Here is a 71,161-nt window from a genome sequence, read left to right as displayed (position 1 = left end):
CATTAGCAAGAACGATGAATCAGCGTACAGAGGAAGAGCAGAGGCTAACGGACTGGTGTAAATACAACAACCTGTCTCTGAATGTTGACAAGACAAAGGGAATGGTTGTGGACTTTAGGAGGACACGAGGTGACCATTCTCCGCTGTGGATCAACGGCTCCTCTGTGGAGATCGTCGAAAGCACCAAATTCCTGGGTGTCCACCTGGAGAAGGACCTTAACTGGTCCCTCAACACCAGCTCTCTACACAAGAAAGCCCAACAGCGTCTCTTCTTTCTAAAAAGACTGAGGAAGGCCCAGCTTCCACCACCGAGCCTGACCACCTTTTATAGAGGGACTATCGAGAGCATCCTGAGCGGCTGCATCACTGTCTGGTTTGGGAATTGTGCCATCTCGGACCGCAAAACCCTACAGCGGATAGTGAGGACAACGGAGAAGCTCATCTGGGTTTCTCTCCCCTTTATTGAAGACATCTACACCACATGCTGCAGCCGCAAAGCCACCAGCATTGTGACTGATCAGACACACCCCTCTTACACACACTTCACACTCCTGCCATCTGGAAAAAGGTGCCGAAGCATTCGGGCACACACATCCAGACTGTGCAACAGGTTTTTCCACAAGCCATCCATCTTCTCAACAAAAAGGGACTGGACTGATAAACACACACAGACACACACGCACACACACACACACACACACACACACACACAACATTATCACTCAGCTTAACTCAACTACCTCAAAACAGACTGGACTGACTTCAAGACAAGAGCAAACACACTGAGCTACACTACCAAACTACTGTATTTACACACCAACCTGTAAATGCTCTTTTTTGCACAATATTCATTACTGGATTACTTTTGGCACTAACTTCCTAATTCTTGCTGCTACTTTAAGGAACGTTTACTGGTTCTGCACTACCTCAGCTCATCAACCTGGACACCACAGAGTATTATGTTATGATGTGTTTGTCACACCGTTACTTTTCTGCTCTTGTTTGCACATTTGCACGTGCACTTTATGTTGTCTGTTGTCAGTAAAAAAAAAAAAAAAAGGATAGTCTTCCTCTCTGGGTTAGCTAGTTAGTCTTTGTTAATTTATGTTGATAAAAAAAAAAAAAAAAAATGTATGTTGTCCGGTCAATCTGTCCTGTCTCTGCTAGCCAGCTAACTAGGTCTCTTAGTTACCTAGTTTTAGCTCTTCTGTTAAATTATGTTGTAAATTTATGTTGAACGTAGTACCTTGGTCCTGGAGGAACGTTGTTTCGTTTCACTATGTACTAACTGTATACAGTATGGTTGAAGTGACAATAAAGCCTACTTCAACTTAAACTTGAACTTCCATATAATCTTGCTTTTCAATGCACCTTTTCCATCTGTTAACATTTCTGTCAGTATTTTGTATTTAGTCTTTACAAAAAATGTTTTAAAAGGTGAAAGGTATTTTAAAAAATGTATTACTAACAACATGAGTGAAAAGTCGAATGGTATTTACAGTATACTGTATAAACGTATTAATTTGCATTAATAACAGAGTCAACCTATTTTTCTGTTTGTATTGAATTCACGCAGCAGAATAAACTGCCTTTTACATTTGCCATGAGTTTGTGTAGTGTTATACTCTTTTTGAGAAGAGATAATGAATTTAACATGGTATTTTGCTTTGGGGAAATTTGACACTGTTATACTTGGGTTAGGCACTGTGGGGACGAGGGTTCGATTCCCACCTCAGATCTGAATACACACTGTCTGCATGTTCTTCCTATGCTTAGTTACTTTCCTCCAGGTACTTCACAGGCGGTGGAGTGAGTGAGTATAGAAGATGAATAAAGTGAATAAAGTAGGGCACCATCCTGATTATTAAATGTCATATAGAATGTTTGATTGCTTAATATTTTTCAAAATTTGAAAACTAGTTAAACTTAAAATAATAATAATAATAATTCAATCTTTAACCACATTGCATAGAATACCATTTTAGTGTTTTTATCTTCACATCATACATTTCATGGGAATGACCAACTGTGTGTAATTTTTCTGGCTAACACTATTCATAATTCACCCTCAACAGGTTGTTCCAATGAAACAGTTGTGATTAGACATTAAAAAATATATTTCAATATTCATTTTGGTAACTAATCAAAATCAAAATCGTGGCTTAGCGGTTAGCGTTTTATTCTTGCACTTACAGGGTCTAACAAATAAACACACACACACACTCTGGCTCTCTCAACCTCTGTGTCCCTAAGCTGTGCTTTACACAGGCCAAAACAAGCTCTGTTTCATATCCTACACACAGCGCTCGGCCAGTGCTCACACATCGAGCTCACTGACAGGACTCGCCTTCAGTTCGGACCAGAGTTCTTACAGCGGTGCAACCTGTTTTTGTCCGGTTTTTACACACGACACGCACGAAATGCGCAGTCCGCCGGCTCGAGCTGCAGGCGCGCGGCGCACGTTTATGGCTACTGCGCGAGAGTGCGGCTGTCTAACCGACCGTGTTGGGCCTCGAAAGAAAAAGGAAAGGCCTTTCTCACTAAACGTGTGCTTGAACGGTTGAGATCTGCAGTCAGGACTCGGATATTCGCAGAGAAATGTCCGGAGAAAACACACTCGCTATCGTGTGACGGAAGCGCAGTCATTCAGCGGCTGCCTGGTTGAGTCTACACCGCTCTCATGTGTGCTTTAAGATCAGAGGGGAGGGAGGTTCCAGTGTTTTACTGCGCGCTGAGCGTTACACTCGTTTATTCTACTTAGATCCCTAAAAGAGAAAGAGATGGCAGAAGTGGCTCCCGCGCCCGCCGCCGCGCCGGCCAAAGCGCCCAAGAAGAAAGCAGCTTCGCGGCCAAAGAAAGCCGGGCCTAGCGTCGGCGAGCTGATCGTCAAAGCGGTTTCCGCATCCAAGGAGAGGAATGGCGTGTCTCTCGCTGCCCTAAAGAAAGCTCTGGCTGCCGGTGGATACGATGTGGAGAAGAACAAGTCCCGCGTCAAGCTCGCCGTCAACAATCTGGTGAAAAAAGCGGTCTTGGTTCAGACCAAAGGCACCGGCGCGTCTGGCTCTTTCAAGCTGAACAAGAAGCAGACCGAAGCCAAGAAAACCGCACCCAAAGCGAAGAAGCCGGCCGCCAAAAAGCCCGCGGCGGCGAAGAAGCCCAAGAAGGTAGCGGCCAAGAAACCCGCCGCCTCCAAGAAGTCTCCTAAGAAGGCAAAGAAACCTGCCGTTGCCGCCAAGAAAGTCACCAAGAGCCCCAAGAAGGCGAAAAAGCCGGCGACCCCTAAAAAGGCAGCGAAGAGCCCCAAGAAGGCGAAGGCAGTCAAGCCCAAGACTGCCAAGCCTAAAGCATCCAAGGCTGCCAAGCCTAAAGCGCCCAAGGCGAAAAAGGCAGCTCCTAAAAAGAAGTAAACATGTTAAATTTATTTCTTTCATATTTCCCCCTAAACGGCTCTTTTAAGAGCCACCCACGTTGTCGTTTAATGAGCAGTAATCCACTTTTTTGTCGAACTACATGAATAGAATAACCATGTTGTTTAATATTATAAGATTCTATGGAGTCTTATGATTTCGAGTATTTGTTAAAGTTTACACTTCAATCTAGTCATGTAAGAGTATGTTGAAATGCATGTTAGCGGGAAGTATACGAGGTTTTTAATTAAATTCTATTTCAATTCAATTTTATTTGTATAGCGCTTTTAACAATTGGCATTGTCCCAAAGCAGCTTTACACAATCAAAATAATTATTAAAGTTTGTACGGAATTTAAATGTGTATGAATCAAAATTGTCAGATAGTCCCGGATCAAACTGTTATGTAGACATGTTATGCAACATGTTGCAATTACATGATATGAGTGTTAATAATGCGTGTAAAATGAAAACATCAAAACTCTATTTCTGTTATCTTTTGATGAGACAGGGGCAGGGTTGGAGAGAAGTCGGAATTCAATGGCGTGTTAGTGATTGGTTGGTTTGTCACAACAATTGCAGCCAATGAGGATGCAGCAGTTTAGGCTATATTAGAGAGCGCTAGAGAGTGATTGCTTACGTTTTCTGTTCTAGCACGCTAACGTAGTGAATCATGTCTGGAAGAGGCAAAACCGGTGGAAAGGCTCGTGCCAAAGCCAAGACTCGCTCATCCAGAGCCGGACTGCAGTTCCCCGTGGGCCGAGTCCACAGGCTTCTCCGTAAAGGGAACTATGCTGAGCGCGTTGGTGCCGGCGCTCCGGTCTACTTGGCCGCTGTGCTGGAGTATCTAACTGCTGAGATTCTGGAGTTGGCTGGTAACGCCGCCCGCGACAACAAGAAGACCCGTATCATCCCCCGGCACCTGCAGCTCGCCGTGCGTAACGATGAGGAGCTGAACAAACTGCTCGGCGGAGTGACCATCGCTCAGGGTGGTGTGCTGCCCAACATCCAGGCTGTGCTTCTGCCTAAGAAGACCGAGAAGCCGGCCAAGACCAAGTAATTTCATCCACTGCTGCGTTTCAGTATCCAAAGGCTCTTTTAAGAGCCACCCATTTTTTCCTTTAAAAGTGCTTTTTCCTGATCAGTTCAGAAACACTGTTGTAATACGTGAATGAATAGGAAATATAGATATTTTGTAATAAAATTCCCTGAAAAAAGGTGTTCGTTTTTCGAGATTTTTTCTATATAATGTGTAGCTACTAGCATCAGTAATTCTACAGTGTCAAGTTGTCAATTAAATTGTTTGTTAAATATGTCTTATCTTCAAGTCTATTTTAGTTGAGCAAGAATATGAGATCGGAATAGTATTTTCAGAGTGGAACCAATGTTCTCCAGGCAGGGTTTAATTGTGTGCGACACTATATACTGGCCATGGGAGAGTTGTGGGCAGACAGTAATATTTTGAGTTACAGTGTTGCAGAAATGTTTTGCTGGAGACTTTTTTTTGGAATGAATACATGTAAAGATTCAGTTCTTTATCTCCTTTCGAGTTCTTCCGACCAATGAGGTATGTGATGTTTTACTTTATGTTTAAAGTTACCGAATTCTAGCGGACCTTACACAAGAGGAATGTGATGGTCAGGAACGACAAAAAGCCTCATGTGGCTTTTAGAATGAGAATAAAATGTGTATGAAATTTGCTGCCATGTTTTAACGTTGCACTATAAATGTGATTATTTTGAGATGTAAATGTACAAAACAAGTATTAACTTGTAAATAACTTAGGGTTAGGGTACATTTTGTTTTAAAACGCAAGCAGCGCGCTCGGTTTTGCATAAAGAAAATCAGGGCGTTTCAAACTGAGTCGGTGGGAGAAGAGCAGCCAATTAAAGGGTTAGGTGAAACCTCCGTGACGTAAGACGTTGGAACCAATGACAGGCGGCGCTTTCAAGCCGCCCAATCAGCGCAGCCGAGCGTTAGGCCGTAAATAGGCCGCGCTCTCTCGTGTCACTCATTCTGTTTTCTCTCTTAAGAAGGACAAGCAGCTCGTAAGTGATGGCAAGAACCAAGCAGACCGCGCGTAAATCCACCGGCGGTAAGGCGCCTAGGAAGCAGCTCGCCACTAAAGCTGCCCGTAAGAGCGCGCCGGCTACCGGCGGCGTGAAGAAGCCTCACCGTTACCGGCCCGGCACTGTGGCTCTGAGGGAGATTCGCCGTTATCAGAAGTCTACCGAGCTGCTTATCCGTAAGCTGCCGTTCCAGCGTCTGGTGAGAGAAATCGCTCAGGACTTTAAGACCGACCTGCGTTTTCAGAGCTCGGCTGTCATGGCCCTGCAGGAGGCGAGCGAGGCCTATCTGGTCGGTCTGTTTGAAGACACCAACCTGTGTGCTATTCACGCCAAGAGAGTGACCATCATGCCCAAGGACATTCAGCTGGCCCGCCGTATTCGCGGAGAGCGCGCTTAAACATTATACTCCGTCTAATCTACACAAAGGCTCTTTTAAGAGCCACTTCATTGTTTCAGAAAAGTCGGCAAGTTTCCATATTTTTAATAGGGTTGAGTTGTTGCACATTTTTGTACACAAACTGACTGCAGTGAAAAGCTTTCACAATACATTATGTACCCATGACATTTGACATTTTAAAAGTTGTATAAAATAAGTTCTGGAAGTCAAGTTTATAATAAGCGATTAGTCACTTAATGCTTGTGTAAAGATTCATTGGTGGTCTGGTATTATACAATTGAAATAAAGTATGTTTTCTTAAAAATATAACATAAAAGCAAATATGCATTTCATATCACGACTTGTGTTGATATAAACCTTTTCAGTGAAATATAAAAGTATAGCATTACATTACTAAGTGATTTTGACACTGACTTGGGCTGATATTTTAGTTTCCAAATGCAGTAGATAAGGCTTGAGATTATTTTAAGAAAGTAATAGTAATGAAGTATGCTTAATTAATAGAGAATATTTAAAACTCGTTTTCCTACTTCAAAACTTGCATGATAGTTATGTTTCTCTGTACATGATAAATATTTTAATGGTACTATTGTTATAGCATATATAATGAGACTCCCCCCCCCATCACCAAACAGAATGGCCATACTTCAATTAAATCATTTCAATAATACATTTTATGGCATTTAGTGCTGTTGTGTGTTATTATTGAGACACTCTGCTGGTATCTGCATTTGAATGTTAAAGCTATTTCAGCAGAATGGCTCAATTTGTCCATGTTTACATCGTGCATAACGTCGTAGGTGTGTGTGTGTCTCTCTATCACACACACACAGTTCATGTATGCAAATGATTCCTCATACTCCCAGAATCTTTATAGGTTATATACGTATATTCTACTGTTATTCACACTGTGTAATTTAAGTTAATCTAAAGTAATTATCGATTTTACCGATTAGTTGTTGCAGCCCTAGATGATTTCTTACTGCCTGGGAGGAAACGTGTTCCAGAGTGATTTATTTAACACTTCACCCACTGAAATGGTGCATTTTAGAAAAGGAGTGAAAGAATCAGGGGACACTGAAGGACCGGAGACGGATTTCTTTTTTAACACATTTATGAGACATAAAACAATGATATGTCTTTTATATAAAATTGTGAGCTTTAAATCTAACCTCTTTTAAATGTATTAAATATTAATACTGACATATTTTTGCCCCCGTCACAGGAAAGTGATGACAGCAATAATATTCAGAGTTTAAAGGAGTGTTTAAATCAGATCTGATCATAAACAGGGACCTGCACGCGAGTGTCTTCACTAAAGGACACAGAAGACTGAGTGAAGGTTTACACACTGAACATCCTGTGAGGAATAAATCACACCTCTTTCAAACACCGCCCTCAGCAGCACCGCTTTGGGTTTGCGTGTGTGTGTGTGTGTGTGTGTGTCGTGTGCGCTGACTGTCTGCTGTCCGCTCTGTCCTTCATCAGCCTGTTTCTCATCTGCTCGATCGGCGTCTCGTCTGTGATAATGGACACCAGCTGGAGGACACACAGGACACACGGCAAAACCTTACACAATATTCTGTGTGTGTATGTGTGTGTGTGTGTGTGTCATAATGAAATACTGAAGTAAGGTACAGACCTGATCATAAAATATCACCAGGACAAAAACACCAAACAGGACGGATTCCACTAACAAGATGATGTAATGCGCCCTGTCACAGTTTATTAAAAAAAAACAAGAAGAATAAACAGAATAATAAATACATTTATAGGTTAACATGTGTGATTATTAAAAATGATAAATTTCTCTTCTGTTTTAACAAATTTTTTTTTTTTTACTTTATCATCACGTTATAAATAGACTCTTTGTAATAGATTTATTTTTCCTACACTATTAGATGTTTGCTGGGAACGTCGTCTCCTTCTTTCTCTCCGTCTCCGTCTCTTTCACTGCGTATCCGCCACACCCATGCAGACACCACCAGGGCCATGGAGTACAGACTGGCCACGCCTTAGGAGACGGGAAGGAGAAAGAAACCTGTTTAATCCTGAACCGGTTTCACACGCACACACACACACACACACACACACTAATCTTCATAATGAACACATGACCTTCAACAGAAACCCAGATTTCATTTACAATTTATTCTAAGGTCATGTTTAACTGAACTTATCTCATGGTAACAGTTTCCTACATTACCCACAATGCCGTGCTCATAGAGATGTAAACCCCGCCCAAACACATCCGTCAACACTGGACTAAACACTTCACACACAATTATATACAGACAACAGACAAACTGAAGGTGTTTCAGGGTCAATTGTAAAATTCCTCACTCTCTCTCTCTCACACACACACACACACACACACACACCAGCACGTCTTCAATGTACGCCAGGACGATGCTGAACATTTCCTGTATGCGTCCAGCTGCACTCGCTACATGAGACAGGTCAGAGGTCAGGCGTTGGTGCGACTAGGAGACGCACGAGACCTCTGCAGGAGATCAACTGCAAAGAGACACACACACACACACACATACACTTCTAATTAGCCAGGGGTAGCTCAGTGGTTAAGGCATTGGACTACGGTTCGGAAAATCCCAGGTTCAAACCCCACAACCACCAAGTTGCCACTGTTGGGCCCTTGGGCAAGGCCCTTAACCCTCAACTGCTCAGATGTGTAATGAGATAAAAATGTAAGTCGATCTGGATAAGAGCGTCTGCCAAATGCCTAAATGTAAATGTAATTAAAGAGATGGAAGGGGGGGAAATACCAAGGAATAAGAAACGTGTGTGTGTGCCCCACCTTGTGCACTAAGTTTTCTGGTTTCAGGCCCCTGGCACTGAATATTAAATATAATATTGTAGCGCTTTTATCGCCGGAAAGAATACTGGAGAGACGAGTGAGCTTATTTGCTGCCCAATGCAACGGCTGGGAGTATTTTATTAGGCACACAGCAGGTATGGCATGAGCAGCACCTTCACTCAGGAGCCTACATCCAATTCAGCGTCAGCCCGAACTGAAGCACATTTCACACGTCACACCCCCACACACACAAACAGGGCCAAAGCCACTGACCAAAACACCTTTCCCCATCATGGTGAACTCACCGACATCCCCGCAAGGCATGCTGGTCGCCAGCCGCCGCCCCGCCCACGCCACAATATATAATGTTTTCTTTGTTCAATATTTTTTCTAAATGTATCAACTAATTTATTTTAAGTTTAAAAAAAAACAACAATCTTTAACCACACAGCAGACAATATTATTTCAGTGTTTTTATCTTGTGTCTGTGTTAATGTATGTTCTCCCCGTGTTTAGTACTCCCTGAGATGGTAATAGGAAGAAACCTTGAGGGGAACCAGACTCAACAGGGAACCCATCCTCATCTGGGTGAAACAGAAAGCAGTAGATGATCTGCATTTATTCAATTCAATTCAATTCAATTTAATTCAATTTTATTTGTATAGCGCTTTTAACAATTTACATCATCACAAAGCAGCTTTTACACAATTAAAAGAATTAAGTTTGTATGAAATGTGAATGTGTATGAATCAAAATTATACACTCTAAAAAACGCTGGGTTGTTTTTTCTACCCAAACGCTGGGTTGCCTCTGTTGGGTCATTTTTTTGGGTTATTTACAGAGAGTTGGGTAGTTTTTGTGTAACCCAGCTGCTGGGTTGAAGTTTGATTGGCTCCTCCCCCAAAGTTCACCGGTGGATTCAGCGGCTGTCAGTCAGAGCTTCGTGTCTCTCTTGAGCTCCCACACCGCTGATGACGGTTCATTTAAGGGAAAATGACGTTAAATACAAGGTCTGTATACACATGTTCACTCACCTAAGTCACATATGACTGAAAATTATTACTATATGTGAGATTTATTACTGTTACCGTGTTAAGGTTACACTTAAACTTTCAGGCTGGTCTGAGGTAAGATAATTTAGCTGACAATAGCTGCTATAGTTAGCCACAGAATCCCACCTGTGTGTGAAAGAAACGGATAATAACGGATTATTATTATAACGGATGTCTGAGCTTTTTATCTTTCTCTGTAGAATGTTTGCAGGGTGACGAAACTGTAACTGTAGTATTAGCATGACGCTAGCATTTAGTTAACATTAGAATTTTATTAATCTCACTGTTTGAGATAATAAAATGCTGGGGTGTTACAAAACACTGACCCTCTCACAAATATACACACCTGCTAACCTCACGTTTTTCACCAGCTAGTAATTAACTTCGCCGTCAAAAGTCGCCCGCGTTTCTTCCGAGTTATAACAATATTTTACACCTTTACCCCTTTGGCAAGTAGTATGCAAATATAACTGCTGCATGTAAGCTAACCAGGTAGCCCTCTTTAACCAAAGTTGCTTGTGACTCAGACTAAATTAACTATCAGTCAGCTGTACAGATAACTACTAGATGGAAGTATTAATATTTGGGTGATTGTAATGTGCCAGTATGACCCCAGCTAGGACAATGCATCTCCTCGGTAATTAGCTTACAATCAACACAGACCACAAGATCAACTAGTCTGACAAAAAAATAATAATAATAATAATAATAAAAAAAAATATATATATATATATATATATATATATTATATATATGAGCTTTATCCCAAAAGCCATGCTTATTTTGCATATTTTATTTTTGGTAGTAGCTGTCTCCATGTTTTTGTTTCATGTTACCTATACCCTAGCTTTGTCATTTTTTTATTTAGTATAAATCCTATTACACATTAAATTGATAGTCTTATTCAGTTTAATCTTTGTTATTCAACCAATTTTTAACTCTTTTTCATTTCTTTCTAAGGTTGGCACCAACATGGTGGAATACCTCCAGCAGGCTGAAGGGTCAAGGCCGTACCCCTACTGTACATCCTGAGAAGATCACCAGCGCTGCTCTCAGGCATTCGTCATTCTGGTGGGACAGGCTCTGGAGCAATGCACACTACTTGGGGTGGTTGATTTGTGCTTCAAGGCATTTTATATTATAAGTATTTTATATATTATATATTATTTATATTATAAGCAGTGTGCTCCTGTATAGGACGTTTTGTAATGTTGCTATAAAATAGCAAGGCCTACTTAAAAAGTCATAGACAGTGTTTGTATGTTAAAAACGGAACCAGGGCTGGATAGTTTTGTTCTGCAGAAAAGATATCTAATGTCACAGAGAGATCCTGCTCTGTAGAAGCTGCCTCAGCCTATTTGTGTTATTACTCCATTCTGCCCTTATGAGTAATAGTATAGTAATGATGTCGCTGTTGATTATCTGTTCTTGTGCTTTTGAAAAATAAACGTTTTTTCTATGAACATTTAATAGGATGTTGTTTATTGCATATATGTATGGTTTGCAAAACTTTTAAGTTTTTTTTTTGTTGTAATAAACCAGTATATCAAAGTAATTTAACTGTTTAATAGACGTGGGTAGTTTTTTTTTTTTTTTTTACTGATTCACTGTAAAACATGAAAATAATAATAACCTATTTGTGAGGTAGAATTAACTCAACATTCCAGTTAAAATGAACCAACATCTGGGTAGAACATTTAACCAATTTATGTGGTAGAATTAACCCAGCATTATAGTTAAATTTAACCCAGCATTTAGTTAGTCCAAAAGTTACCCAGCAGCTGGGTTAAAAACAACCCAGATTGGGTTGTTTTTAACCCAGCATTTTTTAGGGTGTATGATTGTCCCTGATGAGCAAGCCTAGGACGAGGGCGACAGTGGCAAGGGAAAACTCCCTGAGATGGTAATAGGGAGAAACCTTGAGAGGAACCAGACTCAACAGGGAACCCATCCTCATCTGGGTGAAAACAGATAGCAGGGATTGATGTTCATAATAATATGCGAGACTGGAAGTTCAGTATAAGAGCAGATGTGTAAGATTAAAGTCCAGTTTGTTCCTGGAGGCTCAGGAAGCCTGTGAGAAATTCCAGTCCTGAACTATTGAGCAACTGAAGTCACAGGTCCTCAGAGAACAGCTGTCTGCATCAGTCAAGGACAGGACCACCTTAATGGGAAAGTGGAACCAACCCCAGTCACCACACACATTCCAGGCAGACCACACGGGGGCATCCATGTGATGAGATCTCCAACCAGAAGCAGGACTCCAGGATGAGTTAGAGAGGTCCAGCGGGCAGAGGGGGTCTGGATCACTGGCAGCTCAGGAGCGACATGTATAGCTCGACAGAGAGATAGGTAGAGAAAAAAGGAGAGACAGAGAGAGAGAGAGGATAGAGCAGAAAAGGAGAGAGCAAAAGAGATGGAGAAATAACAGTTAGGTATGGTCACGGTCGAACAATGTATAAGGTGAATGTATATTTAGTGCAGAGTGCAAGCAGAGACTCCGGCAGGACTAACTATGACATCATAACTAAAAGGGAGGAGCCAGAAGGAAACACAGACATGAGGGGGAACTGAGATGTAAAGCAAACAATCACCTCACCGTCAGCAAACCTGAGTGATCAATGAGAGTGGGGAAGACAGCATCCAAACATACCAGTTCACCATAATACTCTACGTCCATGAGTCCCCCAGATCTGCTCCTTTACCTAAGGCTAATCTATTTATAAAAATGCTTGATTAAAAAAATAGGTTTTAAGCCTGGACTTAAACACTGAGACTGTGTCTGAGTCCCGAACACTATTTGGAAGACTATTCCATAATTTTGGGGCTTTGTAAGAAAAAGCTCCGCCCCCAGCTGTATTTTTCATAATACGCGGTACTGACAAGCAGCCTGCATCCTTTGATCGAAGTAGGCGTGGCGGATCGTAAGACACTAGCAGTTCGCTCAGGTACTGCGGCGCGAGACCATTTAATGCTTTATATGTCAAGAGTAGTATTTTAAAATCGATGTGAAATTTCACAGGGAGCCAATGCAGTGAAGATAAGATAGGGGTGATGTGCTCGTATCTTCTGGTTCTGGTGAGGACTCTCGCTGCTGCATTCTGGACTAGCTGAAGCTTATTTATGCATCTAGCTGAACAACCAGACAGTAAGGCATTACAATAGTCCAACCTAGAGGTGATAAAAGCATGAACTAGTTTTTCTGCATCGCTTAGTGACTATATATTTCTTATCTTGGCAATATTTCTGAGGTGAAAGAATGCTATCTTATCCTAAAATCAGTGCTGCTGATCGCCTTGTGTATCATGTGTGTAAACTGTTTTTGTAGATTCCATGTTCTTATAGGCTTAATTGATTAATGCAATGCTTTTTTCTCTTGTTTCTTTATAGTCTTGTAACAGCATTGATGAACATGTTCAGCAAAGAGAAGGACGGCAGCCATACCTCCTTGCTGTAGGAAGAAGCCAAGACCAGATTGACAACTTTCACAGTAAGTGGACAACCAGAATGCTCATTACCGTCGCGCTCACCCATGTGAATTGGATGGAGGTTCCCGTGTGAATGTGCTGTTCATGCTGTTTGTTAGACTGCGTGAGTGAAATAAAGTACTCCCAGCCATTGCATTAAGCTCACTCGTCTCTCCAACATTCTTTCCGGCGGAAAAACGCTACAATATTTTTCATGTGCCTGGCACATATTGGTATGAGTCTCCATCATCAGAAGCCTGACAACAATAAATAGATAAAAATAAATCTTGGCAGTGTACAGTTTTTTTTTTAACTATATATAAATTTTATTGATTTTTTTTTGTTGTTGTTGTAAGCAAGCATAATTTTTTTGCAAATTGTATACCCAAATATATGCAGGATTTAATAATATATATATTTTATAAAAATACTACAAAACATTAAATTAAATTCGTTTTTGTATACAAGTCATTGCATATGGTATGACCTGCTGTTTAAATGTAAAAAAATCTAAAGATTTGATATTATTCTAGATAGCATTTTAGAGTTTCAAATGTGTCATAACATGAATTCAAATTTCTCCTTTCCATTCCATTTATCATTTAACTACAATGTGACATTGTTTGGGTGATTTATTTATTGTTATTGCTAACATAAATGCACATTAAGAAACATAATAGAATAAAACTATTGCAGTAAAAATGTATTAATACTTACAAAACATGCATTAAAGAACTCGGTTGGGTCATCACTAAGAAGTACTGGAAGTCAATTTATGTCAATGGCATGTATAAACAATGGCATATACAAACCTTGGCATCTTGCAGAAGATTAAAATCTTTCCGGCGAGACCTCTCTTTGACCTGAAAATCTGAATCAGCTGTGGACAGTGACGATCAAGTGACCCATAGAATTCTTGCTTTAAATTCTTCCCAACTATCCGGTTGAATTCTTAATACACCTGTAGTAGTAAAAAAAAAAAAAAAGGCATTCATTAACATCAGGGAAATGTCAAAATTGAACAACTGATAAATGTTATCATGCTTATCAAGTACTCATTTCATTAAAAATACTGCAAACGTAGGCATTTCACATTACCTGACTTTCTTTAAAAAGTGCTGGCCAACGCTGAAGTATCTGGCCTACAGGAGGCTTGTTGATTACAACTTCCCGTCTTCTTAAAGACAGAGTCATATCCATCTTCTGATTGATAAAGACAGCATCAGGGTTCTTTATCTCGTCTGCCAATTGCTGTCTGAGCAACTCAAGACTGGAAGCGTCATGACCACTTGGAAGGTTAGGTAGGTAGTTTACCTCCCCTTTCCTTGGTTTCTTTATGTTCTTGTTAGGTGGATCACTGCTGGTAGAGTGTCTTCCTTTTTTCCCCTCACTCTAAAAAATGATTCTGTGGCCTTGTAAATTTCACGGTTATAAAAAGGTTATGTTACCTTAATAAAATCTCTAAAAGTCACATACATGATTGTTTAAGTTAGACAAATCAAAATAAATGCCTAAAAAAACAACTATTAGTTTTGTCTTAAATTTACACTATAATTTAAGTTTACTTCACTAGTAAAAAATAGTATTTGACTAACTGAATTATATTTTTAACATGCACTTAATATTTTTGATACATTTCAATCAAAATATCTGTTAATGGAGTAATTGTACTGATTAGTTTCAAGAACTACAATTATCACTCATTTCAACTCAATATTCTTTATGTTTAACAACAAAAACTTAAATAATTGAGTAAATTGCCCTGTGCACGTGCTCATGGTAAGTCTGGTGTAACATCAGAGACAAGAAGGCTGTGAGGATGTGAGAATGGACATGAAGCACCTGGAACATTCTGGAACATTCCTTACAAATCCTGGTGAGTAAACAGCTAACACAAGTTACTGTAATAATGACTCTGTCTGCCTGCACACACAACTTTATAGTGTGTGAGTTACTGTTCTGAATCCTGTCACAGCCGAGCTCCAGAGCTAACGATAGCTAGCAACAGGCCAGTCCTGGGGTTCAGTGTGATTTAGCTTGTTTGTTCCAACCACCAAACTGCTCAGCTAAAGCGGCGTTAATACAGACACTTAAACTCTGGTGTAAAAGGAGAGATTTAACACCGAGCAGCAGCGCGTGCATGTCCGGGTTTCCTCCGGGTTTCTCGGTGTAACCGGCGGCGGTTGTGCCGCAATATTTGAATTTCTCCCGCCAAATGCGGTGATTTTGCGCAGCCAACCGCCACTGTGGAGAGGATATAAAACTAACATGTTCAAATAATTACCGCATGTGTAACATTACACACCTCACACACTGAACCGCGAGTCTGCTCGGTCACTCCGACACTTTAAGGAGGAAACACAGAACAAATCCGGTTTAAACAGCAGAAATGAGGTGCAGTGTCCGGGTTCTGGCAGTGTTTTATCCGTTACTGTATATGAGTATTTTTAACATGATTAAACACTGAGCACGCAGCGGCAGATGTTATAAAATAAATGTGCTAAGTACTGTACTAGTAACTAAAGCTATGAAATATAAAGATTTAGTGAAAATACATTTCTCTCAGAATTAGAATTGGGAGAAAGTAATATGAAATTAAAATATTGAAGTGAAATGTTATGTATGTTCTGATATGTAAGTAAAAGAAACTAAAACTGATTGATTTTGTGTGTTTGTGTGAAACATGTTATATATTTTCTATATCTCTTTCACAGCACCAACACCACTAATGAAGAGAAGTTAAATAGAGATAAAACAGGAGGTAAATGTCAACTTTTTAAATGTTACAGAAGTATTAAATCTGTAACCATTGAATCAAAGATAGAAATTAAAACAAGGCTTGAAATATTTCACTTTACCTATAATAAGTCTAGACTATACAAGTTTTCCACTCGAGTATACTAGATTTTCCATTATCTAAAGTAAAAAATTTATATAGTTGATAGTCATGCATTTTTATACAAGGGACAAAAACATGTACGAGGGACGTTCAAGTCAAAGCGGGACCGTTGATTGTGCAGAATAACAGAAAACTCCCTTTATTTCTCTTTATATTTTTTTCTCTATGTATGAGGTTGTGCATTGTTCTGTAAAAGCAAAATGTCTTTGGTGATCAAAGCAGTCCGTTTTGTGTAAAAGCATTCCACTGGAATGTTCACCGGAATTTTACCAGCAATGGGCTACGTAAAATCAAATCAGTTTTACGTCTTCGTCCCACTTTGACTTAAACACCACTCGTAGATCAGTGTGATGATGTATATTAGTCCAAAAAGTATGTATTTGAACGGAAGTACTATTTTACCAGTCTCGTAGACTTTATATTAACAGTCACACTTGTACTTACTTGTATACTATTGTTCCTTTTTTAGGTGCCAGCATTATGGGATGGCGGTGTAAACTGTGTGCATTTGTCGCATCATCAAAAGGAATTTCGATCATTATGAAGTGAAGCATGGTGCTCTTGGTGATGGATATTTAGTGTCCTATGTTCATTTAGACTGTCATTGCTTCTTTAAGACCTGAGAAGGTCTGCACACACATTTGTATGGATCCCACAGTTTGCAGGAAACTGAAGTGTGAAGGTGTGCAATCTTTCAGGTGTAAAATGTGACTCATTAGATTCTAATAGAAAAGTCTACTTTCCACATGTTAACTGTATAATACTTGTGGCAGGAGTATTGTTTCTAAAACTGTTTACTAATAAGAAATTCAGCTCTTTCTTTATGATTTTGTTACATGTCATTTGCATGTAAACCAGGTTGAGTTTAGACTTCATGTCTTGTCAAATTTGGCAAATAAATGTTTAATTAAAATGGTAATGTGTATATTGTTTTTTTCATTCAGTTAAAATATTTAGTAAATGTAGCACATTTGTTTGTTAAATAATAGTATAATTTTCAGTATCTTCTACCTTCCATTTCAATTATATCTTCTTAATTATTTTACTCATTTTCACTTTGCATTAACTTCTGATTTTTATTACATTTACTTAATTTTGTACATCATTGTACTAAATATAGTTATTCAGGTCTACTTATTTTTTTTACTGACTTGTATTCAACTCATGAAGTATATTTTACATAATTTTTGTATTTTTTTATATTTACTCAATATTTAATAAGTGTAAAAATGTTTCACCAAAAAAATTGAGTACAGCACAGTTTTATTTTTTAGAGTGCTGCATTAACAGTGACATCTGTGTGTCCAAGGCTTCTCATTTTGGATCTGTAATTTCCCAATTTCCTCAAACTGTTTGTCCACCCACAGTGTCCAAAAGGTGATCCTGGTTCTTGAAGACAGGGGTAAGTATTCACCAATGCCTTTGCAACATCTTTTAAATCATCAGCAGTTGGGTATGCTTTAAAGGAGGATATGGTCTCAGCAAGTTTCTAAAAAATGTCATTTTTCAATTCTTTTGCCATTTTTAGGTGCGTTCCATCCTTCAAGTAGATTAAATTGGCCTGGCGCAGCCTATATTCAACATCGACAGAGAATTTTGGAACCAAACAGATATCAGGCCATGGCATTTTCTTTTTCTGGGGTGATTCAGAGATCAGTACTCTATCTGCAGTACTTGGAGCATCACTTGATATTTCACTTGATGCCTGCATTTAATCTTCTGACACCGACACCAATTCAATCATTGGAAAGAATTTCACTGTTGGCTTTTTCAGGGAGCTCTTCCAGATTAGTCACATTGCAAAATTCATGATCAAACAAAGGATCTCGAAACTGTAATGTTAAAACTAGATAAAAAAGTTTTAGACAAACTTTAAGTTGGCTTGAGAATGCCGGAGATAGAAGTTTAAAAGTGTGAAAAGTTTAAAATAGTTTAAGAAGTTAAAAAAGTTAAAACAGTTTAAGTTTAAAAGGTTTAAAAGACAGATAGATAGATAGTGTCAGACAGATAGACAGTTACAGATATAAAGATTGATAGATAGATAGATTCATTCACTATGGAGTTTGTGGTTACAGTTGCGGATCCTTAATGTCAGATACCACCCATATTGACCAGCCTACAACTTGGATGATAATCCAAAATGTTTTGCACCTGCAGCGCACATTACACACATTGATGAATGTCACTAACATGTTGCTAGTATGATTAGCAAGTTACCAGAATTTTTCTAGCATGATTAGCAAGTTACTAGCATGTTGTTAACATGACTACCAATTTACTAGCATGTTGCTAGCATGTTTCAGGCATGATTAGCAAGTTACTACCATATTGCTAGCATGATTAGCAAGTTACTAGCAGGGTGCTAGAATTTGTAGTAAGTTACTAGCATGTTGCTAGCATGATTAGGACGTTGCTAGCATGTTGCTAGCATATCTCTAGCATGATTAGCAAGTGGCTATCATGATTCTGGCATGATTAGCAAGTGGCTAACATGTTTCTAGCATGACTACTAAAGTCGCTAGCATGTTTCTAGCATGATTAGCAAAGTCGCTAGCATGTTTCTAGCACAATTAGCAAGTCGCTAGCATGTTTCTAGCATGATTAGCAAATCGCAAGCATGTTTCTAGCATGATTAGCATGTTTATAGCATGACTAGCAAAGTCGTTAGCATGTTTATAGCATGATTAGCAAGTTGCTAGCATGATTAGCATGTTCCAAGCATGTTTCTAGCATGATTAGCAAGTCGCTAGCATGTTTCTAGCATGGTTAGCAAGTCGCTAGCATGTTTCTAGCATGATTAGCAAAGTCGCTAGTATGTTTCTAGCATGATTAGCAAGTTGCTAGCATGTTTTTGGATTGATTAGCAAGTTGCTAGCATGCTTCTAACAGGATTAGCAAAGTTGCTAGCATGTTTCTGGCATGATTAGCAAAGTTGCTAACATGTTTCTAGCATGATTAGCAAAGGCGCTAGCATGTTTCTAGCATGATTAGCAAGGTGCTAGCATGTTTCTAGCATGATTAGGAAAGTTGCTAGCATGTTTCTAAGATAGATGAGTTTGAATGAGTTTGAATAAATTAGAAATACAGTATGTAACCTTAGTTCCTACAAACAATATACTTTGAATTATTTTAAGTTTACTGCATTGATTTGTTATTTATTACAGGTATTGCATATCATGGTATTTATTTATTTATGTGTTTTAATTTAGAAATTAATATTGTTTAATTATTATTTACAGTGCATTATTAGCTATTATTTTGTCTATATCTCTGCATGTGTAATATTTAATTTATTGGTTATGTTACTTATGATAAGAGGAACTAACAAGTTACCTGTCCTGGGTTCCCAGGGGGGCAGGTGAGAGAGTGACACGATGTGAGAAGCACATGAGAGAAGTTTATATACTGTCGTGCTGTTTGGCTTAATAAACTAAGTTTTGCAAACTCAACTGTAGCCCGCTTTTTACCCACAGCCAGATAGAGACTGGAGAATAGTCAGACAAATCAAGAAAGAAGGGTTACAGTATATAGAAGGGAAGTTTGAATGAGTCTCAAAGGATTCTGGGGATTTTGATAGTTGGAATTTGAAAAGTGCTGGCTCATTTGAACATTCTGTCAATTTAAGTCTATGGGATTTTCCCCAGTTTTAAACGTCATTTTTAGGAAAACTGTAAGTCCGATCAGTTAGATATAGCACACCCGGTCAGATCAGTCTGAAGATCTGGGCTGAGTTTGGAGTTTGTAGAGTTAAAGCTCTAGGAGGAGTTAAAGTTGATAATTTTAGTCTCAGAATAATAATAATAAGTTTAAGTCGGATATCAGTAAGTTGGCTTTCTCAAGCCAACTTAATTATAGTTCAGTCCCAGAGTGTGTCTGAGACAGCTGATTAAATCTTCAACTGAACATGGTTTTGAAGTCAGTGTGACTTTTCTGATATCAGCTTCTGTGAGAATAACCCGCAAAATCAAGATTTCTTGAGAAGCCATCTAGAAGGAAATGACAAAAGAATAAATTTAGCAAAGAATAAGACGCTTTAATGTCACCATCAGTTTACCATGTACACTGTATGCTGACAGTGGAACAATATCATTCAGATCTCTTAAGTTGAAGCACACAAAAAGATGGCATAACTGGGCAGCAAAGCTCATAAGAACGAAGATGCTTAAAATACCATTATGTCATGACTTTGCACACAAAAAGTACCTCTGCGTTTACTGCAACAATGTGAGTAACTTTTTTAAAATCGGGTAGCCTTGAACGTGATCCAGCTAAAAGTATCATGTCTGTCTTATAATCAATCAGACAGATGGTGCAACAAGAAGTGTACGAGTTTGAGGGAGTTTTTGACCAAGAACTCTCTGAATGTTCTCTGGGAAAGTGTTAACTAACAGTTGTGTAACCTTGGCCATTTCCACACCCAGTTTAAAAAAAGAACTGCAGTCTAGCTGATGGCTGAAAGAGCCCTTTGATGTTTCACTGCAAGTGTCATGGCAACATTCTTGAAGTTCTGGGCATCACGTATAACCTTTTTGAAGAACTTATGTTTCGCTTCAAGCATTGTCCAGACTTCAGTAATTGGACCATGTACCCTAATCAATTCAGCGTAGTGTTCAATGTAGTGGTGTTTTGTTCGAAGTGTAAAGTCAAGGAAGGTTGACTGCAGAAGATTCCTATGCTCTGCCACTTTGTACTCAAGGATGTATAGTGACTCTTCAGTAAAGTGAGGTGCCACAATTATTGCAACAATGTCCTTGAGGAGCATGAGCACTTCCCATGTGTTGTCACCCTCTGGAATGTTATGACCAATAAGCAGAGGAAGAAGCCTAATTAGACACCAATTTTCATGGCCATTTCCCCCAATTGTGCCCTTGGTTGAGAAGCCCTTTGAAATCATCTGAGGCTGATCAGTTTTGTCAGTGAAAGTATAGGGAAATGTTTTGATAGCTTCGTTTAATACATCTAGAGTGATGTATTTCTTTGCCATCAGGTCTTTGAGACAAACCGACAACTCCACTGGGACCACTCCCTCAAAAACATCATGCAATATGTCAGGGGGATAACCACCAATGACATGAAAATGCTCTAAAATTGAGCACTGTGAGTGGGCACCGTCCTCTCACATCTGTTTCTCTACATAAATTTGGATTCTGCAGAGATTCTTGCACCTGCCTGTTGTGTGCATCTCTCCCTCTAAGTTGAAATGCACCAGATCTTACCTCTTGGTGTTGTGCATCAGTCCTGGATGCCATGCAAAATCTACAAAACTTGTCCACAATGACGCTTTCAGAAAATCCTGCAAGAGAGTGGGCACTAAGGTTATCTGCTGACACATACTGTAGAGTACCGTTCTCATAAGACTTCTACCAAGATGCTCAATGTAGACCCCATGCTGTTCAAGAGTGGCTAAATCACAAAGAAGTGGGTGCAGAACTCTTTCATAACCACACTCTTTAACCATTTCAGTGTAGCACAAGAAGGCAAGCTGAATTGAGTTTAGTGTGGATCTGTATTTTCCATGCAAGTTTGCAATAACCCAGTAAAATGCACACATCTTATGTTTTCTTTTAGATGTTCCTAAAGGGTTAGCCACTTCGAAATCATCAATATATAGACCCCAAGCGATTGTGAATTCATCGCAATTAAGAAGGGCATTCTCTCTAAAGCCTGAGCCATCACTAAATGTCCTATATTCATGTGGTTTATGTTTGTGTCTTGACATAGCCTTATCCAAAATGTCTTTCTTGTTGAATAGTTTCTGTAGCATCTGTAAGATGGGAACATATGCTTCTGTTTTTCTTCCTTTGTCAACTACAAACTCTATTACCAGAGGAAAGTTGCGCATTACATATGATGCTCTTTTTTTACTAGTTGCTAGACATCCATTTTTCCACATGATTTGGACAATATGTCACTTTCTGCCACAACCTCAACTACCTCTTTCACAACTGACCCATCTACATGTCCAAAGTGTTTTTGAAGAACAGCCTTTATGTTCTTTTGCAAAAGTGTCTGAGACAGCTGAACTATTTGGCAAAGCTGTTGAATTACTTCCTGAACAGAGCTTTCTGGTATGTGAAGGATGCTTTGCATAAAGGATTTTATAAAAAAAAAAGAACAGCTAAATTATATTCCAACTGTTGTCTTAAATCTTGAGATTGTGTCTCGCTTGCTTCTGCATTAAAATCATCTTGGTCCAATTCACCTGGAAGCATACTCCTCCTGAGTGTCAATTACACTGTCATTTTCATTCTCGTTACTCTCTATCCTTACTATTAACTCTGGTTACACAGTGTCTCATTTTGATCTTGGTGATGCTTGCTTTTGTGTGCACTGAATGTGGAACACACACTGCTTTCAAAGTTACAGCCTTGAAATGGTTACTGAACTTTTTGGTGGTCTTTGAGATGTCTACGTCGAAGGTGGGCAAAATATTCAGTAATCTGACAAGGTTCAAGAAAATCACAAAGCTGACAGCAAAACTTGACTTTAAATATCCTTTCAGACTGTTGTTTTTCATTTGCTGTATGAACACGAGATAAGTATATTTTAAGGCTATTGAAAGACTTGAAAGTACACAAACATTCTTGATACATGCATGGAAATGGCTGGCTTCTTGCATAGCTTCCATGTTTAATTCTGTAATGTTTTAACAAGTACCCTCTTTTGTCACAAGCAAATATGCAATATTTACATTTCCAGCTCATCCTGATTGGCCTTGCTTTGATCTCCCTGGAATCTGCAGAGTTAAAAAATACACATTAGATTACTAGCTGACAAATCACATTTACATCTTTTGATCTGTTATCTCCAAATTTCCCACAAACAGTTAACCAAAGAATTAGAGTGCTACAGTTTTATGTTTTAAATGAAGATGAAGTGTGTGTCCGCCGCACCTTGATACACTTACCGGTCCAGGCCCGATCAACCGGGAGAGACAAACACACACACACACACACACATACAATGTCTGAAGATCTCTGTTTATTCTCAGCAAAGAGAGCACATTTAAACAGTGCTACGTCCCATTACGTTTGGATGTATCCTTGTCTGGATACAGGATATAGGAGGTGTTACCACAGAAGGCATGAAGAAGCACAATGAGGGGTCTGTTCTCAAGGCACAGGAATCTTCTTATTAGATTACAATGTCTTACAATATTCTAAAACCTTACAGTGCCCCCTTAAATTCTAACAGAATTTACTACAATTTGTCAATAACATGACAATAAATGAACAGTCAGGCATTGGCATAGAAGAGATTTACAAAATCAAATAAAAAAAATAACTAATCAAAACCCTGTGCCTGTGTAAAAATGAGAAGATATGCCCCCTTTTGTGGTGTCTTCATGACGCCTGTGGTTCTATTAAGCTACAGGAACTGATAATGAACTTCCTCTCTGTGAGTGTAATATTTAACTCTAGAGCCCAAGCCCTGAACCCTGAATAAATTGAATTGAATTGAATTGAACTCCAAAACCTTTGTTTAAGAATTCAGCAGGCCATCTCCAGTCCTTCTGGTCTCTTATCAATAGATTCCATTCCATTCCCCAGACCATGAAGCCAAACATCTCCCTCCCCAATTGACAATAAAATTTTACAAAGAGTAAAAGACTTCAAGTCTGACTAATCTACCTGTACATCAGCTATAACATGTCAAGGTGCCAATCATAACTTCATACATCAGTGTTACGACCCCTTAGTCTAGGGTTCAGGGCCGCAACAAAAGATAAAATAAAAAAAGAGAACCTCTTCAACCAGGTTAGTGTGCGTGGTCTTTTATTTTTTTCCTTTTACACTTACTCACACACACACACACACACACACAGGAAGCTCTTGGCTTCAGGGTTGGGCCAAGGCAAAATCAATAAACAAAACCCCTCCCTATCTCCTCCCGTAAGCTAACTACCCTATACCAAAAGAACTATAAACAAAATACATAGGCTAACCTAACTCCCTAACTAAACACAAAAACAGGAGAAAACGAGTTTTAACGAAAATGGCATCCAACCCCTACTGCTTCCGAAGAGAAAAAAAGTGTATACAAACAAATGGGATATTTATTTTGTTGTTTTTGTTGTAAATATTGTAAAGACAGAAACAAAGAAAACCAACGCTTATAACCCAACTAACAAAAATACCGGCGCGACCCAACAGTTTGCAAACAACAGCACAACACAATCCACATCTCAACCAACATCAGCGCGCCTTCCGGCTTTCACTGGCCAGCTTAAAACGACGTGCTACTCCCAGGTCAGCCAATCCCGTCGCACGTCACGGCACACTCAATCAGGGCGGGACTTCCTGTAGCAAGAAGAGAGAGAGAGAGAGAGAGAGCGGCACCAGCAGCCACAAACGCGCACATACTGTACGTGCACTACACCTGCACGTAACATCAGATATAACATGTCAAGGTGCCATTTATAACTTCATACAGTCTATAATGTGTGTACAATTCTGCCATGTGTGTTTATAGACTAATACAGTAGTGTTCACTATACAGTATGTGTTTGGGGTAAGGTGAGGAAAAATCAGTGTCCAAAACATCCAAGTCATTTTCCAAGTCGATCTCTTCTTCGACCCAGATACTTTACGTACTGTATAGTAGAGAGTCAGTTGGAGCCCAGAAGAGAGGTTACTAGCACTTCATTATGGGCCCGTGCCTTTAAGCCTTCACTACAGAAGATTTGCATCAGCATATGAATCAGGAAGTTCTCAGATTAGAGTTACATATGAATGATTTAGGGATATTTCTGATGAATTGTGTCAGAATTCCTCCTTGTCTGATGTTGCTATAAGGAGGCCTTTGGTTAGAGATAAACAACATTCATAAATTTTATTGGCCACAATAAAGTCAACCATCAGCTGATCCAATTAAATTTCTGTATCTGAAATAAAAGAGAAGGTTGTTTAATGGCATCACACATTGTCACGATTTGTTATGCGGCCTGCTTCCTTCTAGTGTACTTTTTTTCTGTTGAGGAAATTACGATTAAATCTTGCTGCTGCTGTTTTGTCTGTAAAAGCAATATAGTTATGTGTGAACAGGAGTACAACATGGAAGACATGAATCTTTGTCATATACAATCTGTACTAATGTTTGTCATGTTAGGTGTGTTAGTTAAAATATTAGTTGAAGTCAGTCAGTCAGTTCTTTGTCTGTGTCAGGAGTGCATGCCGCTCTGTCATGAGCTCTTAAGCCGTCTTGTGCTTAATTTAGAGCAGCGGAGCTCAACGCTGCATAATTTGGTATCCAACTTGTGCCAATAGTTGGTTATTTCTCAATCATGAATTAATTTATACTAATTTAACTTATTTTTGTTACTGCAGTCATTATATTGTGTGCACAAATGTAATAATTTTATAAGCATGCTTTGATTGTTGGTGAATTGTAGTGTATTAAAGTTAGGCGGACACCTCAAGATGATCAGTTTAATTACGGACACTTTAAGCTCGTTTTATTGACTTATTCCAGAATATATATATATATATATATATATATATATATATTAAAATTCTAAAATACTGTAATTTACACACCATACCTTGCTCCTGAGATATGCTCAGGAAATGAATCTTAGCCTTACACTAAGTCCATGTCCTTTAACCAAGGTGGGGATTTACATATTTATCCAAAACTAATATTGCAATTTAGAATGCAACTACCATGAATTAACGAGGCATTCGGCAGTCCCTAACCATTCTGCCTTGTTCCTGAGAACACCCGCTCAGTGAAACGAGCCTCGGTTGCGTCTGGCCGATCTCGCACGTAACTACGACAAGGAGAGCAATACCCAAAAAAACTAAATTATGCACATCGTAAGTGTATAACTGCAACTGCACGCCGCTCCCTGTTCCAAAGTCCACACTCTAAGGAATACGAATATTTTAATCAATTAATTAATTTTATTTGTTACCCACGCGCCTCTACACCAGGGCCAGCTTATACACTAAATGCACATCACAAATGCCTCACTAAATTACAGAAATTCTTCCAAAAATTACAAATAGCTTTGAATGGTATGAATACATCCGCCACATATGATAACGCCACATAATTTGACTTTTCTATGAAAGGAACTGAAAACTATAAAACGCAACTTCTTAAATTTCAGGTATAGCAGGTGAAAAAAATAGTTATCTATTATTAATATTAATAATTTATTATTATTGTTATTATTATTGAGGATCAGAATCTATTGAATCTAAAAACAAATTGAAATGTTATGTGGCTAGACTTTGTGTCTAGTGGTGCTCAATTTAGATGGTGTTTGATGAAGAATTTGTTCAAAAACTTTTGAAATGCACACAAAACTGTTCAAAATCTTCTTTCTGCCTGTACTCCATCTCTAACAGTCACTTCTGTATAAAGTCATTATCCCTTCTATGCACATGTCCACAGCATCTTAATCTGGCCTCTCTAACTTTGTTTCCAAACTGCCCTACTTGCACTGTTCCTCCAATATACACATGCCAAATCCTGTCCATTCTTGTCACTCTCAAAGCAAACTGCACCATCTTTAGCTCCGCCCCTACAGCCCTGTTTTCTTTCTTTTCATCAGCATCGATGTCTACAAACCATACAAGACCGCTGGTTTTACAACAATTCTATAAACTTTTTGTTTCATACTTGCTTATACCTTTCTGGCACAGATAATTCCTGTTACTGTTCTCTGCTTGGACTCTCATCTGCACACAAAAACTTTTCTCAATATTTGTTAAATTCAGGCACCCAAGATTTCAGTTTGTAACATTCCAAACAAGTGACAACATTGCACATTAACATTAGCTAGGCCAAGTTAGTAACAAAGCACCACACTGGAACACTGCCACCTACTAGACACAAGTATCAGTGAGCAAAGCCCTCCAGATATAAGTAGCCAAACAACTATTAAAGTGACAATCCACACACGCTCTATGCATTCACGGTCCCTGGTGATGACTGTCGTTTTAAAACCTGCATTTTAAGCACTTAACTTGTATGTAGTTAAGTGCTTAAAATGCAGGTTTGTATACCACTATATACATACAGTATATGTAGTATATGTACACATGTAGATTATAATCTTAACAGACAGATGTTGCTTCAGCACTGACATTGCATGGCGACAAAACAATACAAGCAGACTTACTGTCAGTAATACAACACTATAATTAAATAATACTACAATATATCCAAATGTTGCATTTAGTGTCTGATGGGGGAAAAAATAACATGGAATAATGGCAAAGCTAACTACAGGCAAGCCAACAGTTATCATGAATATCTTAATGAAGAACCACATGAAAAACCACTGAACATTCGTATGTAAATTTGCCCATTTCGTCCTTCTGACCACGTTACAGCGACTACAGTTAAAGCACGCTGACGGCGGGTCAGCGCCCGCGTCTAGTAACCCATAGCAACCGTGGACGCGGCTTGATGACGTAGTAAGTTAGCGACAGAAGCGTTGTAATGTTTCTATTTTACTAAGTACAGAGTTGTCGTAAATAACAGATTATTTTGCATGCTTGTCAAAAACATTTGCAAATACCGTATCCAATTTAATTGTTTTTACCAAAATTAACGAATTGTTTAAAGCACGACTCGAAACGCGGAACGAATTTAGTTAAAAATAAACAACGGTTCTCTAAAACACGGCGGTACTGACACCACAAGGAAGCTTTTTAATTTAAACCACATAATCGCGGATGTTTCTTTAAACATCACGTGACGAGAGTAATATAAAACTTGCTCCGAATAACAAAACCTTATTTAGAAAACATAAATTCAGTTTCCCTATGTTTCCCCGCGCGCAGATTCAAATCATGACGTCACTCGCTACCAAACGCTGAGAAGGCGAACGACGCTTTTAACAGTTTTTCTCTCGTTTTAAAGTGTTTTTACGAACTTTATGAATTAAACAGATAACCTTTGCAAAATAATCGAGTGTCTTTTCGCTATTTTGTGTATTTGAAGATAATTCAGACGTTTTAAGCCGCTGCAAAAGACTGGTTTGCTGGGCGAGTACTGACATCACGACTACTGTTATTACACGTACATGAGCTGTGTGATGATAGATGAGATCCTGATTTATTCTAAATATGTTTAAGGTTATAGTTTGTAATTTATTATACTCAAGGGCAGAGTGTCTACTCGTGATAACCACAATACTATTTTTTACCCTCTCAAACATCCAGTTCTATGGTGTACATATCAAACACACAGGTACAGCGATTATAGGACACCACACTCATAGTTATTCATCTTATTCACATCTATCTATCTATCTATCTATCTATCTATCTATCTATCTATCTATCTCTCTCAGCACCCGCATATGATGGGGAAACATGGCTGGACTGGCCATAGGGCATTTGCCCGGTGGGCCGATGGTGATTTTCGTCTTTTGTGGGCCGGCCGCCGATGTTTTTTTTTTTTTTTTTTTGTAACGTTATAAACTATTAAAGGTGGCGGATTGGCCAATTGGTCATGATCGACTCTGGGCTGGACCAATTACGGCCGAGGAGGTCAGATGCACCCTCCCCCTTGCAACGGCTCAGCAATCTCATATCACTGCTGAACAAAAATGGAGAACAAAAAACGCAAAGGAGCAGGAGGAGCCGAAAAAATTAGCGCCAAAAAGAAACTAGCCCTTCAGGCAGATGCTGCCAAATGTGCTATAATATCACAGTTGTTTGGTGGCTATAGTGGAGCTTCCACTTCAGTAAAATTAGCAAGTAATGGAGGCCAGCAGCCGCAGGTTGAAGAGGGAAAGGGGAGGCAGGAGGAGGAGAGACCCGAGGTGGCAGGAGGAGGAGAGACCCGAGGCGGCAGGAGGAGAGACCCGAGGCGGCCGCCGGTCCAAGTGGCAGAACTGAACCTGAGGTAGCCTAAGTAAAACCATTAAAAAAAACTTATAAACCAAGTAGGTGTAGCTTATTTTCGTTGTGCTTGCTAACTTTTTACAGTCAGTTACAATAACTCCTACTGTGTACTAGTTAGCATGATGACAGAGTTTCTATGCTGGTGCTGTGATGTTACTGAGAGTGAATTATTGATAAGGTTAGTTAGTATGGGTTGCCAAACGTAAAAAACGTAATCGTCCCGTATTCAGAGAAAATATTACGCGTTACGAATTGAGGTGAAAAGGAACGCGATTTGTCCTGTATTTCAGCTAGAATGAAAAAAACAACAAACAAAAAAAACACACACAAAGCTGGAGTTATCCTGTGTCTTTACGCTGCCTCGGCTTCTCTCATTCTCTCCCTCCTTCTCCTGTTGATCAGCTGATCGGTTTATCAGCTGTTTGCTGGAGCCACAGCCATAAAAGCTGCTAGTCATGATCGGTTTGGATATGTGAGAGAGAAACATAAAGGTGAAACCAGGAGATTCCTTATTGAATCATCAGAGTTGAACAGGTGATAGAGAAACAGGTTTATCTTTTAGGTGACATGAATGAGTTGAAGGGAAGTTATGAACTGTTTCTGAGAGACAAATAACACCAGGATCCTTTTCTACATAGCTGACAGCTGGTAACTGTGAAGGGGCGGGTCTAGCAAAGTTTTGCCAGGGGGCAGGTAGGGCATTAACAAGGAAAGGGGGGCACAAAGAAATACTTTTCTTCCTTATTCTCATTTTAAATGTCTAGCTTTTAAATAATTATCTGAATCTTACAACCAAAGTGGTCATTTGATGTTAAATGTATAGAAATCCATTATCATTTATAGTAAATATTAAGTCTAGAAATATTAAGTCACTGTAAGCCCAGTAAGCTTACCATCTGTGCAGTCTGAAATTATGTTAAAGAAAGATGTTAAATCTATTTAATTATTGTAGAAAAATAATTGATTTCTGTGCATTTGTGTTACGATTTAGCTGGTTGTGGCAGCCCAGGTCTCTGGATGACACTCCAGCGATCGTGATCTCTGTGTTTTGTTGTGTTGTCAGTTCTTGTGCCATGTACTGTGTGTAAAATGGCATCAAAAATTCAATTAAGTGTTATTCTTTCTCAACTTTCTTTCTCTGTGTCCTTTCACTTTTTAAAAGTTGCCATGTTTAAAAAAATATTTTTTTTGCTGCCATGCTGTTTGTTGATGTGGTAAATAAATAGTTTATGAAAATATCACTAAATCTGTAATTTATTAATTTTAATACTCATTATAGATCATGTCTCACCTCTAGTCTTCTCTGTCTTAATTTTAGGTTTCCACCATGGTTGTAGATAGTTCAGGAGGTTAACTCGACCAAGCTGTCTTTTGTTTTCCGCTAAGTACTGTATATATATATTTAAGTATCAACTTAAAGCTAAACAACCTAAAATATGGAGTTATATCCCGGACGATATTCAAAAGAATTTACAAATTGCATTTGCAATTGCGTTCTCATATGTGGACATAATTCAAATGCAATTGCAAACTTTGCATTACCGTTTGTTTTTTCGACTTTGTGAGTGCACACTGACTGCCAAATTTCAAATGAAAAAGAAAAGTCCATTTGCAATTGCCATGTCTTACAAGTCATGAGCCTGTCATATTTAAATAGCAAAATCAATGACCACATTTGCTTTTTCACTTTCTCTGCGTCGCGCGTCAAGCCGCCAAAACTCAAACGCAATCTCTAATCCATTTTCAATTGCATTTCCAACACGTTACACGGAAACCTGTCAATCAGCGTCAGGGGTGGGTCTATACTGTGGGGCGGGATTGTATGGGGAGTGACGTCACTCACAGTCTCCGACAAATAGGGGAGAAATTGAGCAATAGGGGTGAACTGCGGTATGGAGCGATATCCCGGACAATATTTAAAAGAAATTGCATTTGCAAATGTGCCATAACTCAAATGCAATTGCAAACTTCGCATTACCGTTTGCTGTTTCGCCTTCATGAACGCACACTGACTGCCAAATTTCAAATAAAAAAGAAAAGTCCATTTGCATTTGTATTTCCCATGTCTTACAAGTCATGAGACGGGATTGTGTGGGGAGTGACGTCACTTGCAGTCGCCGACCAAGAGGGGGGAATTTGAGCAATTTTTGTCACTGCAGTGACGTCACTCCCCACACAATCCCGCCCCACAGTATAGACACGCCCCTGACGCTTCTTAAGTTCTCACTCACCTTCTGCTCAGGAAGTAAAGCTCGTGCCATGGAGCTGATTGTTTACATCAGCGTGTTTAATGGTTTAAATGAGATGCTATCCCTTTTAATGACTGACATTTACACTCGGCTCTGCATTTTCCAACACTCCAATAATATTAGCACTGCTACAAAGCTATAAAGCTACTGCTTACTGCTCTAAACAGTAACATCCAATTAATTTCACATACACTGTCTGGTATGTGTTGCAAATTGGCAATTATCACGCTATAATTCACTGTATATTCCATCATGATAAGTCCTGGAGCTGCACCGGCATGGTTCTGTGTTCACTGTGTTTCTGGGCTAGTGATGGATCGTTCATGAACGATTCGTTCTTTTTGAACGAGTCTTTAACATGTAAAACACAGACACTCCTACCTCCGGAATAAACACAGAGATGTTAGTCCCATCCGAATGCATACATAAAATGACAGACGTCATTAAAAAAAAAATCAAACTCAAACGCTGTTTGGAAAACTAGTCCCGTCCGAATAGGGCTTAAGTCATTTCAAATATTCTTAGTTGAGTTTATGTCCTTGGCAGGCTAGTAATTTCACCCTTGGGAAACAGTAATCTGCTGACGAAGACAAAGTTTAAAGAAACTATTTATGAACTAAAACGACAAAGAACTATGGACGAGATGTAAAAAAAAAAAAAAAAAAAAAAACATGATTTGAAATTATGATAAAATAGTAATTCAGTAATTCAGTTTTTTTTCCGTAATTATATTGTAATCACGTAATTACATGAAGTTAGTTGGTGTGAGAGAAGAGGATGCAGAGGATAGGGTTAGATGGAGGCAGATGATTCGCTGTGGCGACCCCTGAAAGGGAACAGCCGAAAGATAAAATATATATATATTATGAAATAACATTAACTGAATTGAAGGCTAAAGACCTTTGCTCTTCTGTGTTTTTTTAAAGTAAATAATAATAATAATAATAATAATAATCATATGGTTAGCTTATTAGCAGAATTGTCTAAAGAAGGAATAATGAGTTTTAGGCGGCACTTCATGTTTTGGATGGTTATTGCCTGCCATCTTGTGGCCGAGTTTAGTAAGTGTTTCCTTAAGCACTGTGATCTTGTAGGTCGAGAGTTTGAGGTTTAAATCCTGCTTCAGGTCTGTGTGCGGGGAGTTTGCATAGTCCCCCTGTTCTTGTCGGGTTTCCTCCTGGTACGAGCGTTTCATACCAAAATCGTTACCAAATTGCCCGTATTGTGTGAATATATGTGTGTGTGTGTGTGCGCGCTCTTGCGGTTTTAATCAAACTTCATTTAAGAAAGGTTTTACACATCACACGACACATATACATGGTTACAAATGCTTCATTTTTACACTGTTGATTACACTGATATGTAACAATGTTTCAACATTTACGCCGTATATGCAAAATTATACAAAGAACTACTGATACTTACATTACGTTACATTAGAATTTATATTTCTATCAGGTCTCGCAGATACTTATTTGCAGTTTGGTTGTATGATTTTTTTGGTATAAAATATAATAACGCATTTTATATATCTTTAAGGAAAACACGACCGTTGGTCTTAGTCCCGCCTCCTCTCCTGGTCTCAAGTAGGTCCTTTAGAGGCGAATAAACACGTCGTCGTTGAGGCTGTGCGTTACATTCTTTTATTTAACTTTGTAAGAGCAGTACAATGTCAGGAAGAGGTAAGGGCGGGAAAGGACTCGGGAAGGGAGGCGCTAAGCGTCATCGTAAGGTTCTCCGCGATAACATCCAGGGAATCACCAAGCCCGCTATTCGCCGTCTGGCGCGCCGTGGCGGAGTGAAGCGTATTTCCGGCCTGATCTACGAGGAGACTCGTGGTGTGCTCAAGGTGTTTCTGGAGAACGTCATCCGCGACGCCGTCACCTACACCGAGCATGCCAAGAGAAAGACCGTCACCGCCATGGATGTGGTGTACGCGCTGAAACGCCAGGGACGCACCCTGTACGGCTTCGGCGGTTAAACACTCCAATGGCTAACGACACGAACACAACGGCTCTTTTAAGAGCCACCCACATCTCCAACAAAAGAGCTCCTGTCTTCACCTTTGTGTAAAAATGCATCTTAAGCTTATTAAGCACCGTCTACAAAATATCATCGTTTAATACTTTCATGACACTTGTCTATCTGCGGGCAGTTGAGAGAACTAGATGTGTTGGATTTCTCACCTTGTCCAAATAATCAGGAAACCGTTTTAAAAGCCTTCGAATCCATTTAAAGCATCACAAGACATGAACAAAGCATTTAAAGTTTGTTACACACACACACACTAGTTGAAAATGTGGACGCAAAAGGATAACGTTTATTTACAAATTATATGTACAGGATATCTTTTGATGGTCGAACACGTGACGTACTTATTTTCTGGATTAGGTTATTGTAAATATCCTGGTTTATTCATTTATTTATAATAAAAACAATAAATTAATCCGCGACTCTAAAACGACGGGAAGGGACACAAAGCGAAGCGGAGGGGGGAGGAGTAACAGGAAGAGTCTGAGGTGGTAGGAGGTCCCTCACGTGTAGAGGTTTTGAATATAGACCAATCAAAATCCGTTCTTGGCTAGTGCTCAATTACAATGTGACCTGTACATAGAGGGCCCTCGAGGCGGAGCTGTTTATTCTTCTTTCAGTTTCAGAAGTAACAGCACCATGCCTGAGCCAGCCAAGACCGCCCCCAAGAAGGGCTCGAAGAAAGCCGTGACCAAGACCGCCGGCAAAGGAGGCAAAAAGCGCAGAAAGTCCAGGAAGGAGAGCTACGCCATCTACGTGTACAAAGTCCTGAAGCAGGTTCACCCCGACACCGGCATTTCATCCAAGGCGATGGGAATCATGAATTCGTTCGTCAACGACATCTTCGAGCGCATTGCCGGTGAGTCCTCTCGTTTGGCTCACTACAACAAACGCTCCACCATCACTTCCAGGGAGATCCAGACCGCCGTGCGCCTGTTGCTGCCCGGTGAGTTGGCCAAGCACGCCGTGTCCGAGGGCACCAAGGCCGTGACTAAATACACCAGCTCCAAGTAAAGCGCGTCACTGCCGTCTTCATCAACACAACGGCTCTTTTAAGAGCCACCCATGTTGTCCGTCAAAGAGTGACATATTTCCCGCTACTGAACGTGTGTGTGTGTGGTAGAAAAAGTTTAGTCATTTTAAAGTGTTTTTTTTATTTTTTTATTTTTATACACTTTCAAAGCAGTTTCATAGCAGCACCTAGAAATTGTAGTTTATTTGATCATTCAAAATTGGTTTCTATATATAATGCATGATTCTTATAATGAAAAGGGAGACATTCATATTTCTCATAATTAAATGGAAGTATCGCTTCTGTTTGTGGCAACGTGGCAACGTGTCATCATCTTGGTACACTGACCTGCATGCCACCAAACATGGACCACTATATAGTTTTCAGGAATAATAAGTGTCATTTAGGGACGAGGACATGACGGCTGAAAAGTTAAGTTGCATATTTCAGGTAAGAACTTTTTTTTAAGGTAACTTTAATATTTACCATGTCATTTTAATTAATGTCAGGTTAAGAATGTAACGTTGTGTATATTTGAGTTCTCATAAGGTGATGCGTTATTTACTTTCCCAATTAATGTTACATCTGCACAATATGTCTTTTAAGTGAGTAAAATTAGTCAAATTTTTGTTCTTTCTCAACCAGGTTTCAGCCAATACTGTTTACCTCACTGATGATTCAAATGTGGCCCTGTTCCCTGGAGGAGTTACTGGTGTTTTCAGTACATTAGACCTTACACCTAAGGGTCACTATGAGGTCCATGGCGAAGACATGGATTCAACCCTAGTAGGCCCTAACAGCCACAGTGGGTTACTGGCCCCTCCACGGCCACCAAAACATTTCAGAGGTAGGAATATTATTCTTTTCAATGTTTTTGTAATTTAGTTAATAAAAAAAGCAAAAAGAGGCCATTTCTAGGCCAACACATGGATAGCTAATATGAATAGTTAGAAAGAATAACAAATTACTATTGCAATAATTGTGAAGTCATGTTTTGTCTTTCAGATCAGTTTACCTTGCTGAGGTGGCTGGTGGGAGGTTGATTCCCAGTAGAATGGTGGTGGTTTGTATCTGGAGGGTGAAGCATCCCTTCACTGGGAATAATAGAAAAAGTGCAAGATGCCATTGGCAATTACAGTCCTATAATTTTGACAGATGCCTAGGGCAGTGCCATTCTGGAGTCAAAAGGAACAACAGGCGAGTCACAGAAGCCATTATTTAAATAAATAAATGTTAAATGGGTTGTTACAAAAATATGGTGTAACACCTGTGACAGTGTTTGTAAAATTAAGCCTCGTTTTAGGCATTTGCTCGTGAACAGTTCACCTTTTTTAAATGTCAGTACATACATTTTCATTTCATTCTTAGGGTCACAATCCTGGAAACAAAATGCTTGAAAAATTCTTGCTGTGCCAGAACAAGACTTTAATAGCCTTCGGGGAACAAAGAGGAAGAGATTAATGTATGCATTCAAATTATCACTTTGCAGTTCAACAAACTGCAAAAGCGTACATGCTTTAAAAGTACAGTTTCAAGAAGAACTGTAATGTAGGATGTGTCTTGGAATTGTAATATGCAGTATTTTTTTGTTAGTTACGACCCATAAACAGTTTTTTATCTTATTGCTCATGTTTTGTTGTGGCAGCCGTAAAGATGACGATACAGCTTTGGGAGAGGTCAGTGACAAAATAGAAATGTTGGTGATAGCATCTCAAAATCTGCCAGCTGTTACAGCAGCAATCAAAGAGCTCACTGATCTACAAACGACACAGCTAAATGCTTCCTTGATGGTCTGTAACTTGGGGGCAGTGAGAAAGACACTCTGGGTAACGGAAAGAAGTGTGTACAAAAGTGGGATACTATAACCCTCTTTCCACCAAATAGTACAAGCTCTACTTGACTCAACGCTTCTCGAAGTGTTACTGGAAAAAACATAATTGTGAGTAGAGTTAAGCCAGTAATATGCAGTGGAAAAAGGACTTAATTTTTCTGCACTACTGTACTATGGTTAGCAAGCCTAGTCTTGTAGACCCCCTGCCCAATTAATTTTAGTGTTTTCCTTGCTATATCACACACATTTCTTTTCATAGAATGCTGTTAGTTACCTGATCACTTGAACCAGGTGTGCTGGGAGCAGGGAAAATATGAAAAACGTGCAGGGCAGGAAATCCTCAGGGACCGAGGTTGGGAACCACTGCTTTAATTCATCTAAATAGATTTAAATTAAATCATACATTCGTAAAATCATTCACTGAATAACTTTATTCATCACATTCAAGGCAAATTAAATCTTTAACAGTGGTGTTCTTTATCAGTTTCAGTTTAAAGACTTGTTGTTCAGAATTTGCTTTAGTTGAATCAAGTAAAAATTAATTTTCTTGTCTTTTTCTATCAATACTCTTTGAAGTACAGTGCTGTGAAACAGTATTTGTCCCAATCTTTGAAAGGGTGAGTTAAATTTCACTTGCCACATCCAGGCCTGATTAATGCCAGACCTCTTGAATTAAGAAATGGGGCGAATACTTTTTACAGCACTGTATATATTATCCACAGACCATTGACCAGGAAAGATGTATAACAAAACATCTGAAGCCTCAATTAGGATATTGCATTTATAGGCCTTTGTGCAGAGAGGGCTTGATTTATTCACCTTTCACTTACAACAAAACTGAGTTAATAGATAAATGTTTGTAAAACAATATAAATATGTGGGATAATTGCATGACTAAACATGTATCAGCATATAAGTAGACATGGAGAAAAGAAAATATTGTCCAAACGTAACAGTCTTCTGTAATGTTTCTTTTGCAGATATGGAAGAGCCAATGCTGTCGCTGCAGAAGCATTAATGGCTGCAGGACATGTGTGGAGCAGTGGAAGGAGACTTCTCCACACTGTGCAAAATGTAGAGAAGTCAACTACAGTGCAATAGAAGTTGCAGGTCTAACTGCTGCTTTTTTATTTTTAAAATCCTTTTTTATGGAAGAGTAATGTTGTAGAGTAGAGTTTAATTACTCTCAGAAAGGTAAACCCATTAATTACTCACAGAAATGTAAACCCATTAATTACTCACAAACTGCAAAAGCGTACATGCTTTAAAATTACAGTTTCAAGAAGAACTGTAATGTAGGATGTGTCTTGGAATTGTAATATGCAGTATTTTTTTGTTAGTTACGACCCATAAAGGTAAACCCATTAATTACTCACAGAAAGGTAAACCCATTAATTACTCACAGAAAGGTAAACCCATTAATTACTCACAGAAAGGTAAACCCTTACATCTATGTATTATTTTTGTCCAGTATGTTCTGTAAATTGCTAATGCACCAGTTTATGCATTTCTCTGAGTTATGTTTGTCAGATAAAGCAAGGCTTCTTTGTATGGAGCAAAGTTGTCGTTTACTGCTCTATAAAACAAATGTGAAAAATCTGGATATTTCACAGGGAAATTATTCTACATTCTTAGCTTGTCCTGTTCTGTTGTAAAGGGATGAACTCCAAATGTGGAGTATGTTGTCAGTGTAGATCCCACATGCTGTCTGTAAAGGTCTGCAGCTGCAGTGAATGTGGCAAGAGTTCTGATGGAATTCTTTGTTTACACCAGGTTCTGCAAAGTGATTTGGTATGCCTTTTCCTATTAGCATAAGAACAAAAGAACAAAAGAACAAGTATATCAAAAATTTTACGTGAGGATCAGTGTGCTCAAGGTATATTGCCTACTATATACACTCACCTAAAGGATTATTAGGAACACCATACTTATACGGTGTTTGACCCCCTTTCGCTTTCAGAACTGCCTTAATTCTACGTGCCGTTGATTCAACAAGGTGCCGTGAAAGCAATCTTTAGAAATGTTGGCCCATATTGATAGGATAGCATCTTGCAGTTGATGGAGATTTGTGGGATGGACATCCAGGGCACGATGCTCCCGTTCCACCACATCCCAAAGATGCTTTATTGGGTTGAGATCTGGTGACGGTGGGGGCCATTTTTTGTACAGTGAACTCATTGTCATGTTTAAGAAACCAATTTGAAATGATTTGAGCTTTGTGACATGGTGCATTATCCTGCTGGAAGTAGCCATCAGAGGATGGGTACATGGTGGTCATAAAGGGATGGACATGGTCAGAAACAATGCTCAGGTAGCCCGTGGCATTTAAACGATGCCCAATTGGCACTAAGGGGCCTAAAGTGTGCCAAGAAAACATCCCCCACACCATTACACCAACACCAGCAGCCTGCACAGTGGTCACAAGGCATGATGGATCCATGTTCTCATTCTGTTTATGCCAAATTCTGTCTCAACAGAAATCGAGACTAATCTGACCAGGCAACATTTTTCCAGTCTTCAACTGTCCAATTTTGGTGAGCTTGTGCAAATTGTAGCCTCTTTTTCCTATTTGTAGTGGAGATGAGTGGTACCCGGTGGGGTCTTCTGCTGTTGTAGCCCATCCGCCTCAAGGTTGTGCATGTTGTGGTTTCACAAATGCTTTGCTGCATATCTTGGTTGTAACGAGTGGTTATTTCAGTTGCTCTTCTATCAGCTTGAATCAGTCAGCCCATTCTCCTCTGACCTTTAGCATCAACAAGGCATTTTCGCCCACAGGACTGCCGCTTACTGGATGTTTTTCCGTTTTCACACCATTCTTTGTAAACCCTAGAAATGGTTGTGCAGGAAAAAAACCCGTTAACTGAGCAGATTGTGAAATACTCATACCGGCCCGTCTGGCACCAACAACCATGCCACGCTCAAAATTGCTTAAATCACCTTTCTTTCCCATTCTGACATTCAGTTTGGAGTTCAGGAGATTGTCTTGAACAGGACCACACCCCTAAATGCATTGAAGCAACGGCTATGTGATTGATTGATTAGATAATTGCATTAATGAGAAATTGAACAGGTGTTCCTAATAATCCTTTAGGTGAGTGTAATTTACTTGGAATCCTATGAGCATTCCATGATTCCATGACAGCCTACAAGTCAGGTTGGACACACAGTATCTTACAAGGCTGTCCTACATATCAATCACCTCTCTCATCAGCTGGACAAGGGCTGTTCTCAAGAGATAGTTGACACGATTGTTGAGCTCAGGCCAAAGCCGTTCAACTGTGTGGTTCTGATTTAAAAAATAAACATGGCCTGAATTATTTACGAGTATAGATTTGAAAGAATTTTAGTTTCTTTTGTTAGTAGTATAGAAATCTTACTCTTGTAGATAAAGTCTGTAGATAAGGCAGTCTTTCCTGATTAAAGCGATGGTGTGACAGCATCTCCTACATGAACAGTGTCAAATAAAACTCCTTTTCATGGCCTACCCACACTTGGTCCCACATACCATGGGTGATCACTGCAGGTCTGGGGAAGAAAATTAAGTTGTGCAAAATGTTATTTTCATTTCTGTCCAACATTGGTGCACTTTATATTATACTTTTGCATGTACATGTTCATACACTGATCAAACATTGCATTAAAATTCATTAGGCAGTTTTAATTTGGCTCTTATTGGTATGAGGATACACAGTCCCATACGCAGCAAGCAACAATACACTGTAGGTTCTAAAGCCTTCCGATTATAACCACAGTGCTTGGCAGTTTGCTGTGTATGGGGCGGTGTAGCTACAAACCTCTCAGGGTCACAACTTTAAACCCACCTGGTGGTTTTAATGTTATGGTGTACTTATTTGGTACTTGAACAAAACACAGCAGACACTTGTGTTAACTTTACCGTGCAATAATAATAATGTTTTTGTTACATGATTGTCATGGAATGTTTTTTTGCCTTTCCATTTTATTAAATACACAAAGGTATAGATTATATTGAATTAAAATAGCGAATAAAATATTGTTAAAGTTGTTTATTTCAAGGAACACACCGAAAAATTTTTTTTTCCTGTTTTATATCCATGTACATTTCAAATAACTAGGTTTTTTTAGGATAGTGTTAATTTGTGAAAACGTGTTATTTTACATTATTTCTGATATTTTTTTTTATACGCATTTATCAAAAGTTGATAAATCAAATTTAATTTACATCAACAGATGTCTGTGGTACTGTCAGAATTACCTGAAAACATCTTCATAGATGGACAAGTTGTTTTTAATCGGCATTGTGAAATGACTCACAATCTTTTTGCTGAATCCATCGATGGCTAAAACATGGGTCGCTCCAAACATCACAAGTTTTTCATTCTGGTCGAGGTGAAGCTTATGGCCCATATATTCAGCATGGTAAGGTAGGGGGTTAAGGTTCCGAGATCCCTTAAAAGTAACAAGATTCATAAAAAAAATTAAATCACAGTGGAATACCATCAAGTCAGCTTTTAACAGTAAGGTTAGCAATTTGTGCAGGACATAAGAGATTGGATGCTAATTAACTTCCTTCTGCTTAATTCTGATAAGACAGAAGTTCTAGTCATAGGACCGCATTTAGCTAGAAATAAGATTTTAGATCACTCTAACTTTAGATGGCCTTTCTGTTCCATCAAGTGCAACAGTAAAAGACCTCGGTGTGATTATAGATTCCAGCCTTTTATTTGAAGCTCATGTAGATAATATCACCATGATAGCATTCTTTCACCTCAGAAATATTGCCAAGATAAGAAATATATTGTCACTAAACGATGCAGAAAAACTAGTTCATGCTTTTATGAACGTAGCTTCCTGTTTTCGTATCGTTGCCGCGAAAGTTTGCGTTTGTGTTAGCGTTTAAATTACATACTTTTTTTCATTTATACAATAATAATATTAATAGCAACTAGTTTTTACATCTCACACTATTTGGCTTCGCCTTTTTCTGCGCTTTTTGGAGAACGCGCGAGTTTCTTTGTCTAAAAACAACAAACGGAATTCAGCTCCAAACAACTACAACTCCGACTCAGGTACGTTATCATGTCTAACATTCAGCTCGTTCAGTGTGTAGAGTGCAGGATGTTTAGACATTCTTCCTCCGTCGTTAGTAATAATTTTATTTGTGATAGGTGTGTGTTAGTGAGCACTCTGACGGAGAAGATATCAGCGTTAGAGGAGCGCATCCAGACTTTAGAGAGGGTTAGAGAGTGTAAGAGCAGTGTTATTCCTGTAGCAGACAGTCTGGGTGCCACAGGCGGAGATAACCAGCCCCCGACTCCGGCATTAGAGCCCTCACAGCGGGGCGAGTGGGTGACGACTCGGCGGCATACTCGTTCAGCCAAAGCTAACGCTAAGGCTAGCCCACCGGAGCACACCTCTTCTGCGCTTCACGTGTCCAACAGGTTTGCTCTCCTCAGTGATGCACCCGCTGAGAAACCTGAAAGAGCTCTGGTTATAGGAGACTCTATAATGAGACACGTGAAATTAGCTAGATCTTTAGGGGCGCCAGCGGCAGTGGTTAGGTGTATCCCGGGAGCCAGAGCACCGGACATAGCAGGTAATCTTAGGGCTCTAGGACAGCACAGGTTCTCCAAGATAGTAGTACATGCTGGAGCTAACGATATACGCCTTCGTCAGTCAGAGGTTAGTAAGAATAACTTTATAGAGGTGTTTAAATTAGCGAAGGCGATGTCCGATGGAGTAGTATGCTCTGGTCCCATCCCAATGAGACGTGGTGACATAACTTACAGCAGGTTATGGTCGCTGAACCGCTGGATGTCCAGGTGGTGCTCCGAAAACAACGTGGGCTTAATTGATAATTGGAAGACCTTTGAGGGCAAAGCTGGCCTGTTAGGGCGGGACGGTGTCCATCCCACTCGGGAAGGTGCTGCTCTCATTTCTTGTAGTATAGCTCATAGTCTTAGAAAAGGCCTAGTTAATCGGTGACAATCCAGAGCCCAGGCCAGGGAGCAGACAGACAGGCTAAACCAACCGTCTGCTAGCTGCATAGAGTCGTCACTCAGGGTTCACTCTATTGAGACTGTGTCTGTTCCCCGAGCTAAAATCAAATTTAGAAAGACTCAGAAAGTCTGTTTTAGTAATTTAATTAACATAAAGACCACAAACTTGGATCAGACTGAATGCGCAGCCGGCACCTCTGATCTGAAGCTAGGACTGTTAAATATTAGATCTCTCGCATCTAAAGCAGTTATAGTTAATGAAATTATCACAGATCAGGAGTTTGATATACTCTGTTTAACAGAAACCTGGATTAAACAGGACGAGTATGTAGCTCTAAATGAAGCTAGTCCTCCTGGATACAGCTACATACACCAGCCTCGGTTAACTGGTAGAGGAGGAGGCGTCGCAGTTATTCACAATGATAATTTGACTATTGTACAAAAACACGGACACAAATTTAATTCATTTGAAATTCTTTATAGTAACATAAGTGTATTTAACTATATTAAGTCAGCTCAGTCGATCCCGCTAATTGTCATTTACAGACCTCCAGGGCCGTACTCAGAATTTCTTAGTGAATTTGCAGATTTCCTTTCAAATCTAGTCGTTTCTGTAGACAAAGTGTTAATTGCTGGAGATTTTAATATTCATTTTGAAAACCCAGAAGACCCTCTGAGAACTGCATTTATGTCTATACTGGACTCGGTAGGAGTAAATCAGTGTGTAGTAGGACCCACTCATAAAGCAGGTCACACTTTAGATTTAATAATATTATTTGGATTAAGTATAAGAAATTTATTCACAATACCACTATCTGAAGTTATCTCAGATCACTATCTTGTCTCAATTCAAGTGTGTCACAATAATAATGTACACACAGCGCCGCGCTACCGTATGAAACGTACATTCACATCAACTACCAAACAGAGTTTTATCAGTAATCTCCCAGAGTTCCCAACTTCGATTAGATCACCGTCTGACCCCACAGAACTCGATCAGGCGACTGAATATTTAGAGTCGACATTTCGCTATACCTTAGATAATGTAGCTCCAGTCAAAAGAAAAATTATTAGAGATAAGAAACTTGCTCCCTGGTATAACCATCACACGCGCACTTTAAAACAGACCGCTCGGAAAATAAAACGTAAATGGCGTCAAACTAAATTACTAGTATTTCAAATAGCATGGAAGGAGAGCATCCTGAACTATAGAAAAGCTCTTAGTGTAGCTAGATTAACGTATCTCTCCACTCTTATAGAAAATAACAAAAATAATCCTATTCTTATTTAATGCTGTAGCCAAATTAACCAGAAATAAGACCACTGCAGAAATCTCCACAACAACATCATGCAATAGTGAGGACTTCATGAACTTTTTTAATAATAAAATTGTAAATATTAGGCATAAAATTGAGGTTTTGAAACCGAACAATGTAATTGATGCAGATGTTAATCTAGCCATGTCAGATCAGAACCTAGAATACTTTACTCCCCTTGAAGAGAATGAACTAATTTCACTCATCTCTTCTTCAAATTCATCAACCTGTATATTAGATCCTGTACCGACACATTTTCTTAAACAGATAGTACCAGCAATAATAGAACCCCTGTTGAGAATAATTAATTCTTCACTCAGCATTGGTTATGTTCCAAAATCTTTTAAATTAGCAGTTATCAAACCAATAATTAAGAAACCTGACCTCGACCCCTGTCAGCTGTCCAGTTACAGACCAATATCAAACCTCCCCTTTATCTCTAAGATTCTGGAAAAGATAGTAGCGGAGCAGCTATGCTCATATATACATAGAAATGGCATACATAAACTGTATCAGTCAGGATTTAGGCCTCATCACAGTACAGAGACAGCGCTCGTTAAAGTAGTAAATGACATTCTATTGGCCTCTGATCAGGGTTGTGTAACTATGTTTGTACTACTTGACCTCAGTGCAGCTTTTGACACCGTTGATCACGCTATTCTTCTTCACAGATTAGAAAATGTGGTGGGAATTAAGGGTACAGCCCTCTCCTGGCTCAGATCCTATCTGACCCATCGTTATCAGTATGTAGACTTGAATGGTGATTATTCTGCATGTTCTCTAGTGGAGTTTGGCGTTCCGCAGGGTTCAGTTTTAGGTCCACTGCTTTTTTCCCTTTACATGCTTCCTCTGGGCAACATAATCCGTAATCATGGTATTAGTTTTCATTGTTATGCTGACGATACACAGTTATATGTCTCAGCAAAACCTGATGAAAAAAAACAGCTTACTAAAATTGAGCAATGTGTGCAGGACATAAGAAATTGGATGCTAATTAACTTCCTTCTGCTAAATCCGGATGAGACAGAAGTTCTAGTCATAGGACCGCATATAGCTAGGAGTAAAATTTTAGATCACACCGTAACTTTAGATGGCCTTTCTGTTCCATCAAATGCAACAGTGAAAGACCTTGGTGTGATTATTGATTCCAGCCTTTCATTTGAAGCACATGTAGATAATATTACCAGGATAGCATTCTTTCACCTCAGAAATATTGCCAGAATAAAAAAATTTATTGTCGCTAAACGACGCAGAAAAACTAGTTCATGCTTTTATCACCTCTAGGTTGGACTATTGTAATGCCTTACTGTCTGGTTGTTCAGCTAGATGCATAAATAAGCTTCAGCTAGTCCAGAATGCAGCAGCGAGAGTCCTCACCAGAACCAGAAGATATGAGCACATCACCCCTATCTTATCTTATCTTCACTTAAAGGAGCAGATCTGGGGGACTCATGGACGTAGAGTATTATGGTGAACTGGTATGTTTGGATGCTGTCTTCCTCACTCTCATTGATCACTCAGGTTTGCTGACGGTGAGGTGATTGTTTGCTTTACATGTCAGGAAGCCCTCATGTTTGTGTTTCCTTCTGGCTCTCCCTTTTAGTTATGCTGTCATAGTTAGTCCTGCCGGAGTCTCTGCTTGCACTCTACAGTTAATATACATTCACATTATACACTGTGTGACTGTGACCATACCTAACTGCCATCTCTCCTCTTCTTCTCTTTCCCCCCCTCTTTCTTTTTCCTCTCTCCTCCTGTCTCCCCCTTTCACTCTTTCTCTCTCTCTCTGTCGAGCTACACATGTCGTTCCTGAGCTGCCAGTGATCCAGACTCCCTCTGCCCTCCGGACCTGTCTGACCCATCCTGGTGCCCCGCTTCTGGCTGAAGATCTCGTCACATGGATGCCCCGTGTGTCTCTCTGGGATGCGTCTGGTGTCTGGGAATGATTCTCTCTACCTAGAAAATGGTTCTGGCCTTGACTGGTGTTGGCAACTGTTTCTCTGGGGACTTGACAGTTCGATAGTTCATGACTGGAACTTCTTACAAGTCTACCTGGGTCTTCAATAACTACCTGGACTCCATATTAACATCAATTAACATCAGCTATTATAGCTGAACTGCCTCCCACCCTACACACTGTATAAATGCAGATCATTTACTGCTTTCTGTTTCACCCAAATGAGGATGGGTTCCCTGTTGAGTCTGGTTCTTCTCAAGGTTTCTTCCTATTATCATCTCAGGGAGTTTTTCCTTGCCACTGTCGCCCTCGGCTTGCTCACCAGGGACAAACTGACCATTTTGATTCATACAAATTCACATTTCATACAAACTTAAATAATTCTTTTGACTGTGTAAAGCTGCTTTGCGGCAATGAAAATTGCTAAAAGCGCTATACAAATAAAATTGAATTGAATTGAATTGAATATATATAACATAACTTACGTCAACATAGTTTCATAAATAGATGATGTAGTAAAAAATAGGGATAAAAAATGATTCATAAAACAGATTTAAATCACTCAATACACAACCCATGATGCTTATGCTATTTTTAATTAATAATTAATTAATTAATAAAACTACTTATTACAATATTTATCACGACATCCTTAATAATACTTAAAGACACATTAACATCTGTAATTTATCTATACCAGTCGTTGTAGGTACGGAATACAAGTGCAGGCTATGTACAGTATTTTACATTACGGTGTATTTTATCTATTTCAGTTTAATACACTGGTAGATAATATTTTGCTGCAAAGTAAAGCTTAAAATTTAACTTCTGCTTGAGTTTGTTTTCGTTATATTTTTGATGTTTTCGCTAATATTTTTTTTGCTGATAGTCAAAAATTGGCAAAACAACTCGATTAATAACGCACAATATCTGGAACAAATATCTGTCCAAACGAATCAGTCTGCCTTCAGTCATTTAACCAACATAACGTCTCCCCCATCGAAGATCTGATGGGACATTAATCACTTATCACTACGGTGAATAGATGCGGCAGCAGAGACAGATTAAATCCCTATAAACATTCACACTTGAACACAATACTAACAGAACTAAACAGTTCCAGAGGGTCAGCGCCTGTTATCAGGATAGGAATCACCTACTGGAGACTACTGTAATTTTTACTGCTCATATATTTTTGCCATAGTTTTATTTGGTTTTACGCGATTTCATGTTTTATTTGTTTGTGTGGGTACGTGTGTGTGTGTGTGTGTGTGAGAGAGAGAGCGCGTGCGTGAGAGAGGGCTTATATTGTGATTTATCCAAGGTTACTAAAGACTGGCTTACTACTACTAATAAAAATATTTTAATGTAACCCATGGGTCTCAATCACAAAATCAGCCAACGCTGAAAACGGATGACAAGACAAATTATATAGGCTACTCTGAACCGTTAAGTTGAACATTTAAAAATACATATAAAAAAAACATAAATATAAAAACAGTCGACTATTATTGTCAGGGTCAAGTTTACGGGGCTTCTCAGTCTTTCGTTAATTTTACTACTGACTCGAAACCAATGTGGCTTATTAAAGATGCACTGTTTTATTGGACATGGCTGTTTTGTAATGTTCTGCAAAATAAACACTGTCTACGGTTCGAATATACTGTGAACGTCTCGAAGTCACGTCTCTTCAGTTCGTTCTGCAGTAATGTTATTCAATTCAATTCAATTCAATTTTATTTGTATAGCGCTTTTAACGGTTTACATCATCACAAAGCAGCTTTACACAATCAAAAGAACTAAGTTTGTATGAAATGTTAATGTGTATGAATCAAAATGATATGATTGTCCCTGATTGTCCCTAATGAGCAAGCCTAGGACGACGGCGACAGTGGCAAGGAAAAACTCCCTGAGATGGTAATAGGAAGAAACCTTGAGAGGAACCAGACTCAACAGGGAACCCATCCTCATCTGGGTGAAAACAGATAGCAGGGATTGATGTGCATAATAATATGCGAGACTGAAAGTTCAATATAAGAGGAGATGTGTAAGATTAAAGTCCAGTTTCCTGGAGGCTCAGGTAGACTGTGAAAAATTTCAGTCCTGAACTATTGAGCGACTGAAGTCACAGGTCCTCAGAGAACAGCTGTCTGCATCAGTCGAGGACAGGACCACCTTCATGGAAAAGTGGAACCAACCCCAGTCACCACACGCATTCCAGGCAGACCACACGGGGGCATCCATGTGATAAGATCTCCAACCAGAAGCAGGACTCCAGGATGAGTTAGAGAGGTCCAGCGGGCAGAGGGGTCTGGAACACTGGCAGCTCAGGAGCGACATGTATAGCTCGACAGAGAGATAGGTAGAGGAAAAAGGAGAGAGAGAGAGAGAGGAGAGAGCAGAAAAGGAGAGAGCAAAGAGATGGAGAAATAACAGTTAGGTATGGTCACAGTCGAACAATGTAAAAAGTGAATGTATATTTAGTGCAGAGTGCAAGCAGAGACTCCGGCAGGACTAACTATGACAGCATAACTAAAAAGGGAGAGCCAGAAGGAAACACAAACATGAGGGCTTCCAGAGATGTAAGGCAACCAATCACCTCACCGTCAACAAACCTGAGTGATCAGGCTGGAGCACCTGGGACTCAGCTCATCTATATGTCAGTGGATCTCCAACTTCCTAACTGGCAGACCACAGGCAGTAAGGATGGGCGGACATGTCTCAGCCTCCCTCACTCTCAGCACTGGAGCCCCCCAGGGTTGTGTTCTGAGCCCCCTGCTGTACTCTCTGTACACCCACGACTGCGTGGCCACTACCAGCTCCACCACCATCATCAAGTTTGCTGACGACACTGTTGTGGTGGGCCTGATCACGAACAACGATGAGACGGCCTACCTGGAGGAGGTTGGAAATCTGGAGAACTGGTGCCAGAGAAACAATCTCCTCCTGAACGTCAGTAAGACAAAGGAGCTGATAGTGGACTTTAGTACAAAGCAGGTGAGGAACTACCAGACCCCCGTCATCAACAGGAGCCCAGTGGAGAGAGTGGACAGCTTCAGATACCACGGTGTTCACATCACGCAGGACCTGGCATGGTCCTGTCACATCAACACCGTGGTAAAAAAGGCCCGACAGCGTCTCTACCACCTCAGACGCTTGAGATATCACGACCTGGTTCGGGAACAGCACCATGCAGGACAGACGAGCTCTACAGAGGGTGGTGCGATCAGCTGAGCGCATCATCCGCATCGAGTTCCCTGACCTGCAATCGATTTACAGCAAGCGGTGCTTGACCAAGGCCAGGAAGATCGTGAAGGACCTCAGCCACCCCAATAACGGACTGTTTACTCTGTTGCGGTCTGGGAAGCGATTCCGCTCCTTGAAGGCCAACACAGAGAGACTGAGGAGGAGCTTCTTCCCGCAGGCGATAAGGTCTCTCAACCACAACCACACCACTATGCAGAACTACACAATATTTTCATAATTGGTCAAATCTATCAATCTTCTTACATCCATGAACACTATGGACAATTACACGCTCACCTTCCTTCATATATACACTAAATGTCGTACGTTACATCCTGGACCATTGCACAAAGACACTTTAATAACCTTGCACACCTACCTTCACAACTACACTACATTTTACAGTTTTACGTTTACATCCTGGACCAGTGCACAAAGACACTTTAATAACCTCTGCACTAAGACACTTTGCTCTATGCATATTTGCACACACAGTACAGTATATTTCAATTTGCACAGTATATTTCTATTTTGTACATCATATTTCTATTTTTATTTCTAGTTCTATTTTTTTCCTAGCAAATTTTTATTTTTATTTTTAGTTCTATTTTTCCTAGTTTAATTTAATTTTTTAATTTAATTTCTATCGTATTTCTTTTATTCATATTTATTTCTTATTTGTAAAATTTAACTCTCTTTTAGGGTCAATGGCAGTCGTATAATGCATTTCACTACATTTCGTACTGTGTATGTTTGTGTATGTGACAAATAAAATTTGAATTTGAATTTGAACTTGATCAATGAGAGTGGGGAAGACAGCATCCAAACATACCAGTTCACCTAATACTCTACGTCCATGAGTCCCCCAGATCTGCTCCTTTACCTAAGGCTAATCTATTTATAAAAATGCTTGGCTAAATAAATAGTTTTTTAGCCTGGACTTAAACACTGAGACTGTGTCTGAGTCCTGAACACTATTTGGAAGACTACTGTATTCCATAACTTTGGGGCTTTGTAAGAAAAAGCTCTGCCCCCTGCTGTAGTTTTAATAATACGCGGTACTGACAAGCAGCCTGCATCCTTTGATCGAAGTAGGCGTGGCGGATTGTAAGACACTAGCAGTTCACTCAGATACTGCGGCGCGAGACCATTTAATGCTTTATACGTCAAGAGTAGTATTTTAAAATCCATGCGAAATTTCACAGGAAGCCAATGCAATGTAGATAAGATAGGGGTTATGTGCTCATATCTTCTGGTTCGAGTGAGGACTCTCGCTGCTGCATTCTGGACTAATTGAAGCTTGTTTAAGCACCTAGTTGAACAACCAGACAGTAAGGCGTTACAATAATCCAACCTAGACGTGATAAAAGCATGAACTAGTTTTTCTGCATCGTTTAGTGACAATATATTTCTTATCTTGGCAATATTTCTGAGGTGAAAGAATGCTATCCTGGTAATATTATCTACATGTGCTTCAAATGAAAAGGCTTGAATCTATAATCACACCGAGGTCTTTTACTGTTGCACTTGATGGAACAGAAAGGCCATTTAAAATCACATTGTGATCAGAAAGCTTACTTCTAGCTGCTTGTGGTCCTATGACTAGAACTTCTGTCTTATCAGGATTAAGCAGAAGGAAATTAATTAGCATCCAATCTCTTATGTCCTGCACACATTGCTCAACTTTAGTAAGCTGGTTTTTCTCATCTGGTTTTGCTGAAACGTATACTTGTGTGTCATCAGCATAACAATGAAAACTAATACCATGTTTATGAATTATGTTGCCTAGAGGAAGCATGTAAAGGGAAAAAAGCAGTGGGCCTAAAACAGAACCCTGTGGAACACCAAACTCAACTTGAGAACATGAGGAATGGTCACCATCTAAATCTACAAACTGATAACGATCAGTCAAATAGGATCTGAGCCATAAGAGGGCCGTTCCCTTAATTCGTACTACATTTTCTAATCTGTAAAGGAGAATATTATGATCAATAGTGTCAAAAGCTGCACTGAGGTCGAGTAACACAAGTATAGTGACACAACCCTGATCAGAGGCCACTAGGAGGTCATTTACTACTTTAACGAGTGCTGTCTCTGTGCTGTGATGAGGCCTAAATCCTGACTGATACAATTCATGTATGCTATTCCTATGTAGATATGAACATAGCTGTTGTGATACTACCTTTTCCAGAATTTTAGAGATAAACAGGAGGTTTGATATCGGCCTATAATTAGAAAGCTGACAGGGGTCAAGGTCAGGTTTTTTGATTAGTGGTTTAATAACTGCTAATTTAAGGGATTTGGGGACATACCCACTGCTGAGTGAACAGTTAATTAATTTTAACAGGGGTTGTGTTATTGCTGGAACTATCTGCTTGAGAAAATGTGTCGGTATCGGATCTAATTCACAGGTTGATGATTTTGAAGAGGAGATGAGTGAAATTAGTTCACTCGCTTCAAGGGGAGTAAAGTATTCTAGGTTCTGATGTGATGTGATTAATTTATCATCTGTATCACTTAAATTGTCTGGTTTTAAAGCCTGAATTTTTTGCCTAATATTTATGATTTTGTTATTGAAAAAGTTCATGAAATCCTCACTACTGTATGTTGTTGTTGTGGAGATTTCTGCAGTGGGCTTGTTTTTAGTTAATTTAGCTATGGTATTAAATAAAAATCTAGGATTATTTTTGTTATTTTCTATAAGAGTGGAGAGATACATTGACCTAGCAGCACTGAGAGCTCTTCTATAGTTCAGGATGCTCTCCTTCCATGCTATTTGGAAAACTAACAATTTAGTTTGACGCCATTTGCGTTCTAATTTCCAGGCGGTTTGTTTTAGAGTGCGTGTGTGATCGTTATACCAAGGAGCAAGTTTCTTATCTCTAATCATTTTTCTTTTAACTGGAGCTACATTATCTAAGCTATGACGAAGTGTTGACTCAAAGATATTCGGTCGCTTGATCGAGTTCTGTGAAATCAGATGGCGATCCAATCAAAGTTGATAACTCTGGAAGATTATCGATAAAGCTCTGTGTGGTATTTGATGTGAATGTACGTTTAAGGCGGTAGCGCGGTGCTGTGCGTACATTATTACTATGAGATACTTTAATCGAGACAAGACAGTGATCTGATATAACTTCAGACTGTGGAATTGTAATTATGTTTCTTATACTCAATCCGAAGGATAATATTAAGTCCAAAGTGTGACCTGCTTTATGAGTGGGTCCTACTACACACTGATTTACTCCTACTGAGTCCAGTCCGAAGGATAATATTAAATCTAAAGTGTGACCTGCTTTATGAGTGGGTCCTACTACACACTGATTTACTCCTACTGAGTCCAGTATGGACATAAATGCTGCTCTCAGAGGGTCTTCTGGATTCTCAAAATGAATATTAAAATCTCCAGCAATTAACGCTTTGTCTACGGAAACGACAAGGTTTGAAAGGAAATCTGCAAATTCACAGAGAAATTCAGAGTACGGCCCTGGAGGTCTGTAAATGATGATTATCGGAATCGTCTGAGCTGACTTTATGTTACTAAAGAGAATTTTAAATGCATTAAATTTAAATCTGTGTTTTTGTACGATAGCCAGATTATCGTTGTAAATAACTGCGACGCCTCCTCCTCTACCAGTTAACCGGGGCTGGTGTATGTAGCTGTATCCAGGAGGACTAGCTTCATTTAGAGCTACATACTCGTCCTGTTTAATCCAGGTTTCAGTTAAACATAATATATCAAACTCCTGGTCTGTGATAGTTTCATTAATAATAACTGCTTTAGATGCGAGAGATCTAATATTTAACAGTCCTAGCTTCAGATCAGAGGTGCCGACTGCGCATTCAGTATGATCTGAGTTTGTAATATCTATGTTAATTAAATTACTAAAACAGACTTTCTGAGTCTTTCTAAATTTGTTTTTAGCTCGGGGAACAGACACAGTCTCAATACAGTGAACCCTGGGTGACGACTCTATGCAGCTAGCAGACAGTTGGTTTAGCCTGTCTGTCTGCTCCCTGGCCTGGGCTCTGGATTGTCACCGATTAACTAGGCCTCTTCTGAGACTATGAGCTATACTACAAGAAATGAGAGCAGCACCTTTCCGAGTGGGATGGACACTGTCCCGCCCTAACAGGCCAGCTTTGCCCTTAAAGGTCTTCCAATTAACATTGAAGCCCACATTGTTTTCAGAGCACCACCTGGACATCCAGCGGTTCAGCGACCATAGCCTGCTGTAACCTATGTCGCCACGTCTCATTGGGATGGGACCAGAGCATATTACGTCATCGGACATCGCCTTCGCTAATTTAAACACCTCTATAAAGTTATTCTTACTAACCTCCGACTGGCGAAGGTGTATATCGTTAGCTCCAGCATGTACCACTATCTTGGAGAACCTGTGCTGTCCTAGAGCCCTAAGATTACCTGCTATGTCCGGTGCTCTGGCTCTCGGGATACACCTAACCACTGCCGCTGGCGCCTCTAAAGGTCTAGCTAATTTCACATGTCTCATTATAGAGTCTCCTATAACCAGAGCTCTTTCAGGTTTCTCAGTGGGTGCATCACTGAGGAGAGCAAACCTGTTGGACACGTGAAGCGCAGAAGAGGTGTGCTCTGGTGGGCTAGCCTTAGCGTTAGCTTTGGCTGAACGAGTATGCCGCCGAGTCGTCACCCACTCGCCCCGCTGTGAGGGCTCTAATGCCGGAGTTGGGGGCTGGTTATCTCCGCCTGTGGCACCCAGACTGTCCGCTACAGGAATAACACTGCTCTTACACTCTCTAACCCTCTCTAAAGTCTGGATGCGCTCCTCTAACGCTGATATCTTCTCCGTCAGAGTGCTCACTAACACACACCTATCACAAGTAAAATTACCACTAACGACGGAGGAAGAATGTCTAAACATCCTGCACTCTACACACTGAACAAGCTGAATATTAGACATGATAACGTACCTGAGTCGGAGTTTAGTTGTTTGGAGCTTAATTCCGTTTGTTGTTTTTAGACAAAGAAACTTCGTTCTCCAAAAAGCGCAGAGAAAGACGAAGCCAAATAGTATAAAGATGTAAAAACTAGTTGCTATTAATATTATTATTGTATAAATGAAAAAAAGTATGTAATTTAAACGCTAATACAAACGCGAAACTTTCGCGGCAACGATACAAAAACAGGTAGCTACGTCACCAACAGGAGTTGGGTGAGAAAATTCTCTGTTAATTTACTTCTATTAATGATCCATTTCTTTGCATGTAATTGTTAATTTCGAGTGTCCGATTTTTATTGTCAATAAAGAAAAGCATGAATTAGAATAGGTACTTTCCTATTATTTTCCACTAATTCCCTTCTGTTTATTGCCGCACTTCGAGATCCACGGCATTAGACAGGGACGCCCACTGTCGGCCCTGCTGTACATGCTGGTAGCAGAGGCTCTAGGGCTAGCAATAAGAGCTGACGAAGAAATATACAGAGGTATATACGCAATGAACATCCACATATGGATTTATAAGCCAGCTAATATGACTATGCTAACTGCTAGTGCTTAGCATAGTAAAAAACTAGCTTGTTTATTAATTCATTTTTAGACACATACCTGTTGTAAAAAAATAGCTCCATTGTTTCTGTAAAATTCTTGTTCAATTATGGAGTTATAAGCCTGCGAATATCACTATGCTGACCCGATAGCTTACTGAAAGAGCTAATAGCAGATTAAAAGCAGACTATTAACTGTTGCCTAGTGCTAATTAGCCCTGAGCTCCTGCTCCTGTTATGGGTAATGTTACAAATGATTAATATGTTGTTGTATGCAACTTATTGGAGCATATCAGTGCTATTGTAGTGCCATATAATGTGTACTGGCATATAATCTAGATCTTCTGAATAGTTAGCCATGTGCTTACAGGAAAAGGGGCTTTTGTCCGGGTTTTATCTATTCTATTATAAAGTCATTAATTGTGCGTTCATACGGCTTATAACATGTATGCTTGTGTGTTTTCCTCACACAGTGAACTGTATGTAAATCGTCAACTCTCTGTGTATCAGCTGATTTCCATACCAGCTTTACATCCTGAGCAGAAGGTCAGTGATTACTTTAAGATAACAGTGGTCTTACTTTTCAGAAACACCATTGAGTACGTCTTAATCTGGTGACAGGGACACACGCGTCAGTCTCTGTCTTCATTGACATGAAGTTTGTGTTCACAAGTTAACAGTATTCAGTACTTAATGGTAAAAGCCATTTTCAAAATAAGGGACCTTGATTTTCACATCAAATGCAAAATTTACGGAGGTGTTCCTGAAACGAGCAAAGGGTCCTTAAGTTCTCACTCACCTTCTGCACAGGATTTAAAGCTCGTGCCATGGAGCTGATTGTTTACATCAGCGTGTTTAATGGTCTAAGTGAGATGCTATTTCTTTTAATGACTGAAATTTACACTCGGCTCGGCATTTTCCCCAAACACTCCAATAGTATTAGCACTGCTACAAAGCTATAAAGCTACTGCTTACTGCTCTAAACAGTAACATCCAATTAATTTCACATACACTATCTGGTAAGTGTTGCAAATTCGCAATTATCACGCTATAATTCACTGTATATTCCATCATGATAAGTCCTGGAGCTGCATGGTTCAGTGTTCACGGTGTCCTCGTCAGCCTCCAAATCCCATAGTGCCTTGCACATTCGCTTTAGCATTTAGCACGCAATTTAAATGAGAGAGTTTAAGCAATTTCCCTCTGGGATTAATAAAGTTATTTGAATCTTGAATCTTGAATCTTGAGTTCTCAGATGGAAAAAAGTAGCTGCGCGCATACACGGGAAAAAAACATGCAAGTACAAGGGGGAAAATCTTACATAACTATGGGAGAGATGCTTTGACCTTCTGGGCTAGTGATGGGTCATTCATGAACGATTCTTTCTGTTTAAAATAAGTAGTTATCTTTGAGTCTTTTGACCCGAATCGTTCGTTGTTTTGTCACGTGACTCCCATAGACGCTATGCAGTGCAATAGATTCAAAAGAACGAACGACTCGGACCAGAAGATACAGTATGATGGTAAGCTGCTCATTCTTTTTATTATAATATGTTCTTAGCTGCATTGTAATATTTTCATTACTGGAACTAGAGCTAAAATTTGTTGGTTGGAGGTGTTGGGGGTCTTTTTTCTCGTCCTCTGCTAATGTGAGGTCTCTTTAAAATATTTTAATATGTTGGACACTTTTTAACTTAGTTCAAGTCATTTCAAATATTCTTAGTTGTGTTTATGTCCTTGGCAGGCTAGTAATTTTACCCTCGGGAAACAGTAACCTACTGACAAAGTTTAAAGAAACTATTTATGAACTAAAACGACAAAGAACTATGGACAAGATGTACAAAAAAACCCAATAAAAACACGATTTAAAATTATGATCAAATAGTTATTCAGTTTTTTCTGTAATTATATTATGAAATAGCTGAATAACTGAATTGAAGGCTTAAGACATTTTCTTTACTTTTTTGAAAAGAGAAAATAATAATAATAATAATAATAATAATAATAATAAATGTCATCTTGTGGCCGAGTTTAGTAAGTGTTTCCTTAAGCACTCTGATCTTGTAGCTCGAGTATTGGAGGTTCAAATCCTGCTTCAGGTCTGTGTGCGGGGAGTTTGCATAGTCCCCCTGTGCTTGTCGGGTTTCCTCCTGGTACGAGCGTTTCATACCAAAATCGTTACCAAATTGCCCGTATTGTGTGAATATATGTGTGTGTGTGTGTGTGTGTGTGTGTGTGTGTGTGTGTGTGTGTGTGTGCGCGCGCTCTTGCGGTTTTAATCAAACTTCATTTAAGAAAGGTTTTACACATCACACGACACATATACATGGTTACAAATGCTTCATTTTTACACTGTTGATTACACTGATATGTAACAATGTTTCAACATTTATGCCGTATATGCAAAATTATACAAAGAACTACTGATACTTACATTACGTTATATTAGAATTTATATTTCTATCAGGTCTCGCAGATACTTATTTGCAGTTTGGTTGTATGATTTTTTTGGTATAAAATATAATAACGCATTTTATATATCTTTAAGGAAAACACGACCGTTGGTCTTAGTCCCGCCTCCTCGCCTGGTCTCAAGTAGGTCCTTTAGAGGCGAATAAACACGTCGTCGTTGAGGCTGTGCGTTACATTCTTTCATTTAACTTTGTAAGAGCAGTACAATGTCAGGAAGAGGCAAGGGCGGGAAAGGACTCGGGAAGGGAGGCGCTAAGCGGCACCGTAAGGTTCTCCGCGATAACATCCAGGGAATCACCAAGCCCGCTATTCGCCGTCTGGCGCGCCGTGGCGGAGTGAAGCGTATTTCCGGCCTGATCTACGAGGAGACTCGTGGTGTGCTCAAGGTGTTTCTGGAGAACGTCATCCGCGACGCCGTCACCTACACCGAGCATGCTAAGAGAAAGACCGTCACCGCCATGGATGTGGTGTACGCGCTGAAACGCCAGGGACGCACCCTGTACGGCTTCGGCGGTTAAACACTCCAATGGCTAACGACACGAACACAACGGCTCTTTTAAGAGCCACCCACGTCTCCAACAAAAGAGCTCTTGTCTTCACCTTTGTGTAAAAATGCATCTTAAGCTTATTGAGCACCGTCTGCAAAATATCATCGTTTAATACTTTCATGACACTGGTCTATCTGCGGGCAGTTGAGAGAACTAGATGTGTTGGATTTCTCACCTTGTCCAAATAATCAGGAAACCGTTTTAAAAAGCCTTCGAATCCATTTAAAGCATCAAGATATGAACAAAGCATTTAAAGTTTGTTACACACGCGCGCGCACACACACACACGCTAGTTAAAATGTGGACGCAAAAGGATAACGTTTATTTACAAATTATATGTACAGGATATCTTTTGATGGTCGAACACGTGATATACTTATTTTCTGGATTAAATTATTGTAAATATCCTGGTTTATTCATTTATTTATTATAAAAAACAATAAATTAACCCGCGACTCTAAAACGGCGGGAAGGGACACGAAGCGGAGGGGGGAGGAGTAACAGGAAGAGACTGAGGTGGTAGGAGGTCCCTCACGTGTAGAGGTTTTGAATATAGACCAATCAAAATCCGTTCTTGGCTAGTGCTTAATTACAATGTGACCTGTACATAGAGGGCCCTCGAGGCGGAGCTGTTTATTCTTCTCTCAGTTTCAGAATCAGCAGCACCATGCCTGAGCCAGCCAAGACCGCCCCCAAGAAGGGCTCCAAGAAAGCTGTGACCAAGACCGCCGGTAAAGGAGGTAAGAAGCGCAGAAAGTCCAGGAAGGAGAGCTACGCTATCTACGTGTACAAAGTCCTGAAGCAGGTTCACCCCGACACCGGCATTTCGTCCAAGGCGATGGGAATCATGAATTCGTTCGTCAACGATATCTTCGAGCGCATTGCCGGTGAGTCCTCTCGTCTGGCTCACTACAACAAACGCTCCACCATCACTTCCAGGGAGATCCAGACCGCCGTGCGCCTGTTGCTGCCCGGTGAGTTGGCCAAGCACGCCGTGTCCGAGGGCACCAAGGCCGTGACTAAATACACCAGCTCCAAGTAAAGCGCGTCACCGCCGCCTTCATCAACACAACGGCTCTTTTAAGAGCCACCCATGTTGTCCGTCAAAGAGTGATTTCCTGCAGTGTAGGTTTGTGTAGTAAATTTCCAGGAACCACTTGTAAATCATATATAATTTTTAAGCTGAGTTGTTCTAGAGCATAAACAGTTTCTAGCAGTACACAGCTATTCAGAACTAGCATGTAGAAGCTCTACAATAAAAGTTTGTTACTTTTAGATGCAACAAATAAAACCATGAATCTTGGACGCCCAAAGGAATATCATTTAATGCAACATAAATACTAAGATTTGGATGAACAATGAGAAACTTCTACTATTTAAATATTTAACTCCTGTTTTTGATTCATATGTGTAAAGTGACTGGGATTGTTTGGTTCCATTATAAATCCACTATAATAAATTTTTATAATGTTCTATTAGACTTTTATTATTGACTTCAGCTCTTGTAAACCTCAATTTTGAGCTTGCATTTGCTGTGTACATCCTGCAGACCTTATTTACTGGAGCTCACACCCCACATTTTTTAGGGGGAAAAAAAGATTTTGATTATACGATAAGATGAAGCCGATTGTACTGCTTATCACAGAATACTTCAGTGAGATGTTTACCAAAATCACTTTTTGAAAGATTTTGTGTGTGTATATATACTCAGCAAAAAAAGAAACGTCCTCAGACTTTCAACTGTTTTCACTTTCAGTAAACTTAATGTGTAAATATTTGTATGAACACTAAAAGAGTCAACACCATAAGACATAAACTAAAAATGTTTCCCAATGTGTCCCTGAATGAAGGGAGGCTCAAAATCAAAAGTACCAGTCAGTATCTGGTGTGGCCACCAGCTGTTTGAAGTACTGCAGTGCATCTCCTCCTCATGGACTGCCTATTGCGGACAGTCTGAGCACTGATGGAGGGATTGTGTGTTCCTGGTGTGACTCGGGCAGTTGTTGTGGCCATCCTGTACCTGTCACGCGGGTGTGATATTCGGATGTACCCATCCTGTGCGGGTGTTGTTACACGTGGTCTTCCACCGCGAGGATAATCAGCCGTCCTTCCTGTCTCTCCGTAGCGCCGTCTTAGGTGTCTCACGGTACGGACGTGGCGATTTATCGCCCTAGCCACATCAGCGGTCCTCATGCCTCCCTGCAGCATGCCTAATGCACGTTCACGCAGATGAGCAGGGACCCTGGGCATCTTTCTTTGGGTGTTTTTCACAGTCGGTAGACAAGTCTCTTTAGTGTCCTGCGTTTTTAGAACTGTGACCTTAAATGCCTACTTTCTGTAAGCTGTTAAGGTCTTAACGACCATTCCACAGGTGCAGGTTAATTAATTGATTATGGTTAATTGAACATGCATGGAAAACATTGTTTAAACCCTTTACAATGAAGATCTGTAAAGTTATTTGGATTTTTACAACATTCTTGTTGAAATACACAGTCCTGAAAAGGGGCCTTTTCTTTTTTTGCTGAGTATATATATGGCACAAAATAACTTTTGTGTTCTCGGGCACAAGTGACTGATAGGATGCATTGAAAACAAAAACTTAAATGTACACAGTGGAAACCTATAATAGTAAGTAATCGTTATTATTATAACAGTAAGTTATCATTATTGATGACTGTCAGTTATTTATACGCGCACACACACACACACACTATATATATATATATATACTGTATATATACAGTTGTGTTCAAAATAATAGCAGTGTGTACTGTAGAAAAAAGTTTAAACAAAATTGCTTGAAGTTTAATCTTTCTTGTGCATCTCTGAACTAATATTTAGTTGTATAACCTGCTGTCTGAGAACTGCTTTACATCTGTGACAATTGTGCTACACGCCACAATTCCTCTGAATTTCTTGGTTTTGCCTCAAAAACAGCATTTTTTTTTTGTCAGCCCACAACTTTTCTATTGGATTAGGGTCTGGGGATCGGGCTGGACACTCCATAACGTTAATCTTGTTGGTCTGGAACCAAGATGCTGCTCGCTTACTGGTGTGTCTGGGGTCGTTGTCTTGTTGAAACACCCATTTCAAGGGCATTCCCTTTTCGGCATAAGGCAACATGACCTCTTTGAGTATTCTGATGGACTTAAATTGATCCATGGTAAAACAGAAAGCAGGAATTGATCTGCATTCATACTGTGTGTTAGTTGGCAGACAGTTCAGCATAACAGTTGATGTTAATATGGAGTCCAGTTAGTTATTGAAAACACAGGTAGACTTGTATAACGTTCCAGTCCTGAACTATTGAACAGTCAAGTCCTCAGAGAAACAGCTACAGCCAACACCAGTCGAGGCCAGAACTGTCTTCTGGGTAGAAAGAACCAGACACGAGATGCATCCCAAAGAGACACACAGGGGATCCATGTGACGAGATCTCCAACCAGAAGCGGGGCACCAGGATGGGTCAGACAGGTCCGGAGGGCAGAGGGAGTCTGGATCACTGTCAGCTCAGGAACAACAAGTGTAACTCGACAGAGAAAGAGGGAAGGAGAGAGACGGGGAGAGAGGGAAGAGAAAGAGCAGGAGAGAAGAGATAACAGTTAGGTCTGGTCACAGTCATTTAATGTATAATGTAAATGTATATTTACTGTAGAGTGCAAGCAGAGACTCTGGCAGGACTAACTATGACATCATAACTAAAAGGGAGAGCCAGAAGGAAACACAAACATGAGGGTAGGTTTGTAGGTGTAGGTTTCATAATACGCGGTACTGATAAGCAGCCTGCATCCTTTTATCGAAGTAAGCGTGGCGGATTGTAAGACACCAGCAGTTCGCTCAGATACAGCGGTGCGAGACCATTTAATGCTTTATATGTCAGAAGTAGTATTTTAAAATCAATGCAAAATTTCACAGGGAGCCAATGAAGTGAAGATAAGATAGGTGTGATGTGCTCGTATCTTCTGGTTCTAGTGAGGACTCTAGCTGCTGCAGAGGGTGGTGCGTTCAGCTGAACGAATCATGCGCACCGAGCTCCCTGACCTGCACTCGATCTACAGCAAACGGTGCTGGACTAAGGCCAGGAAGATGGTGAAGGACCTCAGCCCTCCCAATAATGGACTGTTCTCTCTGTTGTGGTCTGGGAAGTGATTCCGCTCCCTGAAGACCAATACAGAGAGATTGAGGAGGAGCTTCTTCCCGCAGGCGATAAGGTCTCTCAACCACAACACAATACAGGACTAATATTATCTTTTTTTACATCCAACACTGACTGGGCATTCATGGACACTATGGACACATTCATGCACACTTTTTGCACTATATACTTATACTTTCATTATGGACCACTGCACAAATCACTTCAATAATAAGACACTTTAATAAGTCACTTTATGCTAACAAAAAGAACTAACAATCTTTTCATCTTTTCATCTTTTTCATAATTGATCAAATCTATCAATCTTCTTACATCCATGAACACTATGGACAATTACACGCTCACCTTCCTTCATATATACACTACATGTCGTACGTTTACATCCTGGACCATTGCACAAAGACACTTTAATAACTTTGCACACCTACCTTCACAACTACACTACATTTTACAGTTCTATGTTTACATCCTGGACCAGTGCACAAAGACAATTTAATAACCTCTGCACAAAGTCACTTTGTTCTATGCATATTTGCACACACAGCACAGTATATTTCAATTTGTACAGTATATTTCTATTTTTGCACATCATATTTCTATTTCTATTTTTAATTTTAGTTATATTTTTCCTAGCACATTTCTATTTTTATTTTTAGTTCTATTTTTCCTAGTTTAATTTAATTTTTTATTTAATTTCTATCGTATTTCTTTTATTCATATTTATTTCTCATTTGTAAACTTTAATTCTCTTCTAGGGTCAATGGCAGTCGTATAATGCATTTCACTACATTTCGTACTGTGTATGTTTGTGTATGTGACAAATAAAATTTGAATTTGATTTGCATATTTGCACACCTCAGCCATTTTTACATTACTTATATGGACAAATTTCTGTTTTCCTCTTAATATATTATATATATTTTGTTTTTATTTGTACAGTATATTTTTATTTTATGTTACTTAGCACAGTATATTTTACTAGTTAATTTCATTTTTCTGCAATATATCTTTATTTTTACTTGTACAGTATATTTTCCAGGTAACTTTATTTTCTACCGTATTACCTTTTATTCATATTAATTTCTTATGTTTAAGCTTTTATTTTAATGTCACTGGTAGTCGTGTATGACTGTGTATGTGACAAATAAAATTTGAATTTGATTTGAATTTGTTTTTTAATTTGATTTGCATTCTGGATTGCTGAAGCTTGTTTATGCACCTAGTTGGACAACCAGACAGTAAGGCATTACAATAGTCCAACCTAGAGGTGATAAAAGCATGACTAGTTTTTCTGCATCGTTTAGCGACAATATATTTCTTATCTTCGCAATATTTCTGAGGTGAAAAAATGCTATTCTGGTAATATTATCTACATGTGCTTCAAATGAAAGGCTGGAATTTATAATCACACCAAGGTCTTTTACTGTTGCACTTGATGGAACAGAAAGGCCATCTAAAGTTACAGAGTGATCTAGAATCTTACTTCTAGCTGTATGCGGTCCTATGACTAGAACTTCTGTCTTATCTGGATTAAGCAGAAGGAAGTTTCTTATGTCCTGCACACATTGCTCAACTTTGGTAACCTGGTTTATCTCATCAGGTTTTGCTGAGATATATAACTGTGTGTCGTCAGCATAACAATGAAAACTAATACCATGCTTACGGATTATGTTGCCCAGAGGAAGCATGTAAAGGGAAAAAAGCAATGGGCCTAAAACTGAACTCTGTGGAACAGCAACCTCCACTAGAGAACATTTAGAATAATCACCATTTAAATCTACATACTGATACCGATCGGAGCTAGGAAAGGGCTGTACCCTTGATTCCTACTACATTTTCTAATCTGTGAAGAAGAATAGCGTGATCAGTGGTGTCAAAAGCTGCACTGAGGTCGAATAATACAAGCATGGTTACACAACCTTGATCAGAGGCCAATAGGAGGTCATTTACTACTTTAACGAGTGCTGTCTCTGTGCTGTGATGAGGCCTAAATCCTGACTGATACAGTTCATGTATGCCATTTCTATGTAGATATGAGCATAGCTGCTCTGCTACTATCTTTTCCAGAATCTTAGAGATAAAGGGGAGGTTTGATATCGGCCTGTAATTGGACAGCTGACAGGGGTCGAGGTCAGGTTTCTTAATAATCGGTTTAATAACTGCTAATTTAAAATATTTTGGAACATACCCAATGCTGAGTGAGGAATTAATTATTCTCAACAGGGGTTCTGTTATTGCTGGTACTATCTGTTTAAGAAAATGTGTTGGTACAGGATCTAATATACAGGTTGATGAATTTGCAGAAGAGATGAGTGAAATTAGTTAATTCTCTTCAAGGGGAGTAAAGTATTCTATGTTCTGATCTGACATGGCTAGATTAACATCTGCATCAATTACATTGTTTGGTTTCAAAGCCTCAATTTTATGCCTAATATTTACAATTTTATTATTAAAAAAGTTCATAAAGTCCTCACTATTGCATGATGTTGTTGTGGAGATTTCTGCAGTGGTCTTATTTCTGGTTACTTTGGCTATAGCATTAAATAAAAATTTCTGATTATTTTTGTTATTTTCTATAAGAGTGGAGAGATATGTTGATCTAGCTACACTAAGAGCTTTTCTATAGTTCAGGATGCTCTCCTTCCATGCTATTTAAAAGACTAACAATTTAGTTTAATGCCATTTTTGTTCTAATTTTCGAGCGGCCTGTTTTAAAGAGCGTGTTTGATTGTTATACCAGGGAGCGAATTTCTTATCTTTAATATTTTTTTCTTTTAACTGAAGCTACATTATCTAAGGTATAACGGAGCGTCGACTCTAGATATTCAATCGCCTTATTATAAGTTAGGAACTCTGGGAGATTACTGATAAAACTCTGTGTGGTAGTTGATGTGAATATACGTTTAGTACAGTAGCATGGCACTGTGTGTACTTTATTACTATGACACACTTGAATTGAGACAAGATAGTGATCTGATATAGCTTCAGACAATGGACTTGTAAATAAATTTTTTATACTTATTCCGAAGAATATTATTAAATCTAAAGTGTGACCTGCTTTATGAGTGGGTCCTACTACACACTGATTTACTCCTACTGAGTCCAGTATGGACATAAATGCTGTTCTCAGAGGGTCTTCTGGATTCTCAAAATGAATATTAAAATCTCCAACAATTAACGCCTTGTCTACAGAAACAACTATGTTTGAGAGGAAATCTGCAAATTCACTAAGAAATTCAGAGTACGGCCCTGGAGGTCTGTAAATGACAATTAGTGGAATCGACTGAGCTGACTTAATATTTGTAGCTACACTTATGTTACTATAGAGAACTTCTAATGAATTAAATTTGTGTCCGTGTTTTTGTATAATAGTCAAATTATCATTGTAAATAACTGCAACACCTCCTCCTCTACCAGTTAACCGAGGCTGGTGTATGTAGCTGCATCCGGGAGGACTAGCTTCATTTAGAGCTACATACTCGTCCTGTTCAATCCAGGTTTCTGTTAAACAGAGTATATCAAATTCCTGATCCGTGATAATTTCATTAACGATAACTGCTTTAGATGCAAGAGATCTAATATTTAACAGTCTTAGCTTCAGATCAGAGGTGCCGGCTGCAGATTCAGTGTGATCCACGTTTGTGGTATCTATATTAATTAAATTACTAAAACAGACTTTCTGGGTCTTTCTACATTTTTGCTTAACTCGGGAAACAGACACAGTCTTAATACAGTGAACCCTGGGTGATGACTCTATGCAGCTAGCTTCCCGAGTGGGATGGACACCGTCCCGCCCTAACAGGCCAGTTTTGCCCTCAAAGGTCTTTCAATTGTCTATGAAGCCCACATTGTTTTCGGAGCACCACCTGGACATCCAGCGGTTCAGCGACCATAACCTGCTGTAAGCTATGTTGCCACGTCTCATTGGGATGGGACCAGAGCATACTACTTCATCGGACATCGCCTTCGCTCTGGTGGGCTTCCTCCAGTGGGCTAGCCTAAGCGTTAGCTTTTGCTGAACGAGTATGCCGCCGAGTCATCACCCACTCGCCCCGCTGTGAGGGCTCTAATGCCAGAGTCAGAGGCTGGTTATCTCCACCTGCGGCACCCAGACGGAGTTTAGTTGTTTGGAGCTAAATTCCGTTTGTTGTTCTTAGAAGAAGAAACTCGCGTGTTCTCCAAAAAGGGCAAAAAAAAAACTGGAAAAAAGACGAAGCCAAATAGTATGTAGATGTAAAAACTAGTTGCTATTAATTTTATTATTGTATAAACAAAAAAGCAATATAATTAAACGCTAATACAAACGCGAAAGGTTCGCGGCAACGATACAAAAACAGGAAGTTCTTGTTGCCATAGCTTTTTTTTTGTGACTGACATATTGGGAAATTTGGTCTTCAAAAGTCTTTGTTAGTTTTAATCTTTGCTAGTTTTTAAAAACGGTTATGATGTTGTAAAAGAATCAGTAAGATAGTGGATAGCATCTGGTGGTCTTCATGTATTTTATTAATCTTTAAGCAAAATAAAATGTGTATTCTCCTGTTTTATGCAGATCGCTGTTTTAACTTTGACTAGTTTTGAAAGAATAAAGGTTTTTTTTTGTAATGTCTGTTTTAATTGTCTGAGTATTGTTAGGCCAACTTGTTTTATTAGAAAAACAATCGCTGTAACAAACTACATCAATGGGAGACTTACCTTTTTGAGTCGATAGAAATTTGTCAACCCCAGAGAAGTATAATTAATTGAGCCCACAACCAAAGGTGGGTAGTAATAAGTTACATTTACTTGAGTAACTTTGTGAACTTACCTTTGTAAGTGGTTTTACTGTATCATACTTTTTGCTTTTACTTGAGTAGATTTGTGGAGAAGAAACGCTACTCTCATTCCGCTACATTCGGCTGCACTCGACTCGACACTTTTCTAACCATTTATTCTACACATGCAGCCGGTAGATCTACCGAATGACTGTTTCACCAATCAGACGCAGTAACAATAACCACATGGAGTCAGACAACATATATATATATATATATATATATATATATATATATATATGAAACAGTATCTCAATGCTTGAGTATCTTTTCACCAAATACTTTTTAACTCATAATTGTGTAATATTTTGAAAGGCTACTTTTTACTTCTACTTAAAGTAATTTTATTTTGATGTACAGCTACTCTTACTTAAGTACATTTTTTGGCTACTCTACCTACAACCAATACTACTTGCATATTTGAATTACAAGTTGAGTTACCTTAAAATCTGGACTGGGGACATGTTACAAGTCGACATCGTCATGTCAGATTCATATTTTTATTATAATTTGGCCAGCAAATTTCTCTAAAAAAGCTTAAAAAAGCTGTCCAAATTGTTACTTGTAATTGTACCTTTTTTTTACGTTGTGGCGGCCTCTTTTTTGTCACAGTGGAGCCTGTGTTGACACTTTCCCTGAGATCAATTCCCTTAAATTTTATGTAAAACCAACTGCCAGAAACGTACAATTAACTCTGTTGTCAAAGCTAGCTTTTTAAATTTTTAAATCCTGGACTGGGTTAAGAACAGTTTAACGCATTATTTAAACCTGGAAGAGAAATGAACCTTAAAATAAAATGAAAGCATGTGTGTGTAAGAGAAAGAGAGTTAGAATTATTTTATATAAAATGAGTTGTTGCTACTTTCTTGCTATTTCATTCTTATTGGGTTTATAACAAGTCTTTATATCAAATGCATGTTCATCAAATGTTTTTGGTCAAACATTATATAGATACATGATTATCGTGTAAGCTTTTCATTGCAGTCAATGTGTACGAAAAAGCGTACAAACCGAACCCTATTAAAAACTTGCCGACTTTTCTGAAACAATGAGGTGGCTCTTAAAAGAGCCTTTGTGTATATTAGACGGAGTATAATGTTTAAGCGCGCTCTCCGCGAATACGGCGGGCCAGCTGAATGTCCTTGGGCATGATGGTCACTCTCTTGGCGTGAATAGCGCACAGGTTGGTGTCTTCGAACAGACCGACCAGATAGGCCTCGCTCGCCTCCTGCAGGGCCATGACAGCCGAGCTCTGAAAACGCAGGTCGGTCTTAAAGTCCTGAGCGATTTCTCTCACCAGACGCTGGAACGGCAGCTTACGGATAAGCAGCTCGGTAGACTTCTGGTAACGGCGAATCTCCCTCAGAGCCACAGTGCCGGGCCTGTAGCGGTGAGGCTTCTTCACACCGCCGGTAGCCGGCGCGCTCTTACGGGCAGCTTTAGTGGCGAGCTGCTTCCTAGGCGCCTTACCGCCGGTGGATTTACGCGCGGTCTGCTTGGTTCTTGCCATCGCTTACGAGCTGCTTATGCTTCTTAAGAAAGAAAAACAGAATGAGGACAACGAGAGAGCGCGGCCTATTTACAGCCTAACGCTCGGCTGCGCTGATTGGGCGTCTTTAAAGCGCCGCCTGTCATTGGTTCCAACGCGTTACGTCACTCCGTAACGTAACGAGGCTCCTCTTTTATTGGCTGCTCTTCTCCCACCGACTCGATTTGAAATTCCCTCATTATCTTTATGCAAAACCGAGCGCGCTGCTTGCGTTTTAAAACAAAATGTACTAATGTTATTTACAAGGTTATACATTGATTTGTACATATACAACATAAAATAATCAAATTTATAGTGCAACGTTAAAACATGGTAGCAAATTTCATACACATTTTATTCTCATTCTCTAAATGTTCTCTAAATCTTTACATTTATTCATTCCATGAAAGTCTCCAGAAAAACATTTCTGCAACACTGTAGCTCAAAATATTACTGTCTGCTCTCCCATAGCCAGTATATAGTGTCGCACACAATTAAACCCTGACTGGAGAACATTGGTTCCACTCTGAAAATACCATTCCGATCTCTCATTCTTGCTTAACTCAAATAGACTTGAATGATAAAACGTTTAACAAACAATTTAATTGACTCAACTGACACTGTAGAATTATTGATGCCAGTAGGTACACATTATATAGAAGAAATCTCGAACGAACAAGTTATTTTTCAGGTAACCTTATTACAAAATGTTTATAATTCATATTTATTCAGTGTTTCTGAACTGATGAGGAAAAAGCACTTTTAAAGGAAAATTGGGTGGCTCTTAAAAGAGCCTTTGGATACTGAAACGCAGCAGTGGATGAAATTACTTGGTCTTGGCCGGCTTCTCGGTCTTCTTAGGCAGAAGCACAGCCTGGATGTTGGGCAGCACACCACCCTGAGCGATGGTCACTCCGCCGAGCAGTTTGTTCAGCTCCTCATCGTTACGCACGGCAAGCTGCAGGTGCCGGGGAATGATACGGGTCTTCTTGTTGTCGCGGGCGGCGTTACCAGCCAACTCCAGAATCTCAGCAGTCAGATACTCCAGCACAGCGGCCAAGTAGACCGGAGCGCCGGCACCAACGCGCTCAGCGTAGTTTCCTTTACGGAGGAGCCTGTGGACTCGGCCAACGGGGAACTGCAGTCCGGCTCTGGATGAGCGAGTCTTGGCCTTGGCACGGGTTTTTCCGCCGGTTTTGCCTCTTCCAGACATGATTCACTACGTTAACGTGTTCAAAGAGAACCGTAAAATGTAGGCGTGCATTCACTAGTGCTCTCTAATATAGGCTAAACTGCTGCATCCTCATTGGCTGCAATCGTTGTAACAAACCAGCCAATCACTAACACGCCATTAAATTCTCTCCAGCCCCGCCCCTGTCTCATCACAAGATAACAGAAATAGTTTCGATGCTTTTTAAAATATTTTTTTTTTCATTGAGAAAACACATTAGTGATTACAATGACATTCACAATACACAAACATATCCACAACGATCATTTCATTCAGAAAACAAAGGTTTAGAAAAAAATAAATGCTAAACTTGGTAACGAAAATCAACAATTGTTGTATTTCAGAGCCCACATCTACAAGGAGAGTGTGTCCCACACAACCGAATCTCCTAATGTTTTGTTTACAGTCCTTTGCTTTTTCACACGCATTATTAAAAGCCTTTTATACTTCCGGTTTACCTGCATGACTAGACTAAAGTGTATACTTCAGAAAAATCTTAAAATAACAGGATTCCTTAGAATCTTATAGTATTAATTATGTGGTTATTCTATTCATGTAGTTTAACAAAAAAAGTGGATTATTGCTCATTAAATGACAACGTGGGTGGCTCTTAAAAGAGCCGTTCAGGGGGAAATATGAAAGAAATAAATTTAACATGTTTACTTCTTTTTAGGAGCTGCCTTTTTCGCCTTGGGCGCTTTAGGCTTGGCAGCCTTGGATGCTTTAGGCTTGGCAGTCTTGGGCTTGACTGCCTTCGCCTTCTTGGGGCTCTTCGCTGCCTTTTTAGGGGTCGCCGGCTTTTTCGCCTTCTTTGGGCTTTTGGTGACTTTCTTGGCGGCAACGGCAGGTTTCTTTGCCTTCTTAGGAGACTTCTTGGCGGCGGCGGGTTTCTTGGCCGCTACCTTCTTGGGCTTCTTCGCCGCCGCGGGCTTTTTGGCGGCCGGCTTCTTCGCTTTGGGTGCGGTTTTCCTGGCTTCGGCCTGCTTCTTGTTCAGCTTAAAAGAGCCAGACGCGCCGGTGCCTTTGGTCTGAACCAAGACTGCTTTTTTCACCAGATTGTTGACGGCGAGCTTGACGCGGGACTTGTTCTTCTCCACATCGTATCCACCGGCAGCCAGAGCTTTCTTCACGGCAGCAAGAGACACGCCATTCCTCTCCTTGGATGCGGAAACCGCTTTGACGATCAGCTCGCCGACGCTAGGCCCGGCTTTCTTTGGCCGCGAAGCTGCTTTCTTTTTGGGCGCTTTGGCCGGCGCGGCGGCGGGCGCGGGAGCCACTTCTGCCATCTCTCTCTCTCTCTCAGGGATCTAAGTAGAATAAACGAGTGTAACGCTGAGCGCGCAGTAAAACACTGGAACCTCCCTCCCCTCTGATCTTAAAGCACACATGAGAGCGGTGTAGACTCAACCAGGCAGCCGCTGAATGACTGCGCTTCCTTCACACGATAGCGAGTGTGTTTTCTCCGGACATTTCTCTGCGAATATCCGAGTCCTGACTGCAGATCTCAAGCGTTCAAGCACACGTTTAGTGAGAAAGGCCTTTCCTCTTTCTTCCGAGGCCCGACACGGTCAGTTAGACAGCCGCACTCTCGCGCAGTAGCCATAAACGTGCGCCGCGGGCCTGCAGCTCGAGCCGGCGGACTGCGCATTTCGTGCGTGTCGTGTGTAAAAACCGGACAAAAACAGGTCGCACCGCTGTAAGAACTCTGGTCCGAACTGAAGGCGAGTCCTGTCAGTGAGCTCGATGTGTGAGCACTGGCCGAGCGCTGTGTGTGGGATATGAAACAGAGCTTGTTTTGGCCTGTGTAAAGCACAGCTTAGGGACACAGGTTGAGAGAGCTAGAGTGTGTGTGTGTCAGGTGTGGGGGGAGGTTTCGTTTATTTGTTAGACCCTGTAAGTGCAAGAATAAAATGCTAACCGCTAAGCCACGAGCGGCCTAAATTTGATTAGTTACCAAAATGAATTTTGAAATATATTTTTTTAATGTCTAATCACTCAACCTAATCAAATTCATCAACCTGTATATTAGATCCTGTACCGACACATTTTCTTAAACAGATAGTACCAGCAATAGTAGAACCCCTGTTGAGAATAATTAATTCTTCACTCAGCATTGGTTATGTTCCAAAATCTTTTAAATTAGCAGTTATCAAACCAATAATTAAGAAACCTGACCTCGACCCCTGTCAGCTGTCCAATTACAGGCCGATATCAAACCTCCCCTTTATCTCTAAGATTCTGGAAAAGATAGTAGAGGAGCAGCTATGCTTATATCTACATAGAAATGGCATACATGAACTG

General features: G+C 39.8%; 9 protein-coding genes and 1 pseudogene across 9 annotated transcripts; 7 read left to right on the top strand and 3 right to left on the bottom strand.

The window, feature by feature from the left end:
- LOC128506328 (histone H2A-like) overlaps window positions 1-4,475 on the top strand; it is a 15,707-nt pseudogene extending 11,232 nt beyond the window's left edge.
- On the top strand, window positions 2,764-3,461 carry LOC128506334 (histone H1-like). Its single transcript, XM_053476758.1, has one exon. It carries the CDS (start codon window positions 2,781-2,783, stop codon window positions 3,405-3,407), a length of 627 nt encoding a protein of 208 aa, XP_053332733.1. The 5' UTR covers window positions 2,764-2,780; the 3' UTR covers window positions 3,408-3,461.
- Window positions 4,476-5,450: 975 nt separating the features above from the next.
- Window positions 5,451-5,918, top strand: LOC128506330 (histone H3). Its single transcript, XM_053476754.1, has one exon. It carries the CDS (start codon window positions 5,462-5,464, stop codon window positions 5,870-5,872), a length of 411 nt encoding a protein of 136 aa, XP_053332729.1. The 5' UTR covers window positions 5,451-5,461; the 3' UTR covers window positions 5,873-5,918.
- Window positions 5,919-28,434: 22,516 nt separating this feature from the next.
- Window positions 28,435-33,254, top strand: LOC128506390 (histone H4-like). The gene is made up of 2 exons (XM_053476808.1): window positions 28,435-28,476; window positions 32,878-33,254. The coding sequence occupies exons 1-2, from the start codon at window positions 28,435-28,437 to the stop codon at window positions 33,196-33,198; spliced, it is 363 nt and encodes a 120-aa protein (XP_053332783.1). The 3' UTR covers window positions 33,199-33,254.
- Window positions 33,255-33,878: 624 nt separating this feature from the next.
- LOC128506332 (histone H2B-like) lies at window positions 33,879-35,465 on the top strand. The gene is made up of 3 exons (XM_053476755.1): window positions 33,879-34,194; window positions 34,906-35,107; window positions 35,266-35,465. The coding sequence occupies exons 1-2, from the start codon at window positions 33,888-33,890 to the stop codon at window positions 34,932-34,934; spliced, it is 336 nt and encodes a 111-aa protein (XP_053332730.1). The 5' UTR covers window positions 33,879-33,887; the 3' UTR covers window positions 34,935-35,107; window positions 35,266-35,465.
- Window positions 35,466-40,417: 4,952 nt separating this feature from the next.
- On the top strand, window positions 40,418-57,158 carry LOC128506389 (histone H4-like). The gene is made up of 2 exons (XM_053476807.1): window positions 40,418-40,489; window positions 56,784-57,158. Exons 1-2 carry the CDS (start codon window positions 40,418-40,420, stop codon window positions 57,102-57,104), a joined length of 393 nt encoding a protein of 130 aa, XP_053332782.1. The 3' UTR covers window positions 57,105-57,158.
- Window positions 57,113-58,717, top strand: LOC128506388 (histone H2B-like). Its single transcript, XM_053476806.1, has 2 exons — window positions 57,113-57,192; window positions 57,783-58,717. Exons 1-2 carry the CDS (start codon window positions 57,113-57,115, stop codon window positions 58,174-58,176), a joined length of 474 nt encoding a protein of 157 aa, XP_053332781.1. The 3' UTR covers window positions 58,177-58,717.
- An 8,436-nt stretch (window positions 58,718-67,153) lies between these two features.
- Window positions 67,154-67,626, bottom strand: LOC128506329 (histone H3). The gene has a single exon (XM_053476753.1). It carries the CDS (start codon window positions 67,609-67,611, stop codon window positions 67,201-67,203), a length of 411 nt encoding a protein of 136 aa, XP_053332728.1. The 5' UTR covers window positions 67,612-67,626; the 3' UTR covers window positions 67,154-67,200.
- Window positions 67,627-68,397: 771 nt separating this feature from the next.
- Window positions 68,398-68,876, bottom strand: LOC128506812 (histone H2A-like). Its single transcript, XM_053477406.1, has one exon. The coding sequence runs from the start codon at window positions 68,840-68,842 to the stop codon at window positions 68,456-68,458; it is 387 nt and encodes a 128-aa protein (XP_053333381.1). The 5' UTR covers window positions 68,843-68,876; the 3' UTR covers window positions 68,398-68,455.
- A 582-nt stretch (window positions 68,877-69,458) lies between these two features.
- On the bottom strand, window positions 69,459-70,355 carry LOC128506580 (histone H1-like). Its single transcript, XM_053477102.1, has one exon. It carries the CDS (start codon window positions 70,144-70,146, stop codon window positions 69,520-69,522), a length of 627 nt encoding a protein of 208 aa, XP_053333077.1. The 5' UTR covers window positions 70,147-70,355; the 3' UTR covers window positions 69,459-69,519.
- Window positions 70,356-71,161: the final 806 nt, after the last annotated feature.

Source organism: Clarias gariepinus, chromosome 18 (assembly GCF_024256425.1).
Source record: "Clarias gariepinus isolate MV-2021 ecotype Netherlands chromosome 18, CGAR_prim_01v2, whole genome shotgun sequence".
In the NCBI taxonomy this organism is placed as follows: Eukaryota; Metazoa; Chordata; class Actinopteri; order Siluriformes; family Clariidae; genus Clarias; species Clarias gariepinus.
Note: the sequence above shows the minus strand (reverse complement) of the source record. Positions and strands in the feature narration are given on the sequence as shown.

Excerpts from the sequence above, each read along its gene's own strand:
- LOC128506334 (XM_053476758.1), top strand. The coding sequence starts at position 2,781 with ATGGCAGAAGTGGCTCCCGCGCCCGCCGCCGCGCCGGCCAAAGCGCCC.
- LOC128506330 (XM_053476754.1), top strand. The coding sequence starts at position 5,462 with ATGGCAAGAACCAAGCAGACCGCGCGTAAATCCACCGGCGGTAAGGCG.
- LOC128506390 (XM_053476808.1), top strand. The coding sequence starts at position 28,435 with ATGGCTGGACTGGCCATAGGGCATTTGCCCGGTGGGCCGATG. Across the intron at positions 28,477-32,877 it reads ATTTGCCCGGTGGGCCGATG|AGCAGTACAATGTCAGGAAG; the intron begins GTGATTTTCGTC and ends TAACTTTGTAAG.
- LOC128506332 (XM_053476755.1), top strand. The coding sequence starts at position 33,888 with ATGCCTGAGCCAGCCAAGACCGCCCCCAAGAAGGGCTCGAAGAAAGCC. Across the intron at positions 34,195-34,905 it reads CGTGCGCCTGTTGCTGCCCG|GTTTCAGCCAATACTGTTTA; the intron begins GTGAGTTGGCCA and ends TTTCTCAACCAG.
- LOC128506389 (XM_053476807.1), top strand. The coding sequence starts at position 40,418 with ATGGGTCGCTCCAAACATCACAAGTTTTTCATTCTGGTCGAGGTGAAG. Across the intron at positions 40,490-56,783 it reads TGGCCCATATATTCAGCATG|AGCAGTACAATGTCAGGAAG; the intron begins GTAAGGTAGGGG and ends TAACTTTGTAAG.
- LOC128506388 (XM_053476806.1), top strand. The coding sequence starts at position 57,113 with ATGGCTAACGACACGAACACAACGGCTCTTTTAAGAGCCACCCACGTC. Across the intron at positions 57,193-57,782 it reads GCTCTTGTCTTCACCTTTGT|TTTCAGAATCAGCAGCACCA; the intron begins GTAAAAATGCAT and ends TTCTTCTCTCAG.
- LOC128506329 (XM_053476753.1), bottom strand. The coding sequence starts at position 67,611 with ATGGCAAGAACCAAGCAGACCGCGCGTAAATCCACCGGCGGTAAGGCG.
- LOC128506812 (XM_053477406.1), bottom strand. The coding sequence starts at position 68,842 with ATGTCTGGAAGAGGCAAAACCGGCGGAAAAACCCGTGCCAAGGCCAAG.
- LOC128506580 (XM_053477102.1), bottom strand. The coding sequence starts at position 70,146 with ATGGCAGAAGTGGCTCCCGCGCCCGCCGCCGCGCCGGCCAAAGCGCCC.